Source organism: Mya arenaria, chromosome 14 (genome assembly GCF_026914265.1).
Source record: "Mya arenaria isolate MELC-2E11 chromosome 14, ASM2691426v1".
NCBI classification, from domain to species: domain Eukaryota; kingdom Metazoa; phylum Mollusca; class Bivalvia; order Myida; family Myidae; genus Mya; species Mya arenaria.
Window position 1 is genome coordinate 63,228,510 of NC_069135.1, and position 72,089 is coordinate 63,300,598.

The window sequence follows — 72,089 nt, forward strand, 5'->3', positions numbered from 1 at the left end:
GTTATTATATTGTAGTCTGCCCTTTGTCTCTAAGTTTGATAATGTTGAAAGGCCCCTTTCTCTAAAAGTGATAAGTTAAATTGGTGGATTTTACGAATATTATGATTTTGTACGCTGACAAAATGGACGACGAAGGTAAAACATTTGACGTTTTGGCAAACGATTAACAATATAAGACGAAAAGACATGCTTCCTTACAATGTACAGTGCTTTATTCATAACTATGTGCAATGTCACTATACGGATGCATGTCAAAATCAGGAAAGTCAAGTCTAGAACAGCGGACATCATAAATGAATAAGGGATAAATACGGCTTTAATGTGAACTAAAGGTAAGTTATAAGAATGTTTTTAACCAAAACGGTAATAGTTAATTATTAAATACTTATTAATTAGGTGATTTCATATTAGCGCAATTATTTGTCCTCGGTCAGCTGTATTTGCCTTCGCCCTTTCGGGCTCAGGCAAATACAGCTAACCTTGGACAAATAACTAGGCCAATATGAAATCACCTAATTAATAACATTATATTGTTACGCTTAACAACTCTATATTGTATTGAGTAGGCAAGTCATGTTTATTTTGGATAAACACATGTTCTCATAAAACAAATATATTTTAATATCTATACATCAAAATATACATTAACAAGACTCGGATAGTATCCGCTACAAACACTGACAATTTCATGAAAATAGTATATATGTTGCAAATGTTACAGGGGTCTGAACAAGGTCACAAACGCAGACCCGGCGCACGGCGGATACATTGGAATGACGTTAACAGCGTAATCGACATCATCCTAGTATTTTTCAAAATAATCACTCAGAGTCATACTGTTTGATAATTTGTGATGTCACCGTGCGGGGATCTGTCAGCGAATCGGAACAATTTCCTTTTAATTTGGTTTTGATTGTCGGAAAGATGGCAAAATCAAAAAGTGCCAAATCTGTTGAATATGGTGGGTGGGAAATTGTCTCGAATCCGAGGACCACGATCTCCAAACGTTTCATTTATGCAGTATGGGACAGTGCATTGTCCATATGCAAAATGAAGTTCTCTAGGGGAATTCCCGGCCTCTCTTTCTGCAATGCGTGCACGAGGTCCCGGCGGAGTACCTGTTCAAGTAAAATAGACATTACGACCCGCTCATGTGATTACTTCACACCTGATACAGATTTCACTCATATTAATTGGCAGACATGATCTATACTAAGTTGAATACTTTCACGATATTCTTCATTTCAGGTCTGCGATACTGACTGCAGGTGACAAACATCATCTTCTTCTGTGAACAGTAAGCCACACTGTATGGCTTCTCTATTCCCGCTTCTTTCCCCAGCAGTTGCGTTATCTTTCCGGTGAGCGTGTTCAGTAACACGATATTGTTACTGTTCCACCCACACATGAGCAGCTGGTTGCCCCCAATAGCTGCCATACCATACGGTGATTTCAGTAACGGATCTTGGTAAGACTGGAGCACCTCCAGTGACATGCTCAGCTTGGTTATGGTGTTGGTGTCCTTGTCTATGACATATATGACGGGAGTTTGGCTTTCTCTGGTCACTGTCAGATACACCGGATACTGAAACAAAGGTTTTCCACTGCTGTCTTTGTCCACACTCTTCTTCACCTTTCCCTTCATGTCCATCAACACAACCTTACCTTGGTGGGAGAAGGACACCATCAAGTTGTCATCACAGAAATCTATTCCATGACATCTTCCATTTACATTAACAACATTATTTAGCGTGACATTTCCCTGAGTAGATATTAACTGTATCTTCCTCATCAAAGGCAGAGTGACGGCTGCCCTGTCTCCGGGCAGGAGACACAGGTCCCAAGGCTTACCTGGCAGCTTCACCTGAGATACCAGCTTGTAATTCTCGGTGTCCACCAGCTTCAATAAGTAATTGTCGCAATCTGCCAGTAAAAGCCGGTCCCCGGGTAGGAGGGCCATACTGGTAAGCCAGCAGTCACTGATATCACTTGATAAATGCACTTTGATGTCAGGCAGCTTGCTAAACTGGGACTGGCTCAGGTCTGCACGGCTCTGGTTTAAGGCTGAAATATCGAAATAAAACTGTTGATGAACAACAACTTGCAACTGGGTTTATTCATGTTCGCTTTACTGGTATTTGACATTAAGCAAACTAAGATGTGTTCATAGTAAACGCATGTATCTATAGATTTGTTCTTGAAATTGATGGAACATGCATGTATGAACAATATTTACAATATAGCATGTGCTTGTACACAAAGAGATCTTTGAAGCTAATAATAAATACTCTTGGATTATTTTCAAATATGAACTAAGTGAACTGTTTAAACATAATTAATATAATAAACTACACGTGCCGCGTGTTGTGTATTTTATATTTTTGAAACTTATAACTTAGTTTTGGTGATAAAAAATGATGTTAACTCAAATGATATAACAAAAATCATACTTAAAAGTGTGTTTTGATTAATCCTCCATTTTGAATACGAATATGAATATAAACACACTTTTAAATTTTAATGGAATCAAAAGACAATTACAGTCAATATATTGCAAAATCTTTTTGTCATAGTTTGTAAAACACCCAATAAGGCGTAACAAAAAAGTTTGTTTCCGGTTTCCCGCCCTTCTCTACTTATTTTCTTTGTCTAAACGCGCATAAAAAAGTGATCATACGGACAATTAACTAATTTCTCCCTCTCTTATTAGCTTATTAATCACAAACAAGTATTATTAAAGATATTCTTAGGAAGAAACAGCCACCATAGGGATGTAACCATACGATACATTATCAGTCAGAGAAGTATACAGTGATACCATAGGGGGTTATATCAGTCAGAGAAGTATACGGTGTAACCATAGGGGGCAGTATCAGCCAGAGAAGTATACGGTGTAACCATAGGGGGCAGTATCAGCCAGAGAAGTATACAGTGTAACCATAGGGGGCAGTTTCAGTCAGAGAAGTATACGGTGTAATCATAGAGGGCAGTATCAGTTAGAAATGTTAACGGTGAAGCCATAAGGGGGCAATATCAGAGAAGTATACGGTGTAACTATGGGGGCAGTCAGAGAAGGATACGGTGTAACCATAGGGGGCAATATCAGTCAGAGAAGTATACGGTGTAACCATAGGGGGCAATATCAGAGAAGTATACGTGTAACCATGGGGGGGGGCAGTATCAGTCAGAGAAGTATACAGTGCAACCATAGGGGGGGGGGAGTATTAGACAGAGAAGTATGAGGTGTAACTATAGAGGGCAGTATCAGTCAGAGATGTTAACGGTGAAACCATAGGGGGCAGTATCAGCCAGAGCAGTATACAAAGTAACTATTGGGGGCAAAATCATCAAGAGTTGTATATCGGTGTAACTATAAGGGGAAAATCAGCTAAAGTAGTATATCAGTGTAACCATAGGGAACATAATCAGCAAGAGTAGTATAACGGTGTTACCGTAGGACATAATTAGCAAGAGTAGTAGACTGTGTACTGGACACCATAGGGGGTATTGTCAGCCAGAGAACGGCGTAACCATAGGTTAAAATCAGCTAAAGTAGTATAACTTTGTAACAATAGGGACATAATCAGCAAGAGTAGTATAACGGCGTAAGAATAGGGAAAAATCAGCTAAAGTAGAATAACGGTGTAACAATAGGGGACATAATCAGCAAGATTAGTAAAACGGTGTAACCACAGGGGACAGAATCAGTTAAAGTAGTTTAACGGTGTAACAATAGGGACAGAATCAGCTTAAGAAGTATAACGGTGAACCATAGGGGACATAATCAGCTAGAGTAGTATAACGGCGTATCCATAGGGACAGAATCAGCAAGAGTAGTATAACGGCGTATCCATAGGGACAGAATCAGCAAGAGTAGAATAACGGCGTAACAATAGGGACAAAATCAGCTAAAGCAGTATAATGGTGTAAAAATAGGAACACGATAAGCTAGAGCAATATAACGGCGTAACAATAGGGAGAGAATCAGCAAGAGTAGTATAACGGCGTAACAATAGGGACAGAATCAGCAAGAGTAGTATAACGGCGTAACAATAGGGACAGAATCAGCAAGAGTAGTATAACGGCGTAACAATAGGGACAGAATAAGCTAAAGTAGTATAACGGCATATCAATAGGGACAGAATCTGCTAAAGTAGTATGTATGGTGTAACAATAGGGACATATTCAGCAAGATTAGTGTAACTGCGTAACAATAGGGACATAGTCAGCAAGAGTAGTATAACGGCGCAAAATTAGGGACATAATCAGCAAGAGTAGTATAACGGCGTACCAATAGGGACAGAATCAGCAAGAGTAGAATAACGGTGTAATCATAGAGGGCATAATCAGCAAGAATAGTATAATGGCGTAACAATAGGTGCATAATCAGCAAGAGTAGTATAACGGCGTAAAATTATTGACAGAATCAGCAAGAGTAGTATAACGGCGTAACAATAGGGACAGAATCAGCTAGAGTAGTATAACGGTGTAACAATAGGGACAGAATCAGCAAGAGTAGTATAACGGCGTAACAATAGGGACAGAATCAGCTAGAGTAGTATAACGGCGTAAAATTAGGGACATAATCAGCAAGAGTAGTATAACGGTATAAAATTAGGGACAGAATCAGCTAGAGTAGTATAACGGCGTAACAATAGGGACAGAATCAGCAAGAGTAGTATAACGGCGTAAAATTAGGGACAGAATCAGCTAGAGTAGTATAACGGCGTAACAGTAGGACAGAATCAACAAGAGTAGTATAACGGCTTAACAATAGGGACAGAATCTGCTAAAGCAGTATGTATGGTGTAACAATAGGGACATATTCAGCAAGATTAGTGTAACGGCGTAACAATAGGGACATAGTCAGCAAGAGTAGTATAACGGCGCAAAATTAGGGAGAGAATCAGCAAGAGTAGTATAACGGCGTAAAATTAGAGACAGAATCAGCAAGAGTAGTATAACGGCGTAACAATAGGGACATAATCAGCTAGAGTAGTATAACGGCGTAAAATTATGGACAGAATCAGCTAGAGTATTATAACGGCGTAAGAATAGGGACAGAATCAGCAAAAGTAGTATAACGGCGTAAAATAAGGGACAGAATCAGCAAGAGTAGTATATTGGCGTAACAATAGGGACAGAATCAGCAAGAGTAGTATAACGGCGTAAAATAAGAGACAGAATCAGCAAGAGTAGTATATTGGCGTAACAATAGGGACAGAATCAGCAAGAGTAGTATAACGGCGTAACAATAGGGACAGAATCAGCAAGAGTATTATAACGGCGTAAAATTAGGGACATGATTAGCAAGAGTAGTATAACGGCGTAACAAGAGGGACAGAACAAGCTAATGTAGTATAACGGCATATCAATAGGGACAGAATCTGCTGAAGTAGTATGTATGGTGTAACAATAGGGACAAATTCAGCAAGATTAGTGTAACGGCATAACAATAGGGACATAGTCAGCAAGAGTAGTATAACGGCGTAACAATAGGGACAGAATAAGCTAATGTAGTATAACGGCATATCAATAGGGACAGAATCTGCTGAAGTAGTATGTATGGTGTAACAATAGGGACATATTCAGCAAGATTAGTGTAGTGGCGTAACAATAGGGACATAGTCAGCAAAAGTAGTATAACGGCGTAACAATAGGGACAGAATCAGCAAGAGTAGTATAACGGTATAACAATAGGGACAGAATCAGCAAGAGTAGTATAACGGTATAACAATAGGGACAGAATCAGCTAGAGTAGTATAACGGCGTAAAATTAAGGAGAGAATTAACAAAAGTAGTATAACGGCGTAAGAATATGGACATAGGCAGCAAGATTAGAATAACGGCGTAACAATATATACAGAATCAGCTAGAGTAGTATAACGGCGTAAAATTAGGGACAGAATCAGCAAGAGTAGTATAACGGTATAACAATAGGGACATAATCAGCAAGAGTAGTATAACGGCGTAAAATTAGGGACAGAATCAGCAAGAGTAGTATAACGGCGTAAAATTAGGAACATAATCAGCAAGAGTAGTATAACGGCGTAACAATTGGGACAGACTCAGCAAGAGTAGTTTAACGGCGTAAAATTAGGAACATAATCAGCAAGAGTAGTATAACGGTATAACAATAGGGACAGAATCAGCAAGAGTAGTTTAACGGCGTAAAATTAGGAATATAATCAGCAAGAGTAGTATAACGGCGTAACAATTGGGACAGAATCAGCAAGAGTAGTATATTGGCGTAAAATTAAGGAGAGAATCAGCAAGAGTAGTATAACGGCGTAACAATAGGGACATAATCAGCAAGAGTAGTATAACGGGGTAACAATAGGGACAGAATCAGCAAGAGTAGTATAACGGCGTAACAATAGGGACAGAATCAGCTAGAGTAGTATAACGGCATAAAATTAGGGACAGAACCAGCAAGAGTAGTATAACGGCGTAACAATAGGGACAGAATCAGCAAGAGTAGTATAACGGCGTAAATTTAGGGACAGAATCAGCAAGAGTAGTATAACGGCGTAAAATTTAGGGACATAATCAGCAAGAGTAGTATAACGGCGTAACAATAGGGACAGAATCAGCAAGAGTAGTATAACGGCGTAACAATAGGGACAGAATCAGCTAGAGTAGTATAACGGCGTAAAATTATGGACAGAATCAGCAAGAGTGGTATAACGGTGTACCAATAGGGACAGAATCAGCAAGAGTAGTATAACGGCGTAAAATAAGGGACAGAATCAGCAAGAGTGGTATAACGGTGTAACAGTAGGGACAGAATCAGCAAGAGTAGTATAACGGCGTAACAATAGGAACTGAATCAGCAAGAGTAGTATAACGGCGTAACAATAGGGACAGAATAAGCTAAAGTAGTATAACGGCATATCAATAGGGACAGAATCTGCTAAAGTAGTATGTATGGTGTAACAATAGGGACATATTCAGCAAGATAAGTATAACGGAGTAACAATAGGGACATAGGCAGCAAGAATAGTATAACGGCGCAAAATTATGGACATAATCAGCAAGAGTAGTATAACGGCGTAAAATTAGGGACATAATCAGCAAGAGTAGTATAACGGCGTAACAATAGGGACAGAATCAGCTAGAGTAGTATAACGGCGTAAAATTATGACATGATCAGCAAGAGTAGTATAACGGTATAACAATAGGGACAGAATCAGCTAGAGTAGTATAACGGTGTAACAATAGGGACAGAATCAACTAGAGTAGTATAACGGCGCAAAATTAGGGACAGAATCAGCAAGAGTAGTATAACGGCGCAAAATTAGGGACAGAATCAGCAAGAGTAGTATAACGGTATAACAATAGGGACATAATCAGCAAGAGTAGTTTTACGGCGTAACAATAGGGACATAATCAGCAAGAGTAGTATAACGGTATAACAATAGGGACAGAATCAGCAAGAATAGTATAACGGCGTAAAATTAGGGACAGAATCAGCAAGAGTAGTATAACGGTATAACAATAGAGACATAGGCAGCAAGAGAAGTATAACGGCGTAAAATTAAGGAGATAATCAGCAAGAGTAGTATAACGGAGTAAGAATAGGGACATAGGCAGCAAGATTAGTATAACGGCGTAACAATAGGGATAGAATCAGCTGAAGTATTATAACGGCGTAACAATAGGGACTTGATCAGCAAGAGTAGTATATTGGTGTAACCCCAGTTTGCAGAATCAGCAAGAGTAGTATATCGGTTTAACAATAGGGAAAGAATCAGCAAGAGTAGTTTATCGGTGTAACAATAGGGAACATAATCAGCTAGAGTAGTTTAATAGTATAACCATAGGGGACAGAATCAGAAAGAGTAGTATATCGGTGTAACAATAGGGACAGAATCAGCAAGAGTAGTAAAATGGTGTAACCATAGTTTGCAGAATCAGTAAGAGTAGTATATCGGTGTAACCAAAGGGAGCAGTATAAGCCAGAATAGAACTGTGTACTAGAAACCATAGGGGGCATTGTCAGCCAGAGCCATGTTTTTTGCCCTTTTTGGAAAGAATACCCTAGACCTTTTGGGAAAATTTGCATTGAGAAATATGCCTAAATTGGATTTTTTTAAAAAGGTAAAGCTTTCTTACAGTCTCCTGCGAATGAGGAAATAAATTAAGTATTAGTTTATTTTTATTTTTAAATGGCCAGAAACTGCTGAAATCTCAATCCTTGGGGTGTAAATATCTAGTGCAATAAATCTTGACAGATAATATGTCATACTGATCTCTGAATGAGATGAAATTCAATGATTTTCTAAATTAAATTATCCCCAAAACTTTACATTATATAATTTATTAGGATGTTGAATGAACCAGTCAAGGTAAAAAGAAAATATCTAAACAAACAATTACATTTGATTTGAATTGGTTTCTGTAGATTGGGAAAAAAATCATATATTTTGCTTTGGGAATGGGTCGGATAAATGAACCTGTGTATACTTAAGAAAAAGGTACATATATACAGTGTTATGATTGTGGGCAGTATTAGCTACAGAAATATACGGTGTAACCCTAGGCCACAGCAGCAGTCAGAGAAGAGTACTGATCAAGCATAAGAGTCAGTATCAGTCAGAGAAGAGTACTGTTTAACTATAAGGGACAGTATCAGTCAGAGAAGTGTACTTTTAACCATAGGGGGCAGTATCAGTCAGAGAGAAGTTTACTGTTTAGCCATAGGGGACAGTATTAGTCAGGGAAGTGTACTGTTTAACCAAAGGGGTCAGTATCAGTCAGAGAAGTGTACTGTTTAACCAAAGGCGGCAGTATCAGTCAGAGAAGAGAACTGTTTAACCAAAGGGGTCAGTATCAGTCAGAGAAGAGTACTGTTTAACCAAAGGGGTCAGTATCAGTCAGAGAAGAGTACTGTTTAACCAAAGGGGTCAGTATCAGACAGAGAAGTCTACTGTTTAACCATAGACGGTACTTTCAGTCAAAAAAATGTACTGTTTAACCATAGAGGTCAATATCAGTCAAAGAAAAGTACTTTTTAACTAAAGAGGTCAGCAATGAAACAGTATTACTCAGAGAAGTGTACTGTATAACCATATGGGTCAGTATCAGTCAGAGAAGAATATTGTTCAACCATAGGGGGGGGGGCAGTATCAGTCAGAGAAGATTACCGTTTAACCATAGGCGGCAGACTCAGTCAGAGAAATGTACTGTTTAACCATAGAGAGCAGTATAAGTCAGAGAAGTGTACTGTTTCACCATAGGGGGCAGTATCAGTCAAAAAAGTGTACTGTTTAACCAAAGGGGTCAGTTTCAGTCAGGGAAGTGTACCGTTTAACAATAGAAGGCAGTATTAGTCAGAGGATAGTTCCATTTAACCATAGGAGTCAGTATCAGTCAGAGAAGAGTACCGTTTAACCGGCTTGGGCAGTATTAGTCAGGGAAGAATACTGTTTAACCATAAGGGGCAGTATTAGCCAGAGGAGAGTACTGTTTAACCATAAGGTGCAGTATCAGTAAGAGTGTATAGTGAGGTCTTTTATATACATATGTTATTTTCATAGAAACTGCTTTACATGATACAGTACAAAATACATGTAAAAGTACAAAATTGTGATAACAATAGGATACAAAACAGATAACAAAATCGCAGATATGTTGATATTAATACATATAATATATTAAACAATATCTGACTGATACTGTTGCCTATGTTAGCAATGATATAATACCTTCTTATCATAATACTTATAAATATATGGAACAATCTCTTAAACCGTCGACTATGATAGAAATGATGCATCACAGAGACCTTCTTATAATATATATAAATATATGAAACACTCTTTAAACAATAAAAATGTAAATATATATCAAACAATCCCAGACCGATGAGCCGATTATAAAAGCAACGTTCCAATATTAACAATCATTTTGTACCATCTAAAAAGTGATAATGTAAACTATTTAAAATTGATGCTATGTTTGAAACAAACGCATTTTGTACGTATAGCAAGACGTCCGTTAGTTATGAAACACCGCAGACGATTAAATTAATATTGAATAGAACGCTCAAATGATTCCTACGAACACTACGCACATTACGTATCGTGCATACGCTAAACGGAACATACTACACGTTTAAACACATACAGGCACACACAGACACAAAGCATCAATACAAACCAACGCACACATCGCACAAAACATACAAACACACACACGCACAGGAACTCACGGGCACATAACTCAAGTACAAACATACACATCCACGTCGACAACGCACACACACAGACACACACACACACACGCACACGCACTTACGGGCACATAACTCAAGTACAAATATTTACATCCACGTCGACAACGCACACACACACACACGCACACGCACTTACGGGCACATAACTCAAGTACAAACATCCACATCCACGCACATATCGCACAAAACATACAAGCACACATACGCAAAGGCTCTCACGTGCACATAACTCAAGTACAAGCATACACATCCACGCACATATCGCACAAAACATACAATTACACACACGCACAGGCTCTCAAGTGCACATTACTCAAGTACAAGCATACACATCCACGCACATATCGCACAAAACATACAAACACACACACGAACAGGCTCTCACGTGCACAAAACTCAGAGTAAGTACAAGCTTACACATCCACGCAGACAACACACACACACACACACACACACGCACACGCGTGCGTGCAAGTACGCACTCACGCACACGAATGTACACGCACTCACCAAATCAAAGATGTTTACATAAAAACCCATGCTAAAATCGCACCAAACATTCAAACACGTACACAAACTCACAGTTATATATCAACCGTACAAACATACACACCCACGGGTGACTCATACATCACAGAAAAAGCACAAATATACAAACATACAAACACTCACAAACAAAATACACATTCACCCACTAACACATCGCACAAACACACATTCCTTTATGCTAAAGGTACACACAAACCCCCAGACACACACGGTCCCAATTGTGAAAAAACTTCTGTTAAGGGAGCTGATATAATATATAATCCCGATTTGTTGGGGCAGTGAAATCGGAAACAATTTTTCAAAATTATTTCTGCCTAAATTGAATGAATTACACTTAACTTGGAGTAAGTATGGCTATAAAATAACATGGCGTTAACTTAAACAAAAATAAGAAATGAAACCTTATTTTGATATTTAAAAACTGCTTTAAGTTGCTTACCTGGCCCCTGTGGTTGTTTCTGCTGGTCTGCCAAATCTGACGCCACTTCTTCTGCAAAATCTGACGCAACCTGGTCCACTCTGCCAATAGCTGTGTTTGAGGACAGCAGTTGTTCTATTGCTGTGTCCCTGCTGAATTTGGAGTGTGGAACTTTTCTTCTTCCCCTGATGTCCTTAAGTGATGACTGAAGACCGACTAACTCCTTGAACGCCCTTGTTCCAGATATGAACAGCTGGTTGTTGTTGACCTCCTGGGCTTGTAAATAAGCCTTAAGCTTCTCAGTCGCATTTTTCAAGTCTTGACAGTTTGCTTTCATTTCATTCAGCAGCATCTCGGATTTCTTTTTCTTCTGATTAATTTCTTCCAGTAACTGTTTCTCCCTCTTATCCAATAACTGGTTGATCTCATGTCTGAACTTTCGAAGATCATTGATATTGGTGAGACTTTCTTCGTCAACTGATTTCAAGCTCGACTGTATGAACGATATAAAGTTCGCAATGTCACTAACCATCTGCACTATACCTGTTTTCAGACTTTTGTATTCTGCACCCTCTTTGTATCGTTTTGCCAATTGAGAAATTTTCTTTACTTTACAGGAATGATGTTCTTCATAATCAACTACGCAGTCACCACACAGAAGTGCATCATGGTTTGGACAGTAGTATTTTATGAACTCTTTAGCATGGCGCTGACATGTTTCTTTAAACTCATCTTCCTCTGAATCGGTGTGGAATGAGGAAGGCATACTGCTCTTGTCCTGGAGGACGTGGCTCTTTGTCAGCTTCATGTTCCTGTGTACTCGGGCACATGCTGAGCACAAGAACTCTTTGCAGACAGGACAGAAGGCTTCAGGAAGTATGCTCTTCGCATCTTCAGAACATGGCTGACAATAGGTGCGGTCATGGGACGATCCTGTAGCCTCAGGCGCGATTCTCCCTGGAACTGCATCCATCCTGTGTTTAAAAACATATTTTGACTGTCAAATACACTTGGCTTATCAAGTTTTTTATCAAGGCATGGTCCTTACTCGTTTTATGGTCAAAATATTATTAAATCGGAAACACTTGTTGATTCTAGGACGTTCCAACCGCCGTCCCAATACCATCTCTAACCTACCATTAAACCATCAAAGTGACCATCTTTGAAACACACAAACAATAATATTTTCATATCAGACTTAAAGTGGTTAAAATGTTTTAAGACGATCCAATACCCAAAATAGCTCGGAGCCTATATATTCGTTCCTGGTGATGCCGGGTTGCACGTTTTTATATTTGACCTCAAGTTCAGGTAGATATATAGATGTAGATAGATGCCAATAGTCTTTATTAGATTTCAGTGTTGACCACATATATGTACATAACAATGTCCACTGATATAAAAGTATCTCCAACCGCCAACTATTATTGCTGCCCCAAGTGCGCATTTACTAACTTTAAATCCTGGCACCGCCCCTTAGAAACACAAACATTATTTTATACTTACGTTTGTTGACTGTTGAAAACAATTCCTTTTTGATATTTACTCGATTATCTTAAGTGCACATCTCATTACTTTTAAATGTGGTTGTCGCCAATGATTTTGATAGTTGCTGTTTGGAGAGAGAGAGAGTCAACGCATTTCAAGTGACTTCAAAAACGAAAGTAGTAATAAACTTCCTGGATTAGAAATAAGGGAGATTATCATGGTTGGTGCTAAAACGCGGTATCCGGTACCCGGATTAAGTTGATACCAGGCTGTGTGATAAATCAGATAAAATAATCATTCCCGGTATAACATGGTCCGTTATGTATTGCTTATTGAAGTAATTGTTATCGTATAATGATCGTTGGTATTATAGGCATATTTGAAGGTTTTAGCACCACCGGTTAACCATTTCGAATCCATTGATACATTTGATTGTTTATTTCCCATATGCCTGTTCTAAAGAGAAGTATACTAATGAGACGACATATTAAGCATACCAAATAAAACCGACCCCTGCGCAAACTGAACTTATCATTCAATAAGGGTTTATTTTGCTGTTGTTTTTAAATTGCATTCGAATTAAATGATATCAATATGATAATTTGCGGTAAGCATTTTGCTGTGACATATTCCTGCCACGCTTATGCGATCATACTTAAGTTTTTTGCTAATAAATAAACATTCTGTCTAGGTATTATTAATTTTCATGTGAAACCTATTATACTTAAATCCAGGTAAATTTATTTGATACGCCTCATTTTCCAGATGATACAACTGCAAGAAAAAAAGAAAGTTGTCAAACACGTACGACTAACGACAGACGTATGTTTTCTTTTTATTTTGATAAAGATGAAAAAACACATCCAAAATGCACCATTTCGGAATAGAAATTGTTAAAAATGATGCGGTGTGAGCGCCCACAACCACAAGCTAATACTTTAATTCATAGAATTTTCGGTTCAGACAGAAGGGTGCAATTCAAACGGAAATGCTCCTAAGTTACACCTCATCCGCCCCTGCTTTCCCAATATTTTGCGTATTTTCCAAATCGAAATTTACTAGGTTTGTCTATACGGTATGTGTAGCTCTACTAATGACGTTCACATGCTAAATATACGTACAATAAACTGGAAACCATTACGTGCAATTTTCAAATGGATTATACCAGCTGAGAGAGTGACAAAATATTCTTTTAATGATGTAAAATTATGTTTTTAATTGTCGGCCTCATTGAGCTCTTATTGACAATTCTATGTTAGTCTTGTAAAAGTACTGTATTTGCTGATTTTGGAACAATCTGGTTTTTTATTGGATGTTGAAGACATTGTATGATAGGCTTTGAGGCCATGGGTTTTGGTTGTTTTCATGTTTCTGTGTACCCGAACATAGTTGGTACGCAGGAACTCTTTGCCAACGGAATAGATGACATTGGGAAGGATGTTCTTCCAATTTTCTGCCAAGACATCCTGAACGTTTGGTCAGGGGTGCCTTCTTTCCGAGGTCAACATTCATCCCGATTATGAAAATATACTTGTATTATCTACATCTGCATATGCTTTACAAAGTCAAGTAGGACACGATATTAATCGCACTCGTCGCCACTTTAATCCGTCCGACCCGCTTTCTTCTCTGTCCATAACTTTGTCATTCACTTAATACTTGTATGTGATTTCGAAGTAATTTGGCATTTGTAAAACTAATAGAAGATAAGATGCTGCTGATGATAGCGGTTCATGTCCAGTCCATAACATGTCTTCATGGTTGAACTTCAAATGAGTTTTGCATTTGTTACCACTGTTGACGATGGACCACACACCACCCGTACCTGGGTCCGTAGCTACAATATCAAGGGCGTGACTTGAAAAATTGTTAGTTTTGCAATATAAACTTTACTTAAAAAAGAGGTTCGTGTCCAATCTATAACTGTGATGCAAAGTTATATTTCGAAATAATATTGCATACCTGACCACCATAAGACGACACTCGAATTATTTTGCTTCAAGGTCAGTCCCAATCAAATGGTTGGGTCAAGGTCAGTGTCAATCAAATGGCTGGGTCAAGGTCAGTGTCAATCAAATGGCTGGGTCAAGGTCAGTGGCAATCAAATGGCTGGGTCAAGGTCAGTGGCAATCAAATGGCTGGGTCAAGGTCAGTGTCAATCAAATGGCTGGGTCAAGGTCAGTCCCAATCAAATGGCTGGGTCAAGGTCAGTGTCAATCAAATGGCTGGGTCAAGGTCAGTGTCAATCAAATGGCTGGGTCAAGGTCAGTGTCAATCAAATGGCTGGGTCAAGGTCAGTGTCAATCAAATGGCTGGGTCAAGGTCAGTGTCAATCAAATGGCTGGGTCAAGGTCAGTGTCAATCAAATGGCTGGGTCAAGGTCTTTCCGCGAGACTAAGTTATGTGCCCTTGAGATGTTTCGTTAATCTTTATCAATTGCTACAGTAAGAACTTATCAGTAAATCTAATTTTAGCATATCAGCGGATTCGACATCCCTCTCTCTGGTATTTAAGATTGATCGTGTTACAAATAAGAATTGATATACTTTTTATCATCTTTAAATAATTTACATATGTTTTATGATTTTTATATCCAAAATTTGCCAGGGTCAAGTATATGTAATACCATCCTGTGTAAAGGCGGCGTGCGTATTCATCACTTCTGTTATAGCTCTTGTTTATTTCCGTACTTAATTTATCATATTGAATTTTATTTGAATGTCAAAACGATCATTTAATCAGAACCACTAGCGGATCCGGATTACCCGTTCAATCAGTTGACGCGAACCTGCCCTCTACCATGTTGAATTCGGGTCGACACAAACTTAAAAAGAAACGGCATGCTCAAACTTAAATACAAATCCTATGTTTGGAGACTATATCTTGCCACTTTGTGGCTGTTTGTCTTAGAATCGGGCTCCTTTGCTTGTGTCAAATCCTCGTCCGCCCCTAACAAAACTATGCCCTTACATTGTACATTAGTTTACGCTTAAAATAAATTATTTCCAACCCAATTGGACTCAAAAATCTTAAGTGAACAAAACCTTTACTTTAACTGTGGATGTATTCTGAAAAAAAATGTATTATGAATTGGGGACAACACATTTCAGAAGTTCTAAAATCGAAAATAATGAAATAAGAAATAAGAAAATTTATCAGCTTAAACTCAGTTCGTTCAGCGTTTATTGCCAGAGTATGTTTGTAGTATTTTACCTCAAGGTCACCTTGACCTTTGACCTACTGATCTCAATATCTAAGTACAGAAAAACTGGGTGCAAGCGTTCTTTACTTATTGAGCGGAAACCATCCCCCACCTTAAGGTCACCGCCAACATTTCGTTTTCTACCTGCGACCTTGAACTTTGATCTACTTAGTGATCTCAAAATCAAATGGGGTTTATACTGGTCATGTTAAAAGTTCCTGGACCCAATGGATTTTGAGCTATTGAAGGAAAACCTTGTTTTCAACTCAAGTTCACATTGACCTTTCACCTTCTGACCTTAAAGTCCGTAGGGGTCATCTACTGGGTATGACCAACTTACGTACCAAATATGAAATTTCTGGATCTAAGTGTTCTCAAGTTATTAAGCGGAAGCGAATTGTGAAGTACGGACTGCCTGACTTCCCTGACAGGGCTTAAACAATAATAATAAGAAGAAGAAGAAGAAGAAGAAGAAGAAGAAGAAGAAGAAGAAGAAGAAGAAGAAGAAGAAGAAGAAGAAGAAGAATTTTGGGGTTTTATACTGTTAATTGTTGGCAATATAAAAACATATGGTATATTGTATACTGTTTTATATATAAACACCATAAACATTTGACTCCATGTTCGGATATAAACTAGATTTTTTAAACATCGGTAAATTATTGAGATTCAACATTTACCATGCATTTGATTATATATAACAAACAATGTTTCTCGATGAATGGATCCTAAAATCAACTGAATTTCATTTTGACCGGAAACTGAGTACCGGAAACTCGATCAAATACCTGTGTTCATCAAGTTATGGTTTCTGAAATCGAATTGCCATATAACACATCACTATAGTAGGAAATTCGTAAAAAGCATCACAAAAACATATTCAGGAGTAAAAATGTGACAGCATGAAACGGTGATATATAACCGTATGTGCATTGATATTTTAGACGCTCTGATCACTTGTTTACAATAACAAAGATAACCATGTTACAATTATTACAGAATTATCTATTTAAGAACCATTTGAAAACTTGCATTTTCATAAAGGAATATAGCTTATTTTGAAAAGGACATACATTTATGTTAAAGTAAATGCAACTGTTTCGCAACTTTGAAGACTTTCACAAAATTTTCCAGTTCAGGTCTATAATAAAGACTGCAGGTGACAAACACCATCTTCTTTTGTGGACAGTAAGCAACACTGTTTGGCTCCTCTATCCCCTCTTTCTTCCCCAGCAGTTGGGTTATCTCGCTGGAATGTTGTTACTGTACATCCCACACACGAGCAGCTGGTTGTCCTCCACGGCTTCCAGGCAACGTGGTGATCTCAGTATTGAGTCCTTGAAGTTTTAGAGCACCTCTAGTGAGATGCTCAGCTTGGTAATGGTGTTGGTGCCCCAATCTGAAACATATGCGGTTTGAGTGTCTCTCTCCATCTCTCTCTCTCTCTGGTCACTGCCAGATAGTAGGGTTCCTGAAACAAAGGGGTTCCACTGCTGTCTTTGTCCACACTCTTCTTCACCTTTCTCTGCATGGCCATCAACACAACATTACATGGATAGTCACAGGACAGTATTAAGTTGTCATCACATAAATCTATTCCAGGACATATTCGATCTACCTGAACAACATCCAGCGTGACATTTCCCTGAGTCGATACGAACTGTATTTTCCTCTCCGACGGGAGAGTGACGGCTGCCCTGTCCCCGGGCATGAGACACAGGCCCCACGGCTGACCTGGCAGTTCCACATGGGAAACCAGCAAGTTCTTCTCGGTTTCCACCAGCTTCAATGAGTATGGTCAATGTTCTGATTGTGATCATGTTATATTGTTCTCTTTGTTGCTGAATGTATAAATATTATTTTTTCCGCGTCTCTAAATGTGATCATGAAATATAGCTGCCTTTGTTTCCGAATGAGACGATTGTTTAATTGTTCCTATTTGATATAGAGTTCTCCCTCTTGTTTCCGCAGTTGAATAGCTTCTTTTGTTTTTGAAAGTGGCTCTTGTTGAATTGTGTCCATTGTTTCTGAGTAATTAAGAATTCTCTTCCTTGTGTCTGAGTGTGATCATGTTTACTTTTTATTTCACTTTTCTCTTGGTATGGTTGATAATGTTGATATGTTCAATTTGTCTGATTGTTAATGTTGATATGTTCCATTTGTCTGATTGTTAATGTTGATGTGTTCCATTTGTCTGATTGTTAATGTTGATGTGTTCCATTTGTCTGATTGTTAATGTTGATCTGTTCCATTTGTCTGATTGTTAATGGTGATATGTTCCATTTGTCTGATTGTTAATGGTGATATGTTCCATTTGTCTGATTGTTAATGGTGATATGTTCCATTTGTCTAATTGTTAATGGTGATGTGCTCTTTTTGTCCGAATGTTAATGTTGATGTTTTCCATTTGTTTGATTGTTAATGGTGATGTGTTCCATTTGTCTAATTGTTAATGTTGATGTGTTTCATTTGTTTGATTGTTAATGTTGATGTGCTCCATTTGTCTTGATCGCATGTGATATTTGTTCGGGCATAAGTTTCTTATGACACAGTCTATTGTTTGCTAAACTATATTTAATTTATTAGGAGTTGTTCAAGATTGTTAGAATTTCAATTGTTGTGTCTTTGGCACAGAAACGTATCAATTATGCCAAAATATGTCGAGCCTATCTTAAAAATATTGGTTAATAATCAAGTTGTATAGTAGAGAACTTAACAAAGATAAGCACCATGACTAATACAATAAATGTTATGAAGTTTTATCTCACAAAACTATATTTAAAATACATTGTCAATGTGATTCATCTAATGAAATGAAGTGTGTTTAATAGCGTATGATTATTGTAATGTTTTTAAAAAGTTGATCAACCATTATTGTGCTATTTTTGAAATAAAATGTTGTGAATTTCGACCATCATTTGATTTGTGTATTCAAGTTAAGCTGTAATAGACATAGTGATGCCAACTATGCCGGACAGATGTCAGTTAACAAAAAGGCTGCTGCATCCCTTCAACAAGTGTTGATATATGATAAAACTTCTCCTCAAGTCCACGATTTCATACTCAAATTAGCAAAAGGCCAAACGACAACAGTTTCATTTTAATGGGACTCGTGCATTGTTTTGTTGAATGCCACTTTTCGGATTTTAAATACGAATTAATGTGTGTCAAATCATCAGTACTAAAACGTACGTATGCGTCTAAGTGGCCGAGTAGTTAAGTTGTTAATTACCTATTTTTCTTGGCTGTACAAGAGTAGGTATGCTCATGACTAAAAGTGAAGTTTCTTTTAAACTATAATTGTATTTTTAGTTGAAATTTCTAATAATAAATAAACTAATAATGATATATCGTTTCCGGTCCATTTTTGGTAAAATATTTGTTTGGTCCAATGCCAAGTCCCTTTAAAGTCTTTTTACATTACAATTCAGAGGTAGTTGTACCTCAATGTAGTTCAATGTTTGTTTAATTTGTTCAATATATATATGAGGGAACAAGCTGCACATCAGTCAATGTCTGTTTAATAATTCAAAAAGTATATGAAGAGAAAACACTTGGACTTGGGTCAATGTCTGAATAATTCAATAAATATTTATGAAAAAAATCACACTTAGGTCAATGTCTTTAAATTTTTCAATCAATTTACATGTATAAGGACACGTATGTTTAATTTCAATTAAACACATAACAAACATCATATTTACTTAATACAAACTGCGTGAAAAAAGACAAACCGTGGTATGAATCCAACATGTTGTATAATTCATATACAATCAGCTTCTAACATTTCAACTAATATTACACATAATAGTATATTCATATTTAATAACAAACTACTACAATAATTGTCACTTATGAAAGCATATAGAATTCAAAGCAATTTAAACGTCATGTTTTCCGTCAAATACGTTCAAAAAATTTGAATTGCGCGATATATGGAATTAAGCATTGTATAAGCATATATATGCAGTATGAAACTATGCATCAGAAGAAATCTTAAACAAAACAGTTACTTCACACCGGATATAGATTTCAATCATATTAATTGGCAGACTTGATTATAACCTACACTAAGTTAAATACTTTCACGACATTTTCCAATTCAGGTCTTCTAAATGGACTGCGGGTGACACACATTATTTTCTTCAGTGAGCAGTAAGCTACACTGTATGGACTTTCTATCCACTCTTCTTAACCCAGCAGTTGGGTCATCTTGCCGGTGAGCGTGTCCAGTAACAGGATGATGCCATTTTCCCTCCCACACACGAGCAGTTGGTTGTCCCCCACGGCTGCCAAACCACGTGGTGATTTCAGTATCGGATCCTGGATGGTGTGCATGACCTCTAGTGAGATGCTCAGCTTGGTGATGGTGTTGGTGCCCCAGTCTGATACATATATGGGTTGAGAGTGGCTTTCTATGGTCACTGTCAGATACTCAGGATATATAAACAAAGAGTTTCCACAGCTGTCTTTGTCCGCACTCTTCTTTACCTTTCCCTTCATGTCCATCAACACAAACTTACCTGGGAAGGTAAAGGATAGTATCAAGCCGTCAGCATAGAAATATATTCCACGACACTGTCTATATACTTTAACAACATTCTGTAGTTTGACATTTCCCTACGAAGATATGAACTGTATCTTCTCCTCCCAAGGCAGAGTGATGGCTGCCCTGTCTCCGGGCAGGAGACAGAGGTCCCATGGCTTACCTGGCAGTTTCAACTGAGACACCAGCTTGTTTTTCTTGGTGTCACCAAACTTCAATGAGAAATGAGCGCAATCCAACAGAAGGAGCTTGTCCCTGGTCAGGAGGGAAACACTTGTCAGGCAGCCCTCACGTGTGTCAGCTATTGTCATCACTAAAATGTCAGGCTGTTTGCTGCCTTTGAAGTGGACTGACTGTAAACATGATCACAAATAACAAAAATCAAATAATAATAATAATATTAATAATAATAATAATAACAATAATACTAATGATGATGATGATGATGATGATGATGATGATGATGATGATGATGATGATGATGATGATAATGATGATGATATTATTATTATTATTATTATTATTATTATTATTATTATTATTATTATTATTATTATTATTATTAATGATAATGCATATATTTCACCGCAACGATTTACAAAATATCTACAGGCTTTTAAGAACAGTTTCATCAACTGCATTACTTAAGGAAATATCAAATAGTCAGTGGTTGTACACAAACCTTTTTGTATTACACCTTGCATGTGTTCTAGTTGTTTTTGCATCGTCTCGAGTTGCCGTTGTTGCTGCCTCTTCTGTTTTAGACGTTCTTGCTGCCTTAACGACGAAGCTGATTTACCTGGAAATAAGATTGGTACAACATATGTATACAAACCGTATTATTATACTTTAACAATAAAGTATATATCATTATAAAAAATATGACTCAAGTTTATTTGGATGTCAAATTTTATTTGCCAAGTATCATTTGTCGAAAAATTTCATTACTTTACTTTTGGTGAGCTTTACAACATAATGTTTAACGTAACGTTAACGTGCCGTCTACAAGCTTTTGCAAACAGATAAATAATAAGACTAATAAACTGCAATAGGAAATTTCAAATTAGTCCGTGGTTGTACGCAAACCTTTTTGTGATACAGCTGTTCCTGCTTCGTCTGCTGTTTTTGTTATTGCTGTCCTAACGCCGACGTTGATTCACCCTCTTCAAACCGTCCTATTGCCTTTTTCGAAATTATTAACTGCTCAATATCGGGGTCCCTGTGAAACTTGTATCGGGGAACTTCACTTCCCCTGCTCACCTCTTCTATGGCTGCCTGGAGACCTGCCAGCTCTTTTATAGCTCGCTTTCCTACTATTAATAGCTGGTTGCCGTTGTCGTCCTGTGCTAGTAGTTCCGACTTTAGTTTCTGAATGGATGATTTCATGTTTGTGCATTTTGATTTCAGTTCCTTAAACAATGTATTGGATGTTCGTTTCTTCTGATCAATTTCTGCCAATAGTTTGTTTTCCCTTTTATCTAGATACTGGTTAATTTCAGTCCTGAATTTGCGAAGCTCATTGATATTGTTTAGGCTTTCTTTGTCTACTAATTTCATGATTGCCTGTATGTCGTGTGACAATTTGCCAATGTCACTGGACGTCTTAACAAGTCCTGTCTTAAGTCTGTTGTATTTTGCACCCTCCTTGTAACGTTTTCCACTTGAGAAATCCTTTCAATATTACATAAGCGATGAGCTCTCTCAACCAGACAGTCTCCACACAGAGGTGTCTCATGATTAAGACAGTAATATTTTATGAACTCTTGAGCATGACGCTGAAAAGTTTCTGTAGACTTTTCATATTTACTTTCTTATCGCGGAATGAGGAAGGCATACTGGTCTTGCCCTGGAGGATATGACATTTGGTTATTCTCTGGTTCCGATGTACTCGGGCACAGTTAGAGCACAGGAACTCCTTGCAGACGGGACAGAAGGCGTCAGGGACGATTTTCTTGCCGTCCTCCGCGCATGGCTGGCAGTAGGTGATGTCAGAGACCGATCCAGATTCCACATGTGACATCCGTCCGGGAACAGCATCCATCCTTCCAAGTGCCTTAAATATTCAAGGAATATAGCGTAGCTAATACAAGAACCAGTTAGCTGTTCTCTCACTCTCTCTCATCCCTTTCTCTCTCGCTCACAATCCCATCATACTCTCTCTCTCTCTCTCTCCCTCTCTCAACCTCTCTCTCACCCTCTCTCTCCCCCTCCCTCCCCCTCTCTCTCTTTTTCGCGTTGTGCTGACAGTTATAAATGCACGCAAAAGAAACCATCAATTTTTATAGAAAAAGAGAAATTATATCAGATTCTTAACTTTGAGGTGAACACGTAATACATAACATAAAAACGATCTCCACTTTGAAGAATCACACTATATGTAGATACAAACATAAAACAATTTTCAATTGTTATGCTTTATTATGTTCAACTTATTTGACTTAAATGATCAAACCTAAAAAAGACTATGATCTGTGCATCAATAAAACAATCAAAAAATCTTATATTAGGGATTTTTAGTTTATAGCTACGTGGCAACAAATGTCTCCTAAAGAGGTAATTATTATATTGCAAAGGTTAAAACAAACTTGAAAGTTTATGACAGGGAAATCCAGTCTTCAGTTTGGATAACACAATAGAGTTAAAGTATTTCAAGGAATAGATGGATAAACGGTAAAGTATAGATCTTCTCACAATCAATATAAGGAAACACGTTTACTGTACTGTCCAATGCACATTTTTTGACAGAGCTAATTCGGTGTCGACCGGCTGCCAAATGAGTTTTTTCTGAAAAATCCAGAATATACGTCATGAATAGAAAAGCCCCATTAAAACTAAACTAACAACGTCCTGTTTATAACTTCCCGATTGTGATGGAAGAGAACTAACTCTTTAAGCTTTAAGTAATGTTTTACTTTTGCTTAACTTCCCATTCATAAATGATAAAAGAACTTCAGCATACCACAGGTGGCAGTTTCACACATTCATGAGATGGCAGAGGCCATAAACCAAAGTGTCAGTTTTGCATATTCACCTGATGGCTGAAGACATACACACCGGTGAAAGTACCACACTTTAAACCTACGGTCAATCTCAAACACACAAGAAGTAGTTCTGAACATTCACAAGATTTCTGAGGTCATACACATAGGTGGCAGTTTCACACTTTTATTAGATGGCCGAGGTCATACACGCAGGTTGCAGATTTGCACTTTCATCAAATGACCGAGTTTTTAAACCCAGGTTGCAGTTTCTTAATTTCAAATAACGTCCGAGTTCTAACGAATAGGTGGCAGCTTCCCATTGTCATCCGACGGTCGATGTTATGCACAGAGTTGGTATTTTCGCATTTACACCATACAGCCGAGTTCATACACACAGGTGGCAGTTTCGCACATTCACCCGACGGCCGATGTCATGCACAGGGAAGGCAGATTTGCAATTTCACTAAACAGCCGAGTTCAAACACACAGACGGCAGTTTCGCACATTCGCTCGACGACCGATGTCATACAAAAAATTGGCAGTTTTGCATTTCCATCTTTATTTAAAGTCGGTTATATGATAACAAGAAACATAAGCACAATGAATTATTTTCTTATTTCAAATGTCAAGTATACCAATATAAAACGAAGCCATAACCACGACAGTAATATGTGTTGTCATAACATTTCTGAAAGGTACAGATAGTTTCAGCTTTAAGTGTTTATTCTATTCTATTTAATTCTATTCTATTCTATTCTATTCTATTCAATTCTATTCTTTTCTATTCTATTATATTCAATTCTATTCTATTTAATTATATTATATTCTATTTTTTCTATTCTATATTATTCTATTTTATTCTATTCTATTTTATTCTAATTTAATTGGTCCCGCTCTGCAATGTTTTTAAAGCTTTATTAGGCGTACATTTATAGTCCTATATGTAATAACTGCCTGTTTTAAAACATACGATAAAATATTTCGCTGAGTAGAATTGAACATGTGCCGTTGACGTCTTTATTCAAAATATGGCAAATGTTTTGATTTTTCAGCATGTTTTACCATGTAATGAATTCTTTTCAGCTCCGCAAGTGGGGAAAATCAGGGGATGCTCCGACGCCATACTATGATTTTATACTGAAACGAACAAGTTTTGTCGATATCTAAGTATTTAAATTTGGTTGAAATTAAAAAAACTCCTCAAGTAAGATGGAGAAATGTGAACACTTTAAGAGCCATGACTCATTATGGCCAAAATTGGCTAAGAGTGGATACTAGAATATTAGTAAAGTTTCTAAACCCGATGTGCTCATATTCCTCCCAAAATATGACCAGACTACATAAAAGAAACTTTTAGCAACTTCATTTTTTTATGGTTGATCCGTATTGAAGTGTGTTTTGTAGGTCAAGGGTCGAGATCCATTTTCGGTCTTTTTGAATCATAGTATTTGAGTAAAAGACATTTAAGAAAGAATTGAACAGTATATAATTATCTTCTTACATAGTATGAAGAAATCTGTTAATTGTATTGTCCAATGCCGAATAATTGTATGAAAAACAGAACTACAGTCGTAAAAAGACAACCCTTGTTACACGACTTGTTTATAACGTCCTGATGTTATGGTGACAGGGAACGTGCAGTTGAAGCCAAGTTATGTTATTCGCTTGCTTAACTTCACCTTGATCAAATATTAAACCTTCATACAAGTACAAGTTATATAAACAGGTAGCGTTTAAAGTTTCTTTTTGTACTGTGTAAAGCGCATTTCTAAATATTGGAGACTAGGAGAATTAAAGTGGAGCATTGCAGCTACTGCTTCATATTTCAAGTCCCAACAACCGTGTGGTTTCTAATTTGCCTCTTAATAAACCTAGATCATTGCGATACAGACGGATCAAGGCCAATGGTTCAATTCCCCGTGTGCAAACACACCATGTATGAGGACTGTGGGTTTCACTAATGCACCAGTCAATTGTAACCAATACACAGTGATTCACCGAAACCAGGGCAATACCAGGGGATGCTAAGACGTCTGTGCAAAACACCAATGTCAAATTTGACTAGTTGGACATAACCTCCCGCTTCGATAGGATATACAAATCTACCACTTCATTTCGACAGGGTGAAAAAAGCCTTCAACTTCTTATCGACAGGATGGAAATAACCCCGCTCCTTACTTCAACAGGGTTGAAAAAATATCCAAGATCCATTGGATGTTTCGTACGGCTTCCGGCTATTATATGTAAAACATAGTATTACTCTTATTCTTATTCTAAAGCATTGTTATCATAGTTTTATTTTTATCATTTAAAACAGAAATGAAACAATAACAAACTCAGCTAATATCATTTATTTTTCTATAATAAAATCCCTAGAATCGCGCAGCAGAAAACTCATATCTGAGATCTTATAGACAACAGAAGTGAGTAAACAAGTATATACATATGTTGGTCGTTATGTTGAATGGAATGATATGAGTCCAAACTACAAAGGAAGCTACATTCACAAGCCATGTTGTCAAATAATCAAGTATAAACCCGATTTAGAGGCAACTCTTTTTCAAGGATTGTCACCACAATATCTTAAAAGCTAATCAACCAAAGGCGAATGAATTACCATAAAAAATGACCTGAAGCTGCCCGTGACCAAACGAGGACATATTTGGCTACGTTTTGCATGAACTGGTGCATTCCGTTCTTTTGCGTTTGGTTGGGGTCATATTCTGCCACGTTTCGTATAAATTGTGCATTCTGATGTAAAATAATTTTATTTCTTTGCCATGACTGGCATACCGCTATTGATGTTGACACAAACAATTGTAGGGGCCCTTCGCTCCACGTTATCCGTAACTTATTTTAAAACATGCTGGTTAACGTTTAGTTCCAATATTCGACGTCAAAGAACCCAATCACAAATACACAACGTGGGCGGGTTGGATTTGGGCAAAGAACAAACACATTTTACCCTTTTTATAATATATTTAAGTATATTTTGAATAAAAGTTCTACTTCAAATACAGACAAACCTTCTACTCTGGAACCTAGGATTTACGTTCATGTTCATTTATAATTTTACGTTATCAATAGCAGAGCCATAGCTTTTTATGTCAAAATCGTAAAAAAGGTAATAAAATACGCTCAAAAATCTATACTTCGGACTAGGAATTGTAGAATAATCTCGGAGGAGTATCCTTAAGCCCTCATGCCAAAATGTAAACTTTTTATGTGTTTTGCTGTGCCCCTAGGTTACGCACTAGTAACGTCAATTCTTAGATCCGCCCCTGGTTTAACTTAAAATGAAAATTTCAAATTCCTTGTCATTCCATTTTACAACTATAGCATCTAGTATTTCTTTTCTCTTTAGCAAAATTATATGGATGCAATTTAATACTTGTTTTTAACAAAACCCTCCACTGAATCATATCTTCATCTTAATCTCATTTCGGAGTCTTAAACTTGGTACAGTATATTTGCTATACAATTTTGTGAACGGTATTTGGTTCCATTTGAATATTTTCGGGTATCTGTGGTTCGAATTTCATGTGATATTAAAAGTCTTATTTGCACCTGTTGAAAGTATAATCAATACTATAATTCAATGTCTGTGCGAAAGTGTGGCTAGGCAAATATATGCATTTTGATAACCTTTGGAAGTAAGCAGCAATTTATAATCACATATCACAAACACAGCGATTTGGGGCGCAACGTTTGGGTGCGTCCCTCCACCATAAAAATATAGTTGATATGTGGAGGTGGAATATACCTCTACAATGGTGCATTCCGGTGTAAAATTTTCACATTTTTAAACCCAAAATTGACATAGAGGGTTACCTTGTGCAGTTTGAGGGGCTTGGGAAGCCGGGAACTCCATTTTCCGCTCCATTTTAACACATAATCCTCTAGAGATAGCTATATAACTCAATAAAATGATATCAAAAAAAGTTTTATATGGTAAAAACCTTTACTTTATTGGTTTCTATCAAACTGTTATCAAAAAGTGTCAAATATGATCTCGTCTCATTTAGGACAGAATGTTTTTCATAAAGCGTTAACAGTACTTGATAGTCGATGTTGATAGAAATTTTCCTATTTTAAATCCAGTCTTAATTTCGATTAATTTCATTACAGAAACAAAAATAATCCTTCAAACAATACATGGACTAGATACTAAATGTACAATTTAATTAAAAATAATATGCAGAAATCTGTTCAAAGCCTAATGCAACGCACTTGTTTTCAACATATTTAGTTCTATACTAACTTCTATGCTTCTGTCAAAAAAAACTTACTTTTTAAAACAGAATGAAGACAAGCATGGGCTCATCCTTTGGTATACACGAGCAATTTTCTGTTAGGCTGAAGGGAATTAACCGTTCATACTATGTAATCTTATTTTAATTGTTTACCTCCCATAAATACTTCTTTTAAACTTCTGAACGTATTTGTATGACCAAATAAGATATTCTTGTATACTCATTACGTAACATTACCTATTTGGAAATTGATTTAGTTTGTAAATTTACTTTAAACATTTTTTAATCAGTATATGAATTAGTAAAATGAGTAACATCATCTTTAAATACGTAAATGAATTATATAAACAGTTTGATCATTTTTTTCTAAATATGGATACACCAGACGAGGGCTGTATGATAAGTTCGCGGACTACATAAATTGAAGGTAAAAACAACTGAATATCGTTATTAAATTTGTATGGGCACGATTATCAACATCGATAGTGCGTGCATATCGGCGCGCGATAAAGCGAGTTAGCAGACGTGCGTATATGTGCATGCGTGCACGTGTTTGTGGGGATGACCCGGCAGTGTTTTCGAGCAACATCGAAATTTTGCATTGACAGCAAAAACAATGTATTTACAAAATTGCCATATTCATCAATTTATAAAATGGCAGAAAAATATTGGAAAGATTCCGTTATGTGATGAAACTACAATCAATAAAAACTTCAAAATGAATATGTTTTATTTTCAGTTAGCACCAGAACATTAAAGTATTAAATCGGTTGCCAAGGCCGAGTGGTAAGCGTATCGAACTCTTGATTAGAGGGTCCCGTGTTTCATCCCGCTCGGATCATCATTATCATTCAGGAATGATAAATGGTTCTTAATCACATGTATATCTTTAAACTACTATGAAACGGTTTCATCTTTAGGTGATCATCGCAAGGTGAAATAAAACATAATTTTACCATTACGTTTGTACGAGTACATCAATTGTTCATTCAACCGATACATATATCAATCATTTATGCAACTTTTGACACCGTTTGATTTAAAAAAAATCATCTCTCCGTTGCATTTGCTTAACGTTACTACAACATTTCGGTTTTGTTCCAAGAATACATGCCGTTCTCTTGGCATTCAATTCCTCAAACTATCACAATTTAACGCAAACATTACGACTACGTACACGCAAAACAATGTTGACGTCAGCAAAGTTAAAATACATTGTTGAACGCATTGTTTTAAATTGGTTGCTAACTTAAATATAACTTAGCCCGAATCCCGATCTTTTTTATTACATTACTCGAATAGCTGAATATCAGGCTCAAAAATAGCGTACAAACATATAGAAAGTGCCAGGCATTTAACGAAGCTATTTTTACCTCAATGCCGGTCGGTGAGCGTAAAGAAACGTGCACAATTAGCCAAAGACACACAGCATATCTTCCGGAAACTAAATAATTTACACACTTTTTTAAGAATTGGTAATTTTATAGTTCTATAACGGTATTCTTTAAAGCAATTTTCATAATTTGATGATGAAAAATGGTATAAAATTGGCGCCAAATGTATGACTTGGTGTGAAAAGAAATTGTATTGTGTAGGATAGCGTCTTTTTGCACTAACAGAGGACAAATATTCAAGAAAAAATGAGGACAAATTATCTCTCACTTCATTATGGCCAATTAACAAAGAATTTGAAATATATTTTATTTTGAACGTCAATTGGACATAGGTGATGCCTTCAATGCCGGACAATTGCCCGTTATGATACACAGGACACACAACAACAGTTCGAATTTAAAAGGACTTGTTCATGGTTTGTAGGATGCACTTTTTTGTTGTTTTTTTCAGACGAATTAAAGTTTGTCAAACCAAACTGTTGTTAAAACTATGACAGTTGTACCTCTTCAACAAATGTTGATATAAGCTTAACAAATTGTCTTTGAATTCCACGGTTTCATCACCCATTACAATCAGCTAAAGGCTGTTGCGAGACTGGTTGATTAATATTGTCACGGGAAGCTTTCGAGTGGCGGAATTGCCGATTTTCTAAAACTATTTGGGCTGTGCCAGCGGGGGGTTTTCACATTAATAATGCTGCCAAATTAGACCAGATTGCTTTCTTTCACTACAGTATAATGAAATCGGTCCTTTACATCATTTCGAGTAAATTAATAATTTGATAAGTCAGTTCATATGCATTACTTGGGAAATATGTTTTGGTCCTAAAACATGAGCGAGTCCCTTTAAAACCTTTTATGACATTATTTACATATAGTACACCAATGTTTGTACAATTTATTCGAAATATAGGAGGAAACAAGTTGCATATATATTGTTCAATGTCTGTTTAATTATTCAACTAATATAGGAGGAAACTATTTTAACTATGGTCAAAGTCTGTTCAAACAATTCAATCCATCTTTTTTGGAAACAATTCACACTAAGGTCAATTTCTATAAAACTATATTCAATATACATATATAAGGACACGTACATGTATGTTTAATTTCAATATAAACACATTATAAACATCATATTTACTAAATACAAACTGATTGAAAAATGACACATCGTGTCTATTACTCTATAATATATATTCTATTACACAATTACATTGTTTGATTAAACATTCACAAGTAAGAAACCAACTTGTTGGTATATTTCATACACAATCAGCTACTACCATTTCAATAAATAATACACATTCTCATACTCGTATATTCATGTCTTATAGCAAATTAATACACGAATTGTCACTTATGAAACCGTTCAACCTAATTTAAAAGTCAATTTTCCGTCAAATACTCTCACAGTAATTTAATCGCGAGATATGTGAATTTAAGCATTGTATAAGCGTATTATCAGTATCATCCTTTACATTAGAATTATTCTTAAACATAACAATTACTTCACACCTGATACAGATTTCACTCATATTAATTGACAGACTTGAACTATACTAAGTTGAATACTTTTACGAAATTATCCGAATCAGGTCTGTCATAGGGATAGCAGGTGACAAACAACATCTTCTTCAGTGAACAGTAAGCCACACTGTATGGACACTCTATCCCCTCGTCCTTCCCCAGCAGTTGAGTTATCTTGCCGCTGAGCGTGTCTAGTAGCAGAATGTTCTTACTGTACCACCCACACACGAGCAGCTGGTTGTCCCCCACAGCTGTCAGACCTTGTGAGTATTCCAGTATCGGGTCTTGGTACGACTGGAGCACCTCTAGTGAGATGCTCAGCTTGGTTATGGTGTGGGTGAGCCAGTCTGAGACATATATGACCGAAGGAGTCTGGCTCTCTCTGGTCACTGTCAAATAGCTGGGATACTTAAACAAAGGTTTTCCACTGCTGTCTTTGTCCACACTCTTCTTCACCTTTTCCTTCATGTCCATCAACCCAACCTTACCTGGGGGGCAGAAGGACACTATCAAGTTGTCATCACAGAAATCTATTCCGTTACACTCTTTATCCACTTTAACAACATCCTGTAGCGTGACATTTCCATGAGTAGATACGAACTGTATCTTCTTCTTACTGGGCAAAGTGACGGGTGCCCTTTCCCCGGGCAGGAGACACAGGCCCCACGGCTTACCCGGAAGTTTCACCTGGGACACCATCTTATTGGTAGTGGTGTCCACAAGCTTTACTGAGTTATTGTTAAAGTCAGCCAGTAGGAGCCTGTCTCCGGACAGAAAGGCCACACCCGTCAGGAAGCAGTTACTGGTGTCGGCTGCCGTCTTCACTGGAATGCCAGGCAGCTTGCTAAACTGGTACTGTCTTAGGTCTGCACGGCCTTGGTTTAAGGCTAAAATATCGAAATAAAACTTTTCATGAACAACAACTTGAAAAAGGTTTATTTATGTCTACTTCGCAGGTATTTGAAATTTAGCAAACGAAGATATGTTCATAGTAAACGCATGTATCTAAAGATGTGTTCATGACCTTGATGGAACGTGCATGTATGAAATAATATAAAAATGGGCATGTACACAAAGAGATACTTGAAGCTTTAAAATAAATTTTCTTGGATTGTTTGCAAATCTAAACAATTAGTAAATTGTATGGACATAACTCATATAATTAACTACACTTGCCGCGGTTTGTGTATTTCATATTTTTGAAACTTATAACTCAGTTTTGGTGATAAAAAATGATGTTATCTCAAATGATATTAGAACAATCTTACTTAAAAGTGTGTTTGGATTAATCCTTTATTTTGAATAACAATATGTATTTAAACACCTTTAAATTTGAATGAAATCAAAGGATTATTACAGTAAATACTTAGCAAAATATTGGTGTCATAGTTTGTGAAACACCCAATAAAATGTAAAACACCCAGTTTGTTTCCGGTTACCCGCCCTTCTTATTTTCGCCCGTTATTTTTGAATTGATTATCAGCTGCTTTGTCATAACACTCAAGTAGTGATCACACTGACAATAAACTACTTTATGCCTCTCTTGTTTTTATACTAATCACAAACAAGTCCTAAAGTTAATTTTTATGAAGAAACATCCAGCAAAGGGGGCAGTATCAGCCAGGGAGTGTACGGTGTAACAATATGAGACAGTGACAATCATTGAAGTAGACGGTGTAACCATAGGGGGCAGTATCAGCCAGAGAAGTATACGGTGTAACCATAGGGGCAGTATCAGTCAGAGAAGTATACGGTGTAACCATAGGGGCAGTATCAGTCAGAGAAGTATACGGTGTAACCATAGGGGCAGTATCAGCCAGAGAAGTATACGGTGTAACCATAGGGGCAGTATCAGTCAGAGAAGTATACGGTATAACCATAGGGGAAGTGTCAGTCAAGGAAGTATATGGTGTGACCATAGGGGGTAGTATCTATCAGATAAGGATAAACTGTTATCACAGGGGCAGTATCAGTCCGCGAAGAATACGTTGTAACCATAGGGGGCAGTACCAGTCAGAAAAGTATACGGTGTGACCATAGGGGGTTGTATCACCCAGAGAGTATAAAATGTTACCACTGGGGCAGAATCAGTCTGAGAATAATACGGTGTAACCATCGGCGGCAGTATCAGTCAGAGAAAAATTCGGGGTAACCATGGGGGAAGGTATCAGTCAGGGAAGTATACGGTATTAACCACAGGAGATAGTGTCAGTCAGAGAAGTATACGGTGTAACCACAGGATATAGTGTCAGTCAGGGAAGTAAACGGTGTAACCACAGAAGATAGTATCAGTCAGAGAAGTATACGGTGTAAACACAGGATATAGTATCAATCAGAGTAGTATACGGTGTAACCACATGAGATGGTATCAGTCAGAGAAGTGTACGGTGTAACCACATGGGATAGTATCAGTCAGAGACGTATAAGGTGTAACCACATGCGATAGTATCAGTCAGAGAATTATACGGTGTAATCACATGCGAAATTATCAATCAGAAAACTATAATTATCAGTCAGAGAAGTATACGGTGTAAACACAGGAGAAATTATCAATCAGAAAACTATAAGTATCAGTCAGAGAAGTATACGGTGTTATCACAGGAGAAATTATCAATCAGAAAACTATAAGTATCAGTCAGAGAAGTATACGGTGTAACCACTTGGGAAAGATTTTATCATAGAAGAATATGGTGTGACCACAGGGTATAGTATCTGTCAGAGAAGTATAAGGTGTTACATTACTCAGAAAAATATTTGGTGAAAACATAGCCTGGCATAGGGGTCAGAATCAGTCAGAGAAGTAGTATATAAAATCTCTGACAGAAACTGCCTCTTATGAATACATTTACAGTTTAACCATAGGGGGAAGTACCAATCAGTCAAAAAAGTATACTGTGTAAGCAGAAACCGTAGGGGGCATTTTCAGCTAAGGAAGTTTACGGGGTAAGAATTGTGGGCAGTATTAGCTGCATAAATTAACATTGAAGTAATAGGGCGCAGTATCAGTCAGAAACGAGTCTGTTTAAGCATAGGAGGCAGTATCAACCAGAGAGGAATACAGTGTAACCAGAGGGGACAATGCAAGTCCAAACAGTAAACGGTGTTACAATAGTGTAACCATAGGGGGTGGTATCAACATTAGAAGTAAACGATGTAAACAAAGTGGGCAGTATCAGTAAGAAGAGAAGGGTACAGTGAAGTTTTAAGGCATAAGTATATAATTAATTCATTATGGTCAATTGTATACACAATGGGGTCTAGAGGTACGGAAATCATCGTCTTTGAAACGCGTCAGATCTTATACTTACGTCTGTAAATCGTGTATTTGGTAAGTTTTATAAAAAAAACAGTACTTTTTGCCGGGTACTCGAGTAGTGAGTTGGTACTCGGGTACTCTGATGATTGATCGAGTACTGGAGTACTCGAGTACTCGGGTACTCTTGTAATCCCTAATATATATAACAAATACAACAAATATGTGACTGAAACTGCCGACTATGCTAGCTATAATATAATACAGAGACCTTTTAATAATAGATATAAATATATGAAATAATCTCTGACTGATACTGCTACCTATGATGACAACGCTGTACCATTAATCAATGTTTATACCTTCTTAAAATAGTCTGAAAAACTGAAATAAAGTGAATTGATGCAGTGTTTGAAAACAACGCATTTTGAGGTCATACCACAAGACATACGATGTGTTCTTTACACTGCTGATAAGTAATTCAATATTAAACAGAACACATAGAACACTCACAGGCACGCACACATGAACACGCAAGTTCACACGTTCAAGCACACGCTTCCGATTGTGGATTAACGTTTTAAAGGAAATTATACAAATCTCATATGACGTGGAGAATGGAGGGCAATAAAGTCACATAAAATAAAACATTTAAATAAAACATGAAACCTTATTGTGATATAACTGCTTTGTGTTGCTTACCTGGCTCCTGAAGTTTTGTCTGCTGGTCTGCCAAATCTGATGCCACCTGGTCTGCCAAATCTGACGCCACCTTATCTGCCAAATCTGACGCCACCTGGTCTGCCAAATCTGACGCCACCTGGTCAACTCTGCCAATTGCTGTGCATGAAGCCAGCAGCTGTTCTGTGACGGGGTCCCTTGTGAACTTGAAGTATGACACACTTTTTTTACCTCTGATGTCTTTAAGGGCTGACTGAAAACCGACTAACTCCTTAATTGCACTTGTTCCAGATATGAACAGCTGGTTACTGTTGACCTCCTTGTCTTGTAGCTCAGCCTTGAGCTTCTCAGTGGCAGCTAGTATGTCTTGGCAATTTGATTTTAGTTCACTCAACAGGCTTTGTGATTTTTGTTTCTTCTGCTCAATTTCTTCCAGTAGCTCTTGTTCCCTCTTATCCATGTATTGGTTGATATCATTCCTGAACTTTCGAAGCGCATTGATATTTGTAAAGCTCTCTTCGTCAGTATATTTCATGCTCGCTTGTATGTTGTCTGAAAGGTTGCCGATGTCATTGACCATATGAACAAGTCCTGCCTTCAGACCGTTGTATTCTAGGCCCTCCTTGTACCGCTTTGCCACTTGAGAAATCCTTTCAATAGTGCATGACCTGTGTTTTTTCTCAGCCAAGCAGTCTCCACACAGAAGAGTCTCGTGATTGGGACAATAGTATTTTATGAACTCTTCGGCATGGCGTTGGCATGTTTCCGTAAAATGCTTATTCTCACTCTCTGGTTGGAGTGAAGAAGGCATGGTACTCTTGTCCTGAAGAGGGTGGCTTTTGGTAAACGTCATGTTCCTGTGTACTCGGGCACAGTTGGAACACAGGAACTCCTTGCAGACGGTACAGAAGGCATCAGGAGGGATGTCCTTGCCATCGTTCGCACATGTCTGGCAGAATGTGTGGTCAGACACCGATCCAGTTCCCTCGGGTGCCTTTTTCCCTGAGACTGCATCCATCTTGAGTCTAAAACCATAATTTGATTGTCAAGTATACACTCGGTTTACGAAGTTCTAAACGATTTACAGGAGCGGACCCAGGAGTTGATAATCGAGGGGGAAAACAAAGGAACGTAATATTTTGACATGCGCGACTCCCTCAGAACCAAAAGTTAAATGAATTAATTTGTTGACAGGGGAGGTGGGGATACTCCCCACAAAAAGTTTTTAAATTTGAAAGCCGCAATGGTGCAATCTTTGCCTATTTTATTACCTTCTTCTGCTATATTGAAATAAAAGGGAAAACATGGACAAATTAAGTGAGCATGCGCCCGGTGCTACCCTACCCATAATGTGCTGGTGATTTTTGCCGTCAACCTGGCCCCACCCCCACAATTAATTTCTACAAATAACCATAGTTCAAATCTAGTGAAGAAAATGTGCAAACATCACACAAGAATGCACCATTTCAAATTGAAGGTAGCTAAAAGTTTGGTTTGAGACCTCCTGGAAACACTAACAAGAGCTGTCGTAAGACAGCGCGCTCGACTACGCCGCTTTAACTTTGAAGTGAATACAATAACGATGTAATATGTGAACAAGAATCGCGATGTGACAAAACCAGGTTTTTAATGATTGGCAGAAGAGATTCAGTTTCAACTGCTTTCTTCTATTTTTTGTAACAGTGACCTTGATTGTAAGGGCCCAAACACAATCTCATAAAAATCCTCCATACACTCTTCCTACATATCAAGTTTGGTCACAGTATGTCAACCATAACTGAAACTGTAATCTATTTTTAGTAACAGTGACCTTGACCCTAGGGGGCCAAAAGGCAAACCATGAAAGCTCTGCATAAACTTGTCCTATATACCAAGTTTGGTCACACGTTGTCAACCCTTACTTGAGTCATTCAGTACTTACCATGTTTCTTTTTTAACGACAGTGACCTTGACCTAGACCAGAGATCTCGGGGCCCAAAACACAATCTCAGAAAAGGTCTCTATAAACTCATCCTATACACCATGTTTAGTCACAATATGTAGACCCTTACTTAAGTAATTTAATACCAATCCTTTTTTCTATTAATAGTTACCTTGACCTTAATCGTAGGGGCCTCAAACGCATTCTCTTAAAAAGGTCTCTTCGTATATACCAAGTTTCGTCTCTTTATGTCAACCCTAGCTAAAAAAAATCAATACATAAGAAGCCTTTGATGCTGCCCTCCCACCAGCCCGCCCGAACAATGGCGCAAGACATTCAAATAACTTGTTTTCCCTTTATGAAAATGTGGTTAATAATATAAACATGTGTTTTTAGAAGGAAATTAAAATACAATTTAAAAAAAAATCAATAAAAAAACAAGGGCCATAATTTGTATTTAGATTTAAAATGGAGTTATGTTTCTTGTTGTAAGATGGTCGTCAATAATTTTGAATTTTATTAAGTGCATTGAATGAAAGGTGTAGAAGTTTTTTTATTAAAATCCCAACTTGCCCTTAAATTTAACTTGACCAAAAACTTTAACCGAAGTCAAGCAGGGGCTATTACTTGTATTAAGGATAATATGGTATAATGTAACCTCATTGTGTGATGGACCTGAACGATTGTGTGAAGAATTAAGTCAATTGAATGAAGGTAAAGAAGTTATTAATAGATATCCCAACCTGCCCTAAAACTTTAACCTAAGTTCCATAGTCAATCAGAGGCCATAATTTGAATAAAAGATAAGATGGGGCCGTATTCAATAAGCATCTTAGTTAATATTTTCAACTTAGTGAGAATTTCGTAACTTTTGACAATGTTATTTTAAATACCCGCTACTTTTCATCAGATTTATTCATATGCATATATATTGTTTAGACCATTTACTTGTTTATTTTCATATTTTTGTTGTACAAACATTGTTCGTTTTCTTAAAATTCAACTTGAAAAAATGGCAATTTTTCACTTAGTTGAAAAATATTATTCAGATACTTTTTGAATACGGCCCATGGAGTTATCTTACCTCCTTATGTAATGGCTCTGAACAGCTGTGTGTAGTATTAAGTCAATTGAATGAATGGTATTGGACTTATAAATGAAAATCCCAACATGGACAAAAACTTAAACCTGACCTACAACTTAATCCATACAAAGGCCAGGATTCTTGTAAACTTTTTTGGTACGGCAAACTGTTGGCAACATGGAAACATAAAAATGTCGGAATGAAATGAAAGTCTTTCTTAATCCAGTGACATTGATACCGGGCCTATCGATACCGGGATTTCTGAAGGGAGATTTATATATTACCGGGTACTGACTGTGACGTAAAACCCGGTACCAATATAATCCGGAATCATAAATTGTGCCATTTTCAAGTTACTCTAACAAAAACTAATGGTGATATGAAGCCCCTTTATGACACGTGTCACAAGTGTTGCCAATTAATGAATGTGTGAGCGCCAGTGTCGGGATGTTCATTCCATTCTTTATTGCATAATTGCAATAAAATGTTTATAGCAATATCTATTTTGCATATATACCACTTTATAATAGAAAGTTCTGATTTCTTTTTAAATCTGCAGAAAACGTTTTAATAAAATATTATGCTACACCGAATTGTTTTTAGCATTATAGCAGTTAGCACTTAGCTTATGCTAATATTATAAAGAATGTTATATGATTTAAGTGTCATTTTTATTCATTACAAAATATGTTGCTTTGAGTTTTATGTATTTTGGAAATACTAAAAGAGAAAGTGTTCTGTTACAATTATGTACAATCACACGATTTACACAATATTTCATTTCTTGGTGTATTTCTATAGGGAGAATTTTGTGCATCGAAAACAAGGCATGTTGTGAAGTAGTTTTCAGAACAGCATTTTTGAATGAGACCACAAATGCCATAGGGTTTAAGGCAGCAATAAGATTTGCCCTTTGATTAGTCTTTTATGACATGTTCTTTCATGGGTCAGTATAACTGATTACTTCAGAGCCCGTAAACGTCAGATCATAATTGTGTATTTATTAATATTAAAACACGTACGAGTGTTAAAATGTTTACTCGTATTTGTTTATAACTCTGATTAATTCATTTAGTTATGTATATTGTTTATACAACAATTTGATATGTATAAGTCGAACAATGAGATTATCTAGTCTGAAAGTGTCAATTTTAATAGGCCATGTACCAATTAACAGACACACAGGAAAATGACGCCATGCTGTGAGACAAGTGGAATAAACAAGGGATGCACAGCGGGGAGTTATCATGCCGCATATACCTGAAGTTAAAATATTATAAGATGTATACATTCTCAACCGTTTCATTGAACTTATATTATTTCCTCATGTTTGGAATGAACAGAACCTTTCTCAGATAGGCATGTTTGTAGCTGTTATATTTGAAATCAGACCAGAACAGACTATTTATTTTGATCTAAGCATTACAAGCGCATTGTCATTATAACACATACACCAGCAAAGACATGTTTTTAAGGCATGTAGACAACAGAATTGCAAATTTATTGTATACCGTATTACGATTTTGCATACATATAAGACCTATTAAACTTTAACTTTAAAAGATCAACACACACTGGGTGTTCATTAAAATGAATTATTTCTTTCCAAATCTATTCCCCAAACAGGGCTTTTTCACCTTCTTTGATAGGGGCCGAAATTTGGCTACTTCACAATTGGGAAAAATGGCATATTTTCCCAATTTCCAGATATTTTTTTTTTCACAATTCCCAGATATTTTTCCCAAAAAGGAAGATCTTACTTAAGAAATTTACAATAATAATTGATTCTGTTTGAACAAATTCTTTGTATCTTTTTTAATTAACATAAGAAGAATGCTGTATAATTAAAACGTTATTTGAGGACCAATTAGTCCGTATATTGTTATAAATTCTTTAACTCGATTTAGAATCAACTCTATGAAGATTAAAACTAATCTCTCTCCCTCTTGTCATTGCGTCATGTTAAAAAAGTGAAGTCAAAGACATGATTTCTCCCCAATCAGATCTACATGTATATCAATTGGAAGTCCATACATTTTAGACCTTTCAAGCATGACCCTGTGGAGTGTTTGTACACATTTCATATTAAAAAGGTCATAAATTTTATGAAAAAAATCAGCTAGAAGTAGACTCACATGTAAGATGTGAGCCTGTTTTTTTGTAACATGAGTTCCAAGTTTCAGATGTAAACCTTGACCTATGTTTAAAAGGTGTCTTCAATCCGCATGTGGAATTTCCCATTTTGAGACGTTTACGCATTTAAATTTCCCAGTTTGCAGAATTTCACGCGTTTAAATTTCACAAAATGAAAAGGCTAGGCCTCTTCAAAATTTTTGGTGATAAACCCTGCCAAATATCACACTAGAATTAAAAGACAATTACTATTGAAATAAATTATATTGTATTTAAGATTTACAGCTTGATAAAAGTGTGTAAATTTAAGGTGACTGTCAACCTACTTATACATGTTAATTATACTATTTTTCGGTCTTGAAATCAAACTCTCTTTTCTGTTGTTTTTTAAGATATTCAAAGTCATAGCTGATTATTGTGGACATTGATACCGGACCTATCGATACCGGGATTTCTTTAGAGAATATTATATTTACCAGTATCGACTATGACGAAAACACCCGATATCGACATAATCAGGTATCATAAACTGAAATACCGGATTTTCCCAATATCGATACCGGGTACCGGGTTTAACCACCACCCGAAAAAATACTATTTTATACTTACTTTTGTTGACTGTTGAAGAAAGTCCTTTCCGATAGTTACTCGAATATCTTAAGAACACAAGTCATTACTTTCACATGTGGTTGTATTAATTAAATAGTTGCAGTTTGGATAGTCAGCGAATTTCAGGCGTCTTCAAAAACGAAAGTAGTAACTTCCTTGATAATAAATAAGGGAGGTTATCATGGTTGGTGCTAAAACCCGGTATCCGGGTTATGTTGATACCGGGCTGCGTGATCAGTAAGATCAGATGATAAATCCCGGTATATCATGGTCCGCTTTTTATTGCCGATTGAAGTAATGATGATTCGATTACAAAATCTGGTTTTAAAGGCATATGTTAAAGTTTTAGCACCTCCGTTAATCCTTATGAATCCTATGATACATTTAAGTGTCTATTTTCCTTATGCTTGTTCTATAGAAAATAATATTATTTAGAAGACATATTTAGCCTACCAAATAAGACCGACCCCTGCGCAACTCTTTGCAGACGGGACTTAATACATTAGGAAGGATGTTCTTTCAATCGTCTGCCAAGGCATGCAGAACGTGATTCCAGAAGCTGATCCTGAAGCCTGTGGTGCCTTCTTTCTGGGAATCTGCATCCATCCCGAATATCCCGCGGCAATTACAATTTTAAAATCTACATTTGCATACGTTTTACCATCTTAAGTAGGACAAGATATGAATCTCACTCATGACTTTTATCCGTCCGACCCGCTTTTGTCTCCCGTCCAAAACTTTGTCATTCGCTTAATACAAGTATGCGATTTGAATTAAACTTTCAATTAGTGACCACTGTAAGACGACACTTGAGTTATTTTACTTCAAGGTGAAGGTCAATGTCAATCGCATTGCTGGGTCAAGATCTCTGCGCGAGTTTTGTTCTTTGATCTTTATCAATTTCTGAATTAAGAGCTTATCAGTAGATCTAAGTATAGCATATCAGCGGAATTAAAATCCCTCTTATGTTGAAAATTTGAGGTTGATCATGTGTCAAATAAAAATTAATAGCTTTCTTATTATCTTCAAACTTATAATTGCATTATGAATTTAATATCAAATATGTGTCTTAGTCAAGTATATGTACTATCATACTGTGTAAAGGCGGCGTGCGTATTTATCACTTCTGTGGTAGCTCTTGTTTATTTATTTTATAATATAGACTTAATTTTATTTTAAGGAAAATGTTTTTTACTTTGAAATCTTAATATATTACTGTCGAAATTTCTTTAACGGATATGTTGTTCACTCTCAATATTATTCTAAAAATTGCATGGACATGCCTGTTATTTGCAGACCTTCAGACAAATTTCGAGACAAATGTTCCATCAGCATACATGCGATATTTCTGAGAGGCTTCCCAGGGAATTTTGGTCTGAAATCCAGGGGATTTTGATATACGATTAGGGTATTTTTACGAAACGACATTAAGCAGATATTTTCATTTATAATACAAGACTAAACACAGAAATCTGATTTACATTTATTTATATTCTAATTTACATACAAGAAAATAATTTGTGACACACTATAAAATCATAATTAGGTCAATTTATAGCATAAAACATCATCATTATATAAAGAAAAACAACACATTGTGAATTGATAAATTGATATATGCATTGATATTGAGTAATCACATTATCCAAGAAGGTGATAAAGCAACTGTGATTAATCAGACATGTTTTGTTGGCATTGTAAAGATAATAATATGACAGTTATCTCAAAGAGACACCAGATGATTCATATGCAAGGATTTTTTGTCAAACACATAAAATTCCATCGTTATGTATAATAATTGATTCCTACCACTGATGTATCAGATCGCTTACGAAACATGTTTCTTTCGCAGCTTTTGCGCTTTTTTTCCAAATTGAAATTTACTTGGGTTGTCTACCATGTTAATCTGAGTAAGTTTAAAAATAGCGCAGATATATTTTTCTTCACTCATAAACGCATATCCATGATCAGATTTGGAGTTATCGAAACAGACTTGGGCGGGGGGGGGGGGATAATTGTTGAATAACTCTATTTTCTTTTCTATTAGGTACAATATTTTATTTATCTAACAAGTCTATATTTTAAAAGTCTTCAATAAACAGTCTGAAAAAGTAAGCTCTCAACACATGCTACTATGCTTATATTTGTTTGGAAAATGACAATAGCTAGGCAAGGATTTTCCGATATAGCCTGCTGTATTTTCACTGATGGATATAGAAAAGGAAAGTTATAGGAATATAACAAAATGATATATGCATATATATTGAGTGTTTATTTTATCATAGGTGATCAAGCAACTGCGAATAATAAAACCTTTTGTCGGCATTTTAAAGATAACAATATTACCGCTATTTTAAAGGGACAAGACACCAGTCCATACATTTGCAAGAAAAAAAGAAAGATGTCGAGCAAATAAAATTGCCTTCGTTGTCTACAGTGCATTGAAATTTACTTACTGATGTATTATAACGCTTACGAAACATTATCTTTGAATTCGAAGTTTTTGCGCATTTTCTAAATTTACCTGGATTGTCAAATCACAGTAAGTGTAAAAGTAGCGTGAATATATTTTTTCTTGACTCAAAAGAAGATACGATTTAAACTGGGAAACGATTATCCACTATTTCTAAACATGAAACTCAGATGGGACAGCAACATGATTGGTGCATTTATTGTTCGAATCATGTAAACTGGTGTATTATAAGCCTCCGTCTAGCTCGCATTGACAATTCCAGCCTGTTTTGATAAAATACAGTAGTTGCCGATTTTGGACCATCTGGTGTCTAGTCCCTAGTCCAAAAAAGGCATATTACGTTATAATACAATTTATACATCATCATCTATTTAAAGCTGCACTCTCACTGATTGGTCGTTTTGCCTTGTCGGAAAAGTAATGACTGCTGACAAAAGATCATAAAACAAATTTCTTTTACAATTACGTTCAAAAGTGTTCAATGCATAAAAGCATTACTAACGCTTTTATGAGTTATTTGGCAGTTTACCAAACAATTGTGATAAGTTTTATTGTGAGTTATCTTATATGTTTGAGTTGAAGGGATTAATGCAAAAAAATAGAATATTAGGAAAACATGTGAAAACGGTAATTCTGTGATAATATTGCAAGTTTAAGTGACATAGTCATTAAAGCATACATCAAATATTCAAAGTCGAAGCAATTGTTAGGAAACTTTGAAGATTTTCACGATTGTTTTTCAATTCAGGTCTGTCAAGATGACTGCATGTGACAAAAATCATCATCTTCCGTGAACAGTAAGCCACACTTGTTGACAGAGCAAAGATAACAGTATAGCAATAATTTCAACTGTTCAACATTAATTCAAGTTATCGGCAAAGTAATTAAATAATAAAATAATTTATACATAAGTAACACTTGAAAACATGCATTTTCATAAAGCCATAAACCACATTTTAACAATGATATCAATTTATGTTTAAGTAAATGCTATTGGTACGTTACTTTGAATACTCTCATGAAATTCTCCAATTCAGGTCTGCCATAATGCCAGCAAGTGACAAACATCATATTCTTCTGTGGACAGTAACCCACACTGTGTGGCTTCTATATATCCTCCTTCTTCCCCAGCAGTTGGGTTACTGAGCCGGTGAGCGTGTCCAATACCAGGATGTTGTCACTGTCCCTCCCACACAGCTTGTTGTCTCCCACCGCTGCAAGGCAAGACCATACGGTGATCTCAGTATCGGGTCTTGGTAGGTCTGGAGCACCTCTAGTGAGATGCTCAGCTTGGTTATGGTGTTGGTGCCAATGTCTAGAACATTTAGCAAACTAAGATATGTTCATATTCCATATGCAGTCGAACCCCGTTGGTTCGAACTCAAAGGGATCCGCAAAGCATACATCGAGCCTCGGAAAATTCGAACCAAGCGGGAAAATGTACCTTCAGTTAAAGGAAATAGGTCCTTAACATCGGGTTAACGCCAACGAGGAATTCGAGCCAAGCGAATTCGAGCCATCGGGATTCGACTGTATTTGAAACTTTTCTTAGTTTTGGTGATAAAATATTGTTTTCAAATGATATAACAAAAATCATACTACAAAGTGTGTTTTGATTAATCCTCCATTTTGAATACGAATATGTACATAAACACACTTTTAGATTTTAATGGAATCAAAAGACTGTTACAGTAAATATTTTGCAAAATTGGTGTCATAGTTTGTGAAACATCCAATAAGCTGTAACAAAACAGTCTGTTTCCGGTTTCCCGCCGTTCCCTGCTTATTTCCGCCCGTATTTTTTATGATTATCAGCTGCTTTGTCTAAACGCGCATGGAAAAAGTTATCTTAAGGACTATAAAAATATTTTCTACCACTCTTATTTGTTTATTTATCACAAACAAGTTTTACTTCTATCATTATGACGAAACAGCCTCCATAGAGGGTAGTATCAGCCAGGGAATTATACGGTGTAATCATATGGGACAATATTAGTCAGAGATGTACACAGTGTAACCATAGGGGGCAGTTTTAATCAGACATGTATATGATGTAATCATAGGGGGCAGTATCAGTCAGGGAAGTATACTGTCAAAACATAGGTAGCATTATCAGCCAGGGAAGTATACGGTGTAACCATAGGGGGCAGTATCAGTCAGAGAAGTATACGGTGTAACCATAGGGGGCAGTATCAGCCAGAGAAGTATACGGTGTAACCATAGGGGGCAGTATCAGCCAGAGAAGTATACGGTGTAACCATAGGGGGCAGTATCAGCCAGAGAAGTATACGGTGTAACCATAGGGGGCAGTATCAGCCAGAGAAGTATACGGTGTAACCATAGGGGGCAGTATCAGCCAGAGAAGTATACGGTGTAACCATAGGGGGCAGTATCAGCCAGAGAAGTATACGGTGTAACCACAGTGAGAAGTATCAGCCAGAGAAGTATACGGTGTAATCATAGGGTGCAGTATCAGCCAGAGAAGTATACGGTGTAACCATAGGGGGCAGTATTAGCCAGAGAGGTATACAGTGTAACCATAGGAGACAGTATCAGTTGGAAATGATTATAGTGAAGTATACGGTGTAAACATAGGGGGAAGTATAAGCCAGAGAATTACACCATAGGGTGCAGTATCAGTCAGAGAATATTGTGTAACCATTGGGTGCCGTATAAGTCAGAGAAGTATACAGTAGCAATAGGGGAAAGTATCAGTTAGAAAAGTATATAGTATAATTATAGGGTGCAGTTTCAGCTAGAGAATAATACTGTGCAACTAGAGGGCACACTATCAGTTATATAAGTAAACAGTTTAACCATAGGGAACGATATCATTCAGAGAAGTATTATGTGTAACCATAGGGGGCAGTATCAGTCAGACAAGTGTATGGTATAACCATTTGAGGCATTTTCACTCAGAGAAGTATAAAGTGTTATCAAAAGGGACAATATCAGAAGGATATGTTGAAACCATAGGGTGCACTATCAGTAAAGAGAAGTATACAGTACAAACATATTGGACTGTATAGGGGGCAGTATCAGTCAGAGAAGTGTACGGTATAACCATTTGGGGCATTTTCAGACAGAGAAGTATAAAGTGTAACCAAAGGGTCATTGTCAGTAGGATATGTTGTAACCATAGGGGGCAGTATCAGTAAAGAGAAGTATACAGTGTAAACATAGGGGACAGCATTATTTAGAAAAGTTCTATAGCGTAACAAAAGGGGACATTATCAGTCAGAGAAGTACAGTGTAACCATAGAGGGCTGTATCAGTATGAGAATTGTACGGTATAACCATTTGTGGCAGTTTCAGTCAAAGTTTAAAGTGTGTATATACACTGTGTATAAGCGGTATCAGTAAAGAGAAGTATAAAGAGTCACTATAGGTAACAGTTTCATTCAGAAAATTATATAGTGTAACAATAGAGGGCAGAATCATTCAGAGAAGTATACGGTGCAACCATAGGGTTCGGTATCCTATCAACGTTATACAGTGTAACTATAGGGGAAAATATAATTTGAATAGTCTACAGTGTAACAAAAGGATAGAGTATCAGTGATAGAAGTATACAGTGTAACCAAAGGGAAGAGTGTCTGTCAGAGCATACTGTGTAATCATAGGGGAAAGAATCCGTCTAGGAAATTTCAAAGTATGAGAACAAGCTTTTCAGTTTCTTTTCCTTGGCTGAAATGGCTGAAATACCTATCATTGGGGTGTTAATATCTATTGCAATAAATCATGGCGGATAAAATTCTATACAGTTTTACTGATCACTGAATATAATGAAAATCAACGATTTCTGATTTAAATTATCTTTAAACTTTACATTACATAATTATCAGGACGTTGAATGAACCAATTCAGGTAAAAAGACAATTTTATTTATTTATTATTGATTTTTATGTTTAATTTGGATTTTATTTCTGAAGAATATTCTTTGTTTCGCTTTGGGAGTCGGTCCGATAGTCGGACCCGTGGGTAATAGTGAAAAAGGCCTGATATATACCAAACAATTAAAGGCAAATACTGCCGCCTATGATGGCAACGAGGTAATTTAAACTAATGTTTGAACCATCTTTAAAAGTAATAATGTACAACATTTTATGTTATGTTTGAAACGAACGCATTTAGTATTCATACTAAAGTCTGGGCGGGCAACGAAACACTGACTGTAGATGATTAAACTAATATTGAACAAAAAAAACACAACTGAATACCCTGAGTAGAAATTTTGAATTATCATTTAAACTTGAGATAAAAAAAAAAATTCTTGAAGACAACCAGTCAATGCTTTGCAAAAATAGTAAGGCTGATTTGAAAATGATGTCATTTTGTTCTCATTTCCTATATTCACATAGTTCAAATCAATACATACACATATCAATTTCTAAGTTAAAAATAGTAACAATTTTTAGAAGTTAATTTTAGAGCACATACACACCAACAAACGAAATGCACAAACACACACATGTACATGCACTCACTCAGAGACACATGACATCGCACATGACCACACATATGCACGTACATACACTCACAAAACACACATTCATTCACACACACACACGCACACGCACACGCACACGCACACACACACACACACACACACACACACACATGTACATGCACTCACAAAACACACGTTCAAACAAACACACCCACAAACACATCGCACTCATCGCACAAACACTCATTCATTATATAGTGTTGTGCCGATGATCGATTATTATCGACAATTAATCGGAAAGGCTACGTCGGCGACAATCGATAGTGAAATTTGAATCGATTATAGAAACAAGAGACGTAATAGCTACAAAATAATACTTGTTTTTCTGGTTAGTGTTAGTTAACTTAATGTCAGAATGTTAAGGTGTTACTATGTTAAGTTATCTAGTCATATACTTATCATGTCAGTAAGTCACTACAGTAACTGATTACATATTTTCTTTGTACATTGTTATTCAACTGCTAAAGGATTGGTTCTAAACTAAACTACTTATGTTTGTCGTGTAACATGCCGGCTGAATGTTCAATCGGTGATGTAGAGCTTATATGGATCGCTCTTAAGTAAATTTTCCTTAGGCTACTTTGCCTTATGATTGAAAAAAAATGATTTGAAAAACGATTGGTAAGTTAATACATAATCAACTAAATAATCAGGGTTCAAAGAGTATGCATTGGTCTATTTGAAGATCAATCACTTTTATGATGAATGGCTTTCTCGTACGGGAGCTTGTTAATCTGTGTTTGCACATTACCTGCATATTATTTGAAGTTGTCTAATAACTGCAAATACAGGAAGAGGTAAACCCAAAATAAAGTGTGAATGTATAAATACTTTAATGGAGTAATGACCAAACTCTTGAATAGGAAGTCCAACATGTTACTCGACTTGATACGATTATTAGTGCTTCAGAACCTTGAAATATTATGTTCACTTGCAAACCGTAGTATTTGGGAAATAACAATACACGTTATGCAGTTTCAAATAAGTAATCATAGTTATTTTGTATTCGAACAGATTTTAGGCATACACCAAAAATAATTGTAATAAAATTCTTATATTAGTCAAGCTTGACAATTCTTTCCAATATGAAATAAGGTAATGTCAAACCCCTCGTGTGATGTCGTAGACGTCATGTTTATTCTGTAAACACTGATCATGAATATTTTGAGATATGTTTTAGACAAGTATTACATATTTTAGTGCTTCGCTTATTAATATATATCTTCTTTCAAATACTTTCAAATAACATAAACAATGTTTGATAAAACAGTTTTTTGTCACTTGAAGAAAGATGATTTCTTTAAAACTAGCTCAAGATAAAGTTCTCAAGACTATGCGAAGTTTGCATATACATTTATATATGTATTAAAGACCACACTCAATATTTGTTGCGCAATGTTTTGAAAAGCATTTACATTGCAGTTCTAGATTAAGCGTTGTTTTCAAAATATATACATATTACTCTTAGTAATCTTAAAATGTGGCCGTTTTACAAGCTTCTTACATACTTTCGCTATACGGTTTCATTAATTAAGCACAGGGCCTCTATAAATGAAACAAAAATCGGAAGCTTGCAAATACAGGAATGGATCTTGCGTAGAAGGTAAAAAAACTCTCTGTTGAGTACGAAATAAAGCATTTATGGAAAATATTAATAACATAAAAGAATATTATAACTGTGTATTTAATAGGTAAAAACGCAAAAGTATTAAATGACTTGTGAGTGCTAAAAGCATTACAATGATCAACTATAATCTCATTAAGTAGATATTCCGTATTTTGGCATCTTTTTTTCAAACTGAACACAGTACGTGTTCTTCATATGTACCGCGATTTTACATATTTACTAATCCGTTTTCATAAATTAAAAAACAATTGTATTAATTGTGGTACATTTTATTTGGGAGTTAAAAAGTGCATCTTTAATTGTATAAGATTCACCGAGCAGCATTGAAAATCCTATAAATATTCACATATTGGAATTTACAAATGGAGATATTTACTGGTGACAGGATAACCCAGGACAAACAAATGCATACAACTTTAATTCAATTTCCATTTTGTTAGGTTAAGTAGGTAATCCGATTTCAACTTTATATCAATTTAGTAGACTGATACTTTCGAGCATAGATTATTATGATAATTCTTTAAACGAAGTTCTGAGCTAAACCTTATTTATTTATTTTTATATGTGATCCTCATTGAAACACCAATATGTACAGTTCCATGTTTACCAGAAATTAATGTCCTGTTACAGAAGATTTCATGAGGCTGTCTGTTAGTGGCCTTTTTCTGGTTCAGCGACAATGCGTATCTTAATTATATACTAAAAACTAGTAATGCAATTTGTTCATATAAACAACATAAACACTGATGCCTATTGATTTAAAAGCAACTGCTAAGCATGCTAACGTCATATATATTAGAAACCCATACCGTATGGTATAATTCAGGTTACACACCACCTACGTTGAACCCAGAGAAAAGCACTTTTCATTCTTATTAAAAGTTGTGTGTTAAAATGAACTTTATTGGATCAATGTTTGCACAATACACTTTTACTGATTTACACACCAGGGCGAGTATGCATCAACACTAACTATTGGCGGGATTACAGCACCGCGAACCGTCTAGGTGATGGGTAATTGTGGTGAGCGTTGTCCGTATTTAATAGCATGAAAAAGCCGAACATGCAATTCAATTTCATTTGGCGGACATTATATTGCCAAACTGATAGTTATTTATGATTGTTTATTATAGAACGTTTAATGACTGTATGGTGGACCTCAGTTGCGGTTACTGTTTTAAGGATGATAATGGCACAACAATCAATAGCTCTTCCTGCCTACCGATTGGAACGGACAACCCCTGGGTTTCTTGGATTGACAGTGTAGCCAACAAACACTCCCGGGGAGGCTGACCTGGACTTATGACTACTGCCCACTTCCATCTTCCTGGATGCCCACGGTCGGCTTCAGTCTGTACCTTGTCACCTTTGCCCAACGTTTGCAGATTTTGAGCTTGTCTTTATGTATCTTAACACATTTGAATCATGTTTTGTGTGTCTAAGTGTACCATAAATCCAGGTCTGCAGTTGACACCATTGGTGGCAGTTTTGAGCGCTTTCAAGCCTGTTTTTAGATATGTATCTTATCGAAAAAGTATCGCGAATATTAACTAAATAGCCGGTAAATTATCGCGAAAATTAAGGTTTTAACACGAAACAATTCGCGAACGCTATCAGGTTATCTTACGGCAGTTATATGCCACCACAAAATTGTGTTAAATAGCGTATGGTTATTCTAAAATGTTCAAAAATTGATCAACCATTGTTGTGCTGTTTTAGGATAAAATATTACGAATTTTGACCATCATTTAATTTGCGTATTCAGGTTTAGCTAAAATGGACGTTGGTAATGCCTACTATGCCGGACAAACGCCCGTTGTAATACGCAGGCCGGACAACAAGTTTTATTTAAATGGGACTCGTTCATGGTTGAATGCACTTTTTCGGATGTTATTTTAAATACGAATATGAGTGTGTCAACTCATCAGGAGTTTAAAACTAAGACAGCTGCATCCCTTTAACAAATGTTAATATATGCTAAAATCAGCAAAAGACTGTAGCGATAATTGTTGAATGATATCATCACGTGATACTTTCAATGTATATAAGAAAGGTTAGACTATCCAGAGAATTGCGTATAAGTCCAAGTATGAGTCCCAGTGGTCGAAGAGTTAATCTATCGGTTATATATTTTTTCTTGGCTCTACAAGCGTAGGTTTTAGACCAAATTTTCTTTTTTTAATTTTAATTCTATTTGTTTGCTGCATTTTCGGTATCAAAAAGTAAACTAGTTATGATATAAGTCATTTCAGATGAATAACTTGGAAACTATTTTTGGTCCATGAATATGAGCGAGTTCCTTTGAATCGTTTATTACATTACATTATTTAAACAAAAGTGTGGCATCTAGTACACAAACAGTGGTATAATTTAATTAATTATTATATAAGGCCGATTATCGATTATCATTTTGAGGGCCGTAGACCGTTCGCACGTGAATTCCTTTTTTGCTTAAAATCAAATTTGGCGACTGTAAAATAATGTCTTAACTGAATGATCACATTTTATTGAACTGCTTGAACAGATTTATTATGAAAATCCTTAAAGAAGGCAAACTCGAACAAAGTGTCGGAAAATATGCAAGTATTTCATAACCAGTGTGGATTATTAGGGTGGCGTATATACATGTTGACATCAATAATACGAGGTATGTGTTAATTTAAGTACAAACAGTCGTTGTACTTGCTACGAGTTCATGATTTTTAAAAATAAATTGTGACATTCAAGACATGAAAAGACAGATGCCAATGATTCGTACAAAACAATCAGATATACCGTTATGTAGTGGAATTTTCAAGGTGATCAATTGAAATTGATGGGAACATGAAATGACAACAAACTGTTGTTTGTCTTTATGGCTTAATCTCAAAAAACTACTTACTCTCAAAAACTAAATTTAATTTGAGAATGAGTTTACTCATCGCAATGAAGCCAGAAGGAAATAAGAATGCACAACTGGATTTCAGGTGAACCTGAAAAAGATGACTTTAAACTTACGAAATAAAACAAACAAACATATGTATTAGACTTCGTCTCGGGCCATTATGAGTCACTCGGGCCAATGATCACTCAACGGCCAGGCTATTAACCTCTAAATAGTATACATCACATTTAGTAAATACAAATTGATAACAGAAATGACAAACAGTTTATATTATACTATATTATTTAACAATCATTACACAGTAACATATAAAATAGTTAAGCTTTATGACTTTCAAACAGTCCATTTAATTAAAGATATCACCATTTACGCACATTTCGTTCTCAAGCGGAGGGAAGCCAACTTGTGGTTATAATTCATACACAATCGGCTTGTTACATTTAAACTAATAATACACAAACATATATTATTTTCTTATAACAAGTTATTAAACGACGTGTCACTTTTAGAAATTGTTAGAATTCAACATAATTTAAACGTCAATTTTTTTAGTCAAACCTTTTAACGTGGAATTATTTAGAATATATTTAAAAATAATTAGCATTGCAATTGTTCCTACACACTCCAATTAGTTCACACATTACGTTTGCGTTACAAAACATCTAACGCATTACAATAAGTTCACATTGGATATATAGATTACACTTATATTAAGTTGAAGACTTGATAATAACCTGTACAAAGTTAAATACTTTCACGCATTTTTCAAAATCAGGTCTGTTGCGTGTGACTAACGTTCTATTCTTCTTGTTGGCATAGCAAATATAACAGTATACATAATATTTTGTTATTAAAATACTCTATTAAATAAGTAAAATTTGAAAAAGTATGTTTTTTCACAAAGACATAATTATACAATATTTTAAAATAAATAACTTCAATTGTTACACATTTTTGAAGACTTTCACGGAGTTATTCAACCCAGAGCAACATGCAATAAACACCATCTTTTGCTTTTGGCAGTAAGCCACACTATTTGGCCACTGTATCCCCTCTTCCTTCCCAAGCAGTTGGGTTATCTTGCCGGTGAGCGTGTCCAGTAACAGGATGTTGTTACTGTAACACACGAGCAGCTGGTTGTCCCCCACGACTGCCAGACCACGTGGTGATTGTAGTATCGAATCTGTGTACGTCTCTAGCACATCTAGTGAGATGCTCAGCTTGGTTATGGTGTTGGTGCCCCGGTCTGAAACATAGATGGCCGGAGGAGTGTGGCCCTTTCTAGTCACTGTCAGATACTCAGGAAACATAAACAAAGGTTTTCCACTGCTGTCTGTGCCCACACTCTTCTTCACCTTTCCCTTCATGTCCATCAACACAATCTCCCATGGGAAGGACACTATCAATTTGCCATCACAGAAATCTATTCCAAAACATTGTCCATCTATTTTAACAACATCCTGTAGTGTGACATTTCCCTGAGTAGATAAGAACTGTATCTTCTTCTTCCCACGCAGAGTGACGGCTGCCCTGTCCCCGGGCAGGAGACACAGGTCCCATGGCTCATCAGTCAGTTTCATCTTGGATACCAGCTGGTTATTCTCGGTATCCACCAGTTTCAACGAGTAGTTAGCGCAATCTACCAGTAGAAGCCTGTTCCCAGGTAGGAGGGCCGCACTGGTCAGGAAGCAGTCACTGGTATCACCTTTTGTCTTCACTGAAATGTCAGGCTGTGTGCTGAACTTGGACTGGCTTAGGTCTGCACTGCCTTTGAAGTACACATAATCATAAATAACAAAAAGAAAAAGAAAAGTTGTTTTTGTCATCACATTTGAAAAGGAATAATGATAATAATATCATTTAAACAAAATATTCGGGGATTTTTTAGCATGAGATCTTTAGACTACTTAATTGTATAAATATAGTATTTAAATTGTTTGTATTTACTTTTAAAAATACGAATGGATCAAACCTATCGCAACGGTTTATATATTTTTATGAATCATCATTGCTGTTGCGGTGTTGGTATAAAATGATTAGGGGTAATATTAAGTAGTACAAAGCAAACGTCCTTGCGTAGGAAAATAAAAGGGTAATAAGTGCTGCGCTTTCGTCTAGAATATTGTATTAAAATGGAGCGGATGTTAGCATATTGGGATTTTACGAGCCACTAAGCGATTGAAAACAATATCTGCAAAAATCCACGAGAGTCGATTACGAAATTCCTGATGAAAACGCTATATTAATTACACTTTTATAATATATATATGTGGCTAATACACATGTTTTCATAATAAATGCAATTTTGAATACGCAATGTTTTGTGTTCTGACGTCATTACAACATTGATAAATTTGTTTATGTTTTGTAAGCGGATTAGAAAACAGTCGTTTTGCACTAACATAAGTTGAATACCGACAACCGCATTTGACGATATGTGAAGTAAAGCGCCTGGAATTATAATGGGTATACAATAAGTATAAATACCGTATTATAGTACCCAAACAACATAACATTTATCCTTCCAAAAGTCATGCCTTGCGTATATTTGTATCTTAATTTTATTTGCTGAATATTATTTGTCGTATAATCTTTTTGTTTTGCTTTTGATTAGTACTGGTTACCTTGAGCGACGTCAAAAGGCTTTTGAAAATAGATTTATCGACTGCATCACATATGGCAAAGTCAAATTTGTCTTCGGTTGTTCACAAACCTTGTTGTTGCTGCATCGTTTCGTGTTGCCGTGGTAGCTGCTCCTTCAGTAGTTGTCGTTCTTGCTGCCCTACCGCCGAAGCAGATACACCTGGAAGTATGATTGAGTATATATACCGTATTGTTAGACCAAAACAATTAAAGTTCATGTCACTCAAAAATTTGCTGACAATTGTTTGTCCAAGTATTTCATTCTGTTATTTTTGTTAAGCACTTTTAACGTGCCTGGTTAATTTGAGCGACGTCAACAGGTTTTTTAAATCAACCTTTTAAACTGCATCACTTAGGAAATGTCAAATTAGTCAGTAGTTGTACGCAAACCTTTAAATGATAAGGCTATAAAGTGTTGATGGAGTTGTTGTGGCAAAGTCCTCTGTTGTCGTTGTTGCTGATATAACGCCGACGTTGATTCGCCCTCTTGAAACCATCCTATTGTCTTTTTAGAAGCTATTAACTGCTCAATTGCGGGGTCCCGGTGAAACTTGTATCGGGGAACTTCACTCTTCCTACGCATCTCTTCCAGGGCTGTCTGGAGACGCGCAAGCCATTTTATAGCTCGTTTTCCTAATATTAATAGCTGGTTGCCATTGCCGTCCTGTGCTTGTAGCTCCGACTTTAGTTGCTCAATGGATGAGTTCATGTTTGTGCATTTTAATTTCAGTTCATTCAGCAGTCTCTTGGATGTTCGTTTCTTCTGATCAATTTCTGCCAACAGTTCGTTCTCCCTTTGATCCAGGTACTGGTTGATTTCATTCCTGAATTTGCGAAGCTCATTGATATTGGTTAGGCTTTCTTCGTCAACTGATTTCATGATCGCTTGTATGTCGTGTAAAAGTTTGCCAATGTTACTGGCCGTCTGGACAAGTCCTGTTTTCAGGCGGTTGTATTCTGCACCCTGCTGGTATTGTTTTGCCACTTGCATGATTTTCTCTACTTTGCAAGAGCGATGTTCTTCATTCTCAACTAAACAGTCTCCACACAAAAGTGCATCATGACTTGGACAGTAATATTTGATAAACTCTTTAGCATGAAGCTGACAAGTTTCTATAAACTTTTCATCTTCACTCTCTTCGCGAAATGAGGGAGGCATAATGTTTTTTTCGAGGGCGTGGCTTTTGGTTATTTTCTGATTCCGGTGTACTCGGGCGCAGGTGGAACACAGGAACTCCTTGCAGACGGGACAGAAGGCCTCAGGGAGGATTTTCTTGCCGTCCTCCGCGCATGGCTGGCAGTAGGTGAGGTCTGTCACCGATCCATATGCCATTTGTGCCTTTCGTCCGGGAACAGCATCCATCCTTATGAGTGCCTTAAATATTTAAGGAATATATGGCGTAGCTGCAGTTTGAACCATGAATCTATAATGATGGAAAAACTGTTTTTATTTCTTAGCAAAATTAAATTCTTCCCTCTTTGTCCCTCCCTCCCAAATGTTCCTCCAGTCTCTTTTTGTCCCTCCCTCAATTACCCTTTCTCATCTTTTACCTTCCGTCTCTCTCTCTATGTCCATCCCTCTCCCCTCTGTCTTATCCACTATCTCTGTTCTTCTCTCAATCTCATCTCACCATCCATCCCTCCATCTCATCTCATCCTCTCTATCTCCCTATTTCTCTCTCTCTCTCTATCTCCCTATTTCTCTCTCTCTCTCTCTCTCTCTCTCTCTCTCTCTCTCTCTCTCGTGTGTGTGTGTGCGTGTGTGTGTGCGTGTGTGTGTGTGTGTGTGTGCGTGCGTGCGTGCGTGTGTGCGCGCGCGCGTTTGTGTGTGTGTGTGCATGTGTGCGTGTGTGTGTGGGGGGGGTGTGCGTGTGTGGATGTGTGTGGGAGGGAAAGGGGATGCGTGTGGGGGGAGAGGGAGTGCGTGTGGGTGTCCCCGTGTGTGAATGAGAGGGGTCGCACGAGCTCGCACGTGTGTGCTTGTTTATTTACATCCCGGCAGAAGAGCGTTTTAAAAAGGGGATGCTCCGACGTGTATGACGTCGTCCATCGGGTGAAATCCAAACTGCCACCTGTGTGTATGATCTCAGATGTCAGGAAAATACACAGGAGATGCTCCGACGCTAGGTAAATACACAGGAGATGATCCGATACTAGGTCTATGCACAGGGGATGCTCAGACATCAGGGCAATACCCCAGGAATGCTCTGACACAAGGGCACTACACAGGAGATGCTCAGATGTCAGGGCATTACACAGGTGATGCTCAGATATAAGGGCAATACATAAGGGATGCTCAGACGTCAGGGCAATAATCAAGTGATGCCCAGAAGTCAGGGCAATACACAGGGGATGCTCAGACACTTTGACAGTATACAGGCGATGCTCAGACGCTAGGTCAATGCACAGGAGATGTCCAGATGTCAGGGCAATACAATGAGGACGCTCAGACGTCAGGGCAGTACACAGGATATGCTCAGACGTCAAGGCAATACACAATAGATGTTCAGACGTCAGGCTCATACACAAGGGATACTGAGACGTCAGGGCAATACACAGGAAATACCCTGATACATTAGCAATACACAGGGGATGCTCCGACGCTAGGTCAAAACACAGGGGATGCTTCGACGCTAGGTCAATACACAGGAGATGGTAAGACTTCAGGGCAATACACATGAGATGGTCAGACGTCAGGCCAATACACAGGGGATGCTCAGACGTCAGGACAATACATGTGGGAAGCTCTGACACCTGGGTAATACACAGGGGATACTCCGACGTAAGGGCAATACACAGGAGATGCCCAGATGTCAGGGCAATACACAGAGGATGCTCAGACGTCAGGGCAATACACAGGAGATGGTCAGACTTATGTGCAATACACAGGGGATGCTCCGACGCTAGGTCAATACACAGGAGATACTCAAACGTAAGGGCAATACACAGGAGATACTCAGACGTCAGGGAAATACACAGGGGTTGCTCAGACACCTGGACAATACACAGGGATTGCTTCGACGTCAGGGCAATACACAGGGGATGCTCAAACGCTAGATCAATACACATGAGATGCTCAGACGTAAGGGCAATACACAGAAGATGTTCGGAAATCATAGAAATACACAGGGGATGCTCAGACATCAAGGCAATTAACAAGGGATGCTCAGACACCTGGGCAATACCCAGGAATTGCTCAGACGCTATGTAAATTCATAGGAGATGATCCGACGTCATGGCAATACACAGAGGATGCTCAGACGTCAGGGCAATACACAGGGGATGCTCAGACGTCAGGGAAATACACATGGGATGCTCAGACATAAGGGCAATGCACAGGGGATGCTCAGACACCTCGGCAATACCCAGGAATTGCTCCGACGCTTTGTAAATACATAGGAGATGATCCGATGTCATGGCAATACACAGAGGATGCTGAGACGTCAGGGCAATGCACAGGGGGTGCTCAGACGTCAGGGCAATACACAGGGGATGCTCAAACGTCAGGGTAATACACAGGGGATGCTCAGACGTCAGGGCAATACACAGGGGATTCTTACACACAAGGGCAATAAACATGGGCTTCCCCGAAGCAAGAGCAATACACAGGGTATGCTCTTATACCAGGGCATTAAATAGTGGATGCTCAGAAACCAGGGCTAAATGCCACATAATAAGTAAATGATCGTCTCTTAAATATTGCATCACCAGTGAGTGTACGCCCGCTAAAGGTTACATTATCAGCGATTTTACGCCCCCTAAAGCTGCATCATTAGTGATGGTATGCCCCAATAAACACTACATAATCAGTAAATGTACGCCTATATTACGCTTGACTGTAAGTGATTTTAGCCCATAGCTGCTACATTATCAGTGAATGTATACCCAATAATCGCTATCTCAGTATTCACAGTTACTGTAGGCATTCTAAACGCTTATTCATACGTGATAGTGCGGCTCCTAAATGTTGCATCATAAGTGAATGTATGCTCCTTCAACGCTTAAATATCATCACTGATTGTTCTCCCTCTACATTTCAGTAACTGTACGTTTACTTAACGCGGCACCATAAATTATTGTAAGCCCCCCTATATGCTACAGAAACTTTGACTTTACGCCCCCTATCATCCCTGATTGTAAACTTTCTAAATGTTGCATCATTATTGATTTTACGCCACCTAAATGCTGCATATTCAATGATTGAACGCCACCTAAATTCTGCATTATTAATGATTGTACGCCACATCAATGCTGCATTATCAATGATTGAACGCCACCTCAATGCTGCATCATCAGTGATTGAGCGCCACCTAAATGCTGCATCATTAATGATTGTACGCCACCTAGATGTTGCAGCAATAATGATTGTATGCCACCTAAATGCTGCATCATTAATGATTGTACGTCACCTAGATACTGCAACAATAATGATTGTACGCCACCTAGATGCTGCATCATTAATGATTGTACGCCACCTAGATGCTGCATCATTAATGATTGTACGCCACCTAGATGCTGCATCATTAATGATTGTACGCCACCTAGATGCTGCATCATTAATGATTGTACGGGCATTGATAACCCTGATCCTCACAGGTAGTCCGGGCATTGATAACCCCGATCCTCACCAGTTTTTCGGCCCCAATCCTCACCAGCTGTTCAGGCATTGATAACCCCGATCCTCACCAGTTGCCTGGGCATTGATAACCCCGATCCTCAGCGGTTGTCCGGATATTGGTAACCCCCATCCTCACCAGTTTATCGGGCAAATTTGCAGATTTGAATTGTACAAGGCGCAAGACATAAAAGAGTCAAATACAACATTCCAAATCAAAACGCAGATTTTATAACACTTTATTATATATTTTACTTGATAAATCACTTTATACACATGCATGCTTTCATAATCACTGCCATTTAAATTACGCAAAAGCATGTGTTTGTCTATCTCGAAGCTGGCCGGAGATGACCGTGATGTTACGATTGGCTAATCAGGTGCGCTTTAACCAAATGGCATCAATGTTATGATGTTAATGTGAACAAATTTGCTGATACATTATTTAGTTTAGAGTTAATGTAAGCATTGTTCGAGTCGCAGAATCGGAAAATAGAGCCATCAAAAGACCACATGCGTGTCTGTTATGGAATGCTGCCCTAATAGGACATTTCCGGTAAACCTGATACTGTAGACGTATGATGTATCAATGAGGATCACTTATAATTTCTAAAATATTAGCTCAGAACTCCTTTACTAAAATTATCATTTGTAACGTAGCATAATAATATATGCTCTTATGCATTCGTCCACAGAATAAATAAAGTTGACACCGATTTCACCTAACAAAAGTAAAAAGTAAATTTAAGTCTACACGCATTCGTTTGCCCGAAGTCATAATGTGGCAAGAAAATATCTACATTGTTCTCACAGCTATGAATGTTTACATTTCAATGATACTCGGTGAATTATATATAATTCAGTGATATTCGTATTATTGCATCGTAGGGGGAATTCTAATGAATGTTTGTCCAGTCCTTGATCCTCGAATGACCTTGTGTCAATCTTGCTTCCCTCAGTAATCAGACTCCGACAGAGGTTTTTACCGTTCAACGCACGAAACATTACTGCACTGGTCAGCTTCTTTTTTTCAGATGTCCATATACAGCTGCCCTGTGCTTAATTAGTGAAACCGTATTATGAAAGTATGTGGGAAAATTGTACAAGGCCAGTTATTAAGATTTCTCATTCACCTACCTTATTGGGTTATTAACCTGTTGTAGAGTTGTTTTTGTTTTGTTTTGGGTTTGTTGTAGAGTTGCATCGTTCCATATCAGTTCATAAAGTACACAAGGCGGAGCTTTCAAAGTAGGCAGCACTGTCACGTGGGTGTGTTTTGTTTAACGGATTGATATGAATCAATTTACGTTTTACTAAATTGATTTGCAAACAATGAGAAGTAAGTGGTGCATATTTGTGTACATAATTGTTTGCACTACCTTTTGATACTGTCAGCAGTTTGAAACAATTATTAAGGGAAGATAAAGCTAAACAAAAACAATACTAAGCTTGAAAGGTAATCTCTACCCTAAAACAGGAAGTTACTAGTTTCGTTTCAAAAATATTTGTCCATTCATGTTTACGTTCTGTTAAATGACAGAAGTTTTGTTGAGCAGAAATATAAAGTTTACACCGAATAAAATCTGGCACTGGACAGTTATCAGATTGGCTCATAGTATTTGTAAGTATACTTTACATTTATATTCTAGTGAACGTTATGTTTAGATTAGTTTGAAATTGTATAATTCGATTTGAAATAGGAAATTTAATATCAGAATTGACTTCCGCATAAATTTTCGAAATCATTGCGCTTCATATTTATGATGTTTGCTTATAAGGCGACATAATGTCTGACATATCATAATAAAATCTTAATGAAAGTAATTGTTCGAAACTTGCGCTTAACGAAAATGATGGTTTTGCCATATAAAGCGATGCATTTTGATAACATTTTTTTGGGAAAAAATATAAACCACTAAAATATTAGCAAATTAAGGGGAAGGGACGTTCCCGACAGCCCCACCCCGTATAATTGCCTATGTGCATCTAAGTCAATATCGAACACGCCCATATGCAGCAAATCATTTATATAATTATGTAGGAGGGGCGCACATCAAACGATACGCCCTAAAACCCCCGCGTTTTAACATCTAATTCTGCTTGTTTATTTGTGGACATTATCAAAATGTATTGTTTAACCTTTATATATTTTATTATATACATTTATGAAGGTTTTAACATTTGCAAATTATATTTTCAGTATCAAATGAAATTTGAGTAAGTCTTTAAAAATACATACAATTATTTAGAACGGAACTTAATACAGCAGTATTCAACGATTGACAAGATTGGCAGCTCCTTCAATGTCTATACCCACCAATGTGATTTGAATATTTGAATGGAGATATAAGAGAATAAATCAGTTTAGATGGAATGATTTGTTAAAACGCCAGGATTAAAAACGCATACATCTAAATTAAAGTCAGGGAAAAGAAAGACTAGATACTTAAGTTGAAATGTGTTATGGCAAGTGCATTGTGCATTTATCATTTTAAATAGAACGTAAAATTAAGGTAGTTAGACCCTAATGGGCATTATTTCAAATTATGATCATTTTGATAATTTATATGTACTCGTATTTACTGAATTCAAAACCAAAATTTAAAAGATTTTGTTCGTCAAGTAACAATTCTATTTGAACTTTAATTATCCTACACCCATTTCAAAATGCTTGTTAAAACAGAGAGAGAGAGATTCTTTATTTCTTCCGATCTGAACAGACATGGAACATTATAATCAGAACAAATTGAAAGGAAACATACAGATCAAAACTTGACATTAATTTTATTGAACAAACGAAAATGTAAGATATGAAGAATGACTATATAAAATACAAATGACTAATACTGTATGATGACTATGCATCTTTACATGTTCTTATATAAAGTGAATGAAACATCGTTTTATTATATCATTTACCACTCCTCATTTTAAGACGTTTGACAGTTATTTATGTTATACATAATTATATATAATCATGTCTTGTTCATGTTTTGAATTCATACCGTGTTAGCCAAAAGTAACCTAAACGATGAAGAGCGAAAGTCTAGATCATTACGCAAGATACAGTAAGAATCCTTTGTTCCACACCCTTTTCAACATTTTGGTATGCTTTGGTATCATAGTAGCAAAAGTTTACTTCTTTTCCTAAATAAATCATTGTTGATCACATCATCAACAAATATAATCTAACTGTACTAAAAATAGCAATATGGTTTTACAATTTTAACATATTGTTTAACTGTCTCGATTAAAATATTATAGAGTTTGAATTTCCCAAATACCTATTTAAGCCAAACCAGCAAATTATAAGAATATATTAAATTATTATATATTATTTATATTAAATATTACAATATTTAATTACTGTTTAATGAAAATTCAAAATGATAATTTAAAACTAAAACAAATAATAAAAATAATATTCGTGCTTTTGGGTGGATTCGAACCTATACCTTAAAACTCTCAGACGATTTGTAGTTATGTAATGAACAACTTAGGCTAATTCATTCAAATTGAAGAGTTTCAAATGAATGCTTTCATAAGGGGTGTGCTACCTTAAATATATCGTATTTAAAATAGTTGAAGCATGTGTATTTATACTTTTAAGTAGAACGTGTATAAAAAACATACTTTTAGGAGTCGATGTACGAGTTGATTGAAATGCCGCTGTCACATGTAACCAATAACGATTCATATGACATCATTCATTGGTAGTGCACATTAACCTTGGAGCACCACTCTTCTTGAGCACAGACTATATATGATTCCTGCGTCCAATACAACAATCGAAATAACAGAGACAAGCCTCCTAGCCTAAAACATTATCCTAAACAAGATCCTGATAAAAAGCAAAAGCAAAAGGATCGAGGTCAAACAAGCATTAAGCAAGAGAGAAAACAAATGCTACAATACATGGAACATAACATACTAGGTAATAGAGAAATTATGTTTAAGAATGGATTAAAAAAGTTTAAGAAAGGGTGGTCGAGTACAAATAAATGCTACAAGCCAAGTAAGTTTTATAATAACATTAAATGTAACCAAGATCCTGATTGATTGACACAATTATCTAGGACATACAAACATCAAAACAGCCGATAGACAAAACAATGTAAGGCAACAAATAATAACAATCTTTTCAAAAAAATAGATGTTTATGTATATATATATATATATATATATATATATATATATATATATATATATATATATATATATATATATATATATATATATATATATATATATATATATATATTATTTTTTTATTTTTTCAGGCTATAAGACATCTATGAAATATCTTCATAGGTAAATGTTATACATGGACAATATACTTATTTTAGCTTTCCGGGTAGTGTTCGCTTCTTACCAAGGCCTCTCGGGCTCGATCCGGCCTGTGCGTTTGTGAGTTTGGTTGGTTGTCACCAAGCCGGACAATTGGGTTTATCCGGGCGCTCAGGTTTCTTCTACAACACAAGACCACACTCTCGTACAGCATCGTTCCAGTGACATTGACTTACCACAGGTAATATCATTTTTTTTTGCAATCGTTGTGAAATGTTAAACAAATCAACTTCTGTATTAATCTATTCATAATCTATTGATCGTTACTCTATGTTTTCATAAATATTCACAAATACGGTGTCAGTGACCTTCAGCGTTAACCTACGAACCCCTAGTCATCTACTGATCAAGATCAACCTAAAGTGATCGCGCAAACAATGTGTCACAGTACAGTCAGTGTGTCCCTAACATATGACATATTTGGCATACATAATGATTGACCGTAACCTTGATATTCGACCTACTGACAGTGACAACCAAATGGGTCAGTAATGGTCAATGCAACTGTACCACTTCGTTTGAAGCGAACCATGAGTTTTTTTGCAGAGGAATATTAGGAAAAAACACGCACTGTTTTTCATGCTGTTTTATAAAACAATAGTTTTGTCTTTATGTTAACTATTCATAGCAACTGAAGTTCTATGACCTTTGATAAAATCATTGTGTGTTTATCATTGACAAAATAATTCAGTCACTTATTATCCGTAACTTCACACGATCACACAAACAATACCTTACGTCTACTGTCAAAGGCAGCCCTATTGAAGTCATATGATTCTATTTACGGACACAATGTTAAACACGCTATATCTCGTGGCTGGCTTTTAATACAATATAGGGATATCAACTTACCATGGGCATAATAGTATAAGATTGCAAGCAAAAGAACCCAATCACTACTTAAAGCAATTAATTTAGTTTATATCATAGCATAGTTTTAGTTATCATATTTTTGTTATACATATGTTCTTTTGTAAAACTTGATGAATGTTTTAGTAATAAGGGTTTAAAGCACACAATATAGGTTGATGCAAAATATATAGAAATAATTAGCATAAGACTTAGGTACAGATAAAACAGTAGCTTTATCAATGTTCTTTTGTTCAATTATTAGCTTCGTGGTAAAAAATAACCTAGTTAAAAATCACCGAGCGCTCGCGATTTTTTGTTATCTGTACCTGAATCATAAGCATTTTTATTATTAAATTCAAATTAGTTAAACACGACATTGCGTTGAATTTAAAAACTAACATGTTTTTCATCAACCTGTAGTGTGTGCCTTTAAGAGCAAGAAATGTACTTGAGTACTCAGTTTTGTTTTGTATATTTAACGACCTTACTAAGTACATGAAATTGGTTAAATAATATATAAAAAAACTATGCTATAAGAAACTTTTAGTTCCTTTTCCCTAACATTATACTACGATTATAAATGATGAGCTTGGTTGAGAATATATACCAGAGAATTTTCGATAAGCTTGGATCGAAGAACGATCATGATATTAGTTCTTAAGTGTATTGAAAGCTTAGGTTGGGTGATTTGACATCTTCTGATCGTCTGGTTCCAAAATCATTACTGGTCACAAGCTCCTATAAGTGAACGGTCATGGTTATTGGTCAGCATACTATTAGCCATGATATCTTCTGACCGTTTGCTCCCCCAAAACAGCTGGTCACGGGCAGCTACAGCTGAATGTTCACGGTAACTAATTCGTCTTTCGTTGATTCGCTTTACAGTTATTGTGGTGACGATACTTAAAAAACTGTTGCCTCTAAACCGGGTTTATATTTGATTTTTTGACAACATGGCTTGTCTATGTAGCTTTTTTTGTAGAATGGACGCCCATTCTTACGTTCAACATAACGACCAACATTTGCATTGTGCTCTGTTTGATCCCTTCGTTGAAGTAGACACCAACAATTCACGTAAAAAACAACAACAAAAAAAACAACATAAAATACCATATTTAAGCCTTTATTAAGTGACTTTCCCTCTCCCAAGCCCGTTTATATTACACAACTTATGTGTATTGATCTTAATTTTTATTTTTGTCTGCTGTCTATCAGATAACAGATCGGAGTGTCTTTTTTAATAGCCGAAAGCCGTACAAAACATATCATGGATCTTGGATGTTTTTTGGGAGTGAAGTGGGACTTTTTTTCCATCCTGTCGAAATGAAGTTGGAGGCTTTTTTTTCACCCTGAAGGGGGAGGTTTTATCAAAAATGACATGGACGTTTTTCCATGGTATATTTTGTCCTACATTCATTGATATTATTTAACCATAGTGAATCCAAATTTGGATATTACAATATTGACTATGTACCAAAAGGTTAGAAATATAGCAGTTATATCACTATTATATAACTCTTATTTGTTTATTTCCCATGGGGAAAATAAAGATATACATTGGCTATGCATATTCTTTTATACATAATAATTATATGCCCTTTTGAAAACTTTGTGTATTATAGCCCTGGTGTCGGATGCATCCTTTGTGTAAAGCCTTGGTTTCGGAAAACCCAGTGGTTATTAGTGTGTATTACGCACACACAAACGCGCGCGCGCACACACGCACGCACGCACGCATACTTGCAAGCACCGCCAACTGAGGACACGCAACATTTCACATCCAAATGAGGACACCATTTTCCAGGGTGTCATTTCGAAAAATAATTACGTCTATGTGTTAAACGGACTTAAAGCTATCTGGGTAGAGGTTGAAATACGTAATCATTTTTTAACAAAACACCGCCAACCAGGGACATTGACACACCCAAAAAATGCGAACGAAACACCTCCAACCAATGACATTCTGCCTCCGACCTCCAAATGAGGACAATTTATTACCAGGCAAATTTGAAGAAAAAAACAAAGCGGTTGTTCGGGAAACGTTATACGTCAACCTGTTCGTTGTGTGATTTGACTGTAAACCCTCATTTAAGAAAAAAAATATACTCGGACAACGAAGAACCCAACGGGGGTCACACCGACCTCATTGGTTCATTTGTTTAACATTCTGCATGGCGTTTTTTAACAGATTCCGTCTGTCATTCTTACATGTTTGCTTCCTTGATCCACATATATCCCTCGATATTCTTTGTTTACGACAAATAACAACTTCTAAATCTCAGAATCTGTCCAGGATGCACATTATCAAGTATGTTCATTCTAGATGGACCTTCGATTTCGATTTCATTATTCTGTCAAAGTCGACATTGTTTCTCCGTTGTGTTTTTTTCACTGGTCCATGGGACTCGTTTCGTGGCCGTTGGAGCGCTAGATAGCAGAGTTGGTGTCATGGACGTTGAAACACAGCCTTGGAGTCATGGTAGTTCCGGCGCTGGGTCGCGTGACGAGATACGTAGTCGTTTGAGCGCTAGGTTGCGGGGTTAGAGTCAGAGTAGTTACAGCGCTGGGTTGTTTGATGAGACACGTTTTCGTTAGAGCGCTAGGTCGCGGGAATGAAGTCATGGTTGTTGAAACGCTGAGTCGTGTGATGATAGACGTGGTCGTTAGAGCGCTAGGTCGAAGGAAAGGAGTCATGGTCGTTGAAATGATGGGTCGTGCATTCAGATACGTGGTCGTTAGAGCGCTAGGTCGCGGGAATGGAGTCATGGTTGTTGAAACGCTGAGTCGTGTGATGAGAGACGTGGTCGTTAGAGCGCTAGGTCGCGGGAATGGAGTCATGGTCGTTGAAACGCTGGGTCGTGCATTTAGAAACGTGGTCGTTGGAGCGCTAGGACACTGGAATGGAGTTATGGTCGTTGAAATGCTGGGTCGTGCATTGAGAGACGTGGTCGTTGAAATGCTGGGTCGTGCATTGAGAGACGTGGTCGTTAGAGCGCTAGGACACTGGAATGGAGTCATGGTTGTTGAAACGCTGGGTCGTGTGATGGGAGACGTGGTCGTTAGAGCGCTAGGTTGCGAAATTGGAGTCATGGTCGTTGAAACACTGGATCGTGTAATGAGAGACGTGGTCGTTGGAGCGCTAGGACGTGGGAATGGAGTCATGGTCGTTGAAATGCTGGGTCGTGTGAAGAGAGACATTGTCTTTAAAGCATAAGATCGCGGGATTGGAGTCATGGTCGTTGAAACGCCGGGTCGTGTGATGAGAGACGTGGTCGTTGGAGCGCTAGGATCCGGAAAGGTAGTCATGGTCGCGGAAACGTTTGGTCGTGTGATGAGTGACGTTGTTGTTGGAGCGCTAGGTCGCGGGATTGGAGTCATGATCGTTGAAACATAGGCTCGTGGGGTTTGAGTCATGTTCGTTCCAGCGCCTGGTCGTGTGAAGACAGACTTGGTCGGTGAAGAGCTGTATCACTGGTTGGGGTCGTGGTCTTTGAAGCGCTTGGTCAGACTATGCTGTCAATATACAAGATAACACTGGGCGGACACGTATTCTTAGTAAATCAATTAGGTAATTGTCCAGATAAGGCGTTGTACGTATGTAAATCAAACAGTTCAATGGAATTTCGCTAGATTTCGCTTATGTTTATTTTATTTAATCAAGTTCTGCCCGTAATCATTAGCTGCATTATGACTTTGAACTGCCATGATGCTATCACTACATGTGTTGTGGTTAATGAACTTAGTAAGATGAGATAGCAGTGACTGCACTTCTCAGTCAATTTATATGAACATTTGAAGAAACAGAGTGATCCGTGACAAGAGATCCGTGTGCGAAGCATGCAACCGCTTGGTTCTTTAAAGCACCGGCACTTTCCTTTGTATCACCAGAACAAGGCAAGAAATGTTTATTTGTAATACACGTGTGTTAACAAATGAGCTATTTTCCGACACGTTTAACATCATAATAAGCAACATCATAAAAAAGTGCACAGCGGGAAAGAAATACAAGATATTAAATTTAATGCCGAAAATAGAATGTCACAAAGGCAATCATAAAATTGATTCCTAAATAGTGGGTGATTAGGAATTAATTGATTCACACAAATAGAAAAATTATCATTTTGGGCCAAGGCATAAGAATAGCTAGCATAAATATAGCCGTGATCCATGACAACTTTATAAATATTCTTATATATGGTTGACTTCGCCAGCATTCTACGATTTTGAATAATATATTTCCTTAACTTTTTTCTTAATTTCGAAAATAAATTTAGATAAAACAAATAGGACCATGGGATATTCATTTGAAAAACTTTGTCGCCAAACACTGTGAAATCTACGGTCATTTTTCAAACTTGCATATTTTAATACTGTACTTTGATAGCTGTATTGGTAGGGAATTTCTTATGCATTTTTTTTTCTTTTTCATAAGCCGAACTTCAATGAATAAAGATTTTTTTTTCAATTTATCTATAGAGTCGTATATCACCCAATAGGGCGGTGTTTTACCCTATACAGTTATTCACACTATTACCAAATAAGTTTACGGTCGGAACGCTCGAACGAAATTTAACAATGAATTAAGAAATAATAAACATTTTACATGATCCCCGCAAGGGCCGTGTTTTCCGTATACAAATATCATAGGGCCTTACTTGGGCCGCATTTTACACTAGTTTACAATCGGAACACCCTGACCATCTCCGCCATAAAACGACGGCCGAGGTGTTCCGATTGATTACTGTAAAAGGTTGCGTTGCACTAAATTTGTGATAGTTGGCTTATACCATATTTATCGAGTACCGCGATTGATTTGTGTTTATATACGAAGTCGATACATGTGTATTTATTGCAAATATTTACACCATAATAATAACTTAAAAGGTATAAGTTTTAGGTAGGCAAACAAGCTCTGTCTCCGGTCACCTGCCTTAAAGTGACACTCTTATTCAAAATCAACTCAAACCCATGTATAAGAAACATACATTTTAAGCGATAAACCTTTAACTACTTACTGAATAATACATATATGGAAAGTATAACTTACTGATAGCACGATTGTTATCGTGTATTTAATGGCTAAAAACGCAAAAATATTAAATGATTGGTGAATGCTAAAAGATTTCCTGTGATTAACAATAGTCGTATCAGGTTGGAATACCGTGTTTTCTGCAACTTTCTTTCAAATATAACTCGGTATCCTTCATAAGAACCATTGTTTTGACATTTATTCATCCTTTTTGGTATTTTTAAACAATCGTATTAGTTATGGTAAATCTTACATGGGTATAAGAGTGCATCTTTAAAAAAGGGTAGGTTTGACGCCAAATCTTTTTTCAAGTTATTATTTTTATTACCAAAATTTACCCTTTGTGACCCAAAACCATAGATTCTGTGCTTCAAAACATCAGAAATTCCAGCATTAGAATCTTTGACATTATCTTAAGCCTAAAATACTTCAGTGTCCTACTTATGGTGAACCCAAGCATAAATGTATAATGAAACTATGTACAATCCTCCAATGTATATCATTGTCATGGCAAAGGGTTACTTCATTTAATGGAGCGATATCTTGGTAAATCATCGTTAGGGTGCATGTAATGTAAATTCATGCATATAATTATGTATGATTATTAAATTAATGCAAATTAATAACCAGTTCTCTTCATTATAATAGCAGGGTTGCAGACCCTTTAATGCTAAGAAATATCAGCCTCGACTATAGGCAGATAAATTACCCATTTTTTACTTTCAAAAATCCATTGTTCGAGTGCTCTACACTTATTCGAAAAATCATGTAATGTTTGTTCGAGATTTTCTCAGTTTGTTCAGGCGCGTAGGAGCTGGTACCACATGGGCCGTGGCCGCGGTCCCAATATTCTAGCTAGTAACGGCAATTGGGCCGCCAAATTTGATACCATTTTTTTTAAATTGTATTTCAAATGAAGCTACGCGCATATATATTAATACATGTCTGACACGATATTGAATATACAGGTCACCATGGCATGATTACTCTAATTGATTAAAATGAATTTAATGTGTGTGATTTATTAATTTGTGACTATTTGTGACTGTTTGTATTTGGTACAGAAATAGAAAATACTAGTATTAAATGTGTGCTTACAAACGTGTCCATAACATGTGTATTACTGTTTTATCATATTAGCATTTTCTTTCTCAGTGAATAAATGTTACCAAACGATATTAGTTTTAGATCTAACACCTATTTGAAATGTAAAAAGGTTTAGAGAAAAAAACATGAAAACAAAACCTGAACTCACTGGAAATCGAGTCTTTCAATGCTTACAATTGAAAAAATCACCCGGGCGTGACACGAGCCCACCCCTTCCGCGGACCAAATGTCATTTGGAGTCCTTTGCGCCTGATGTGTTCGTTTCGAAAGATACCCCGCTTGGTATTTTCCTAACTGTAAACTTTATTTCTATTTTTGTTCCTAGATATGATCGTAAGAAGAACACATGGATTGATTTGTTCGGCCCCTACTCACCCCCCCCCCACCACGCCCTTCCATCCGGACTAGTGTGAGCCATTCATGTATCTTAGTTCTGGTCCATAAACGAAATTCAATTCACCAGTGTTAAGTAATGTTGAGGCTCTTTGCTACTTGAAATATTTTTTGTCTTCGGCGAGTAGGATCTGGCTGCCTTCAAATGGATGGAACTTGGAAAGGGTGTTTTAATGTATTTGTGAAATGCTTTTATTATGTTGTTGTTGCTATTCATTGAATATATGATCAGACCATACTTTTTGCATTTTTGATGCATGAAAAATGCCTAATTTAGCGACGCCGACGGGTATCAATCCAGCGAATTCGTACAGTACTACAGAACAGAAATGTTGTCGGTGCGTTTATAGGTCAAGCTGGTAAAATCTTTCTCACTGTTTCTTTCTAAAAAAGTAACACCTCTGCATATTGTAACTCTTATATGGAAGTAAAACAGATAGTCATACTAACTGCCCTTAATTTCAATGGCTATTTCAGCGTGTGATAACGACTGCGTTGAAACAACTGAATCACCCAGTGTGTTACATCGGACTAATACTGTAATGTAATGCGAACAACGCATCATCTTGTGGAACTAAAATGACTCCTTTGCACTTTAAGGATGTGACACAGATATCTGTTTGCATATACATCAAGGATAATGTCAGCAAGTCAGTAAAGTTTTCAGAAGTATTTTATTGGTCTGATTGTAATACTGTAATAGTTAAGTGTCAATTAACAGAAACTTCAGATGGATGGATATATTTATATAGCTGATCATTACAAGACAGGTATTAAATACGAATATATCAATACTAAGTAATCAGTATAATGTAGACAAATGGATACAAATACATGTCAAAAGAACCTCGGATACATAACATGCTCGGATATGTGAAATAAGTACATAATTATCAATAGCCGGAAAGTAGATGATTTTTATCTCCAAAGAGCAGAATTCATACTTTTATTTATATGATAAAATATGTTGAAAGTCCACTTTACACAACAATCACTATTAAAGTCTAAACTTGATTGTCAGACTTTCCCCTGTTAGTTAAAATAACTTACAAGGCATATCTTATTTCAACATTGAACCTTGATCTTGCCAAGGTCAACAAGAGCGCCATGAAGAGAACACCAGCGCTTGTCTGTTTTTTTCTCCTTCGAAAATGAGGCATAACTCAATACAAACTAAAGCCAGAGTTATGCCCCTTGATGTACACATGCATATTGTCCCTGGCAACATCTTAACCAAGTTTTATTTAAATATGAAGTGATTTAGTTACTGTCCTAGGTAAAATACTGCATGATGCCCACAGCCCTGACAGGTGCCAAGGCATATCACAAT

General features: G+C 36.8%; 2 protein-coding genes across 3 annotated transcripts; both read right to left on the reverse strand.

Annotated features, from left to right (window-relative positions):
• Positions 1-541: 541 nt before the first annotated feature.
• Positions 542-12,855, reverse strand: LOC128217598 (transcription intermediary factor 1-alpha-like). 2 transcript variants are annotated; one of them, XM_052924847.1, is made up of 4 exons: positions 12,711-12,855; positions 11,226-12,178; positions 1,852-2,064; positions 542-1,118 (listed from the first exon to the last, which is right to left on the reverse strand). In XM_052924847.1, exons 2-4 carry the CDS (start codon positions 12,175-12,177, stop codon positions 934-936), a joined length of 1,350 nt encoding a protein of 449 aa, XP_052780807.1. In that variant the 5' UTR covers position 12,178; positions 12,711-12,855; the 3' UTR covers positions 542-933. The 2 variants fall into 2 exon arrangements, with proteins under 2 accessions (XP_052780807.1, XP_052780806.1); XM_052924846.1 differs by having other exon boundaries at positions 978-2,064.
• Positions 12,856-29,413: 16,558 nt separating this feature from the next.
• Positions 29,414-40,421, reverse strand: LOC128217597 (uncharacterized). The gene is made up of 3 exons (XM_052924845.1): positions 40,280-40,421; positions 34,554-35,557; positions 29,414-31,485 (listed from the first exon to the last, which is right to left on the reverse strand). Exons 2-3 carry the CDS (start codon positions 35,548-35,550, stop codon positions 30,626-30,628), a joined length of 1,857 nt encoding a protein of 618 aa, XP_052780805.1. The 5' UTR covers positions 35,551-35,557; positions 40,280-40,421; the 3' UTR covers positions 29,414-30,625.
• Positions 40,422-72,089: the final 31,668 nt, after the last annotated feature.

What these genes read in the sequence shown, in the direction of transcription:
- LOC128217598 (XM_052924846.1), bottom strand. Translation starts at nt 12,177, where the DNA reads ATGGATGCAGTTCCAGGGAGAATCGCGCCTGAGGCTACAGGATCGTCC. An exon ending in GAAACAACCACAGGGGCCAG is followed by an intron (nt 2,065 to 11,225) that starts GTAAGCAACTTA and finishes TCGATATTTCAG; the next exon opens with CCTTAAACCAGAGCCGTGCA.
- LOC128217597 (XM_052924845.1), bottom strand. Translation starts at nt 35,550, where the DNA reads ATGGATGCAGTCTCAGGGAAAAAGGCACCCGAGGGAACTGGATCGGTG. An exon ending in GACAAAACTTCAGGAGCCAG is followed by an intron (nt 31,486 to 34,553) that starts GTAAGCAACACA and finishes TCGATATTTTAG; the next exon opens with CCTTAAACCAAGGCCGTGCA.